The sequence below is a fragment of the Lactuca serriola genome, chromosome 1 (assembly GCF_051521515.1).
Source record: "Lactuca serriola cultivar US96UC23 chromosome 1, Lser_US96UC23_V15, whole genome shotgun sequence".
NCBI classification, from domain to species: Eukaryota; Viridiplantae; Streptophyta; class Magnoliopsida; order Asterales; family Asteraceae; genus Lactuca; species Lactuca serriola.
In genome coordinates this window covers 146,560,742-146,632,830 of record NC_136408.1, presented here as the reverse complement: position 1 = coordinate 146,632,830, position 72,089 = coordinate 146,560,742, and the positions used below count along the sequence as shown (strand labels likewise).

The 72,089-nt window shown below is 38.7% G+C and overlaps 1 protein-coding gene and 1 pseudogene across 2 annotated transcripts; both read right to left on the bottom strand.

Moving 5' to 3' along the window:
* Positions 1 to 33,990: 33,990 nt before the first annotated feature.
* Positions 33,991 to 41,700, bottom strand: LOC145062574 (putative disease resistance RPP13-like protein 1; annotated as a pseudogene). The gene is made up of 6 exons (XR_013687617.1): positions 41,616 to 41,700; positions 41,057 to 41,166; positions 40,508 to 40,589; positions 35,856 to 39,281; positions 35,545 to 35,683; positions 33,991 to 34,238 (listed from the first exon to the last, which is right to left on the bottom strand). The product of XR_013687617.1 is annotated as a putative disease resistance RPP13-like protein 1 (transcript).
* A 6,398-nt stretch (positions 41,701 to 48,098) lies between these two features.
* On the bottom strand, positions 48,099 to 48,866 carry LOC145062563 (uncharacterized). Its single transcript, XM_079010152.1, has one exon. It carries the CDS (start codon positions 48,864 to 48,866, stop codon positions 48,099 to 48,101), a length of 768 nt encoding a protein of 255 aa, XP_078866278.1.
* Between the last annotated feature and the right edge of the window lie 23,223 nt (positions 48,867 to 72,089).

The following is a 72,089-nucleotide window of genomic DNA, read 5'->3' as shown; positions in this document are numbered from 1 at the left end:
TTACTTGGTCAATCATATGAATTATGACAGATTTAGTTTATGATATTCATTACTACATTCAGATAACAAGAGTAACATACTGAATAATTATTTTATGTATAATTATTTATACTCTACCAAGTATACAAACGATTTCAATTACGAGAACACTATACAAAACAGCATGTAAACTAGTTAATACAGGATTGTGAGACATCTCTTCATTTGTACCCTTCGGGGGTACTGGTTAAATCCTCAAAACTTAGTATAGCCAGAGTCTCCTAGAGGGAGAGCGTGAGATTTGTGAATAGATTTATCCAGGACTGACAATGCCACACCTAAACTGCTAGCTACTGTTAGGCAGGCATGCCTGGGGTGACAAATATCATACTGTACGATGCCTGAAGAAACGTTGCTGAGGTCACTAGTCATATCAAGCATGGTTATATGAACTGACAATAGTATAAACTAACCTTTGTTTATGGGATTTCATTCTTCGTTAGTTTTAACATGTTAGAAAATAGTGAATTTTCTCGGGAAGCATGCATACACTTTTCAGAACTTGATAACAATGGTTTTCACTACATAACAATCTTATGAACTAGCCAGCTTTATGCTGATACTTTTTCAAAACTGCTTGTATTCTCAATACATCAGTATACAGGTACCTCCTAGAGTTTTGAGAAGACGAAGCGTATAGAGTCACATATTTTTCTTTTGATTGTACTTTTGATGTAAAAAGATAAGAATCAAACAGATGTAAATACCTTTTGATATATGTATTCACGTAATGTTTTTGTTTACTATGATTACTATGATGGAATTGTTATGATAATACACATGACTTCCTCCGCCCCTGAACGTTTACGTTGTTCCGGTTTGGGGGTGTGATAATAAACCTTCAAGACCCACCCCCCCCCCCCTCAAGAGTACACAATGGATTGATGAGCTGGCCTGAGCGCCATGTCATCAAGTCCAGAAATCATCTTGCAAATCGAAATCCTAATCAAATGGATGAAGAATATCAACAACATAGGAACAACAACTTTTCTGCTAGAGCAATGCAATTATGCATGTATGGAAGCATAGTATGTTTCATGTTGTAAGGAAATTATTTGAGATTTTTTCAATTTCTGATTCAATGTGTATATGTGTAATAAGATATGTAATGAAAGACACGGTAGTTATCTTGTGTGGCCAAACGGAGTAGCAAAACCAGTAAACACAAAGGTGGCACATAGTAGGTCGTATCAGAGGGTCCTACTCCCACCAACAGAAAACCAAAGACGGTTGATTTCAGTGAAATCCGAAGGGTCTGCAATAGTGAGAGAAAAAAGTGTTGGAGAATAAGGGGCCCATGTCAGAATCTATTAGAAACAAATACGGATGCAAATCGGGAAATGGAAATGGATTACTCGAGTGATGACAATGATGATGAGTCTGGTGGCGAAGATGAACATATTTTCAGAATCGATTCACCTAGTACACTTTCTTTCCCTTGACCTATGTAACCACTTTTTTCTGTTATCTTTTTTGAACTTGTTAGAAAAAATATATATTGAAGTATGGTAAGATACTTGGTAGGGTGTTGTAATTTGTAAAATTAACAAATCAATTTCTTATACTTTCTAGTTTATATTCAATAGATAGCGACTAGTGCCTAGTGAGTAAACTTTCTGTCTCTCTTAAGGACCATTTTGTCTTCTCAAATTACTGTTGGATTAGGTGTCTAAGTTCATAACTATTTCTGGAATGTACTTGACCCGATTAGCATAGTCGATTTGGGTTGCATGGCATCATGCATTTGTATAGACTAAAATGAGAGAAATAACACTTAAGGTTATTAATATATTATATGTTCTAATATATTAATAATATTATTTAAATAGTATTGATCAAGAATTAATTTGGAATTAATTAAGTGATCAAAAGAAGACTAATTAAATATATGGGTTGATTGTGTAAATCACCCATACTAGTATAGTGGGCTAATGCTCCTGTTGGGTTTTGAGCATTCTAACACTCCTAAGTGTACATGCAACCCTAAATACCTTGGATCAATGTTTTCACTAATTATACATGCAAATGGTTTCCAAGGCATTAAACCTATAAGTAGCATGCATTTGACATAAACCATATAATATACTAGTTAGGGAAACATACCTTTTATGTGGCTTGAAGTCTTTATGTATTTGCCCTTAAGAGCTTAGAACCAATAGTATGAAATGCCTCAAATGGAATCACAACACACCTAGGACAAAGGTGGCTCTTGAGAGAGAATTCCATGCACCAAAACACCTCCATATTTCTCTAAGAAAAGAAGTGGTGATTTTGGCTATTGAGTAACCTATTTATACGTAGGATTCCAAGGGTCATGGGTATAACCCATAATCCATACCCATGGGTTTTATGATCCATGGTTCATGTGGCCCAACTCTTTATGTATCCATACATAAACTTGGTCCAACATGGATCATAAGCCCAACACATATAAATATAACTAACTATCATAATTAGTCTTCATAGATTTAATTAGTCTCTTTTGATCACTAAATTAATTCCAAATTAATTATTGATCGATACTAATTAAAACATATGATTTCATATTAATATATTATAACTTATAATATATTAATAAACCATAAATAACCTTCTCTCAAAAGCTCATCTTAACAAATTGTCCTGATGATATGCAACCCAAATGGACCATGCTACTCTCGGTTCAAGTACATACCAATAATAGTTATAGGCTTAGACATCTAATCCAACAGTCTGCCACTTGGATAAGTCTAAAGCTATTATTGCAAGTACGACTTCATAACCCGACTAGCAATCGTAGCTCTTAAAGCCGCTGTCAAACTATGAACAAATTAATGACGCGTCCATTAGATAAGGGATCATATATTCCTCCATTCTAGATATCATATGGACTGAGACATGGATTATAATCATTCTCTCCATCCATTTGTTGTTTCCCGATTTCCGATTTTTGACGACTGACTAATTGAGCAAATCAAATCAGTCCTGGCCCGGCCGAGCACTTCCATTTGTCATCATCAAATCATCGATGGGCCCACCGATATCGCTTTTATCCCGAAGGTAAAAGGAATGGATAAAATTCGACTCATATGGCTTGTTCTACTACTTATTGAATCATACACAAAGGCACGTTTTATAACATCGAGTTACCAATGCGTTTTTGTGCAATCAATGTATAACCAACTCATAGTAACAACTCATATCTCTATGTTTGAAGAATATAAGATATTATCGTCTCATGATCACTCGTGATAAAATCCATGAAGTGATTCCAATGAGCGCGGGTTGAATCCAATACTCAGAACTTATGAGCACTCATGAGTGTTGTAGCACCAACTTGTCCAACATCTTAGACCTCTACAAACCCAACCCATGACAGTCTTGATTCATATCTACTTCCAACATATGACCGACTGTGGATGGTTTAAATAACTTAGTCAATCAGAACAATGCCCTAGTTATTCTGGAAGGCAAAACATGCAAAGTGAAACACAATAATAATTGAATCCAATATGGTCTCAGAACTTATGAATATAAATAAAACACCTTTTATTTATCACCATGTGATTACACATTATTCATTGTATACTGTTTCACCTATCAACTTTATTCTTGAATTAAAACAATAGTTGTCCAATGATTCTCATTTCACAGTCCCAAATCTTACTGCGAATGCAAGAATTCAAAATTCATGCTATTTACTGAAATCTGTTAGATTCTAAACTTATATGCATTGATCCTCTTGCAATGATTATGCACAAATTCACAATGACTTGGCAACAATCATTACAGAGTATTCCAAAGGAGATCAACTCCTTGGAAACATCCTTCTTGCATTAAGTTTCCTAATCATACAGATTGAATACTTCCTAACTTTGAAGCATTTCCATATTCCATTTTGACTATCACTTCTGAACAAGAGTTGCCTCCTTACAGATTATGTCAATATTGTCCTTCCAGAATTAATACTATACTTCCAACTGTCCTTGAGCAACCAATCTTTGCTAAACCTTAGATTGTCCTCAACAATTGCTTAATCATTTTAGTCATATCAACTTCTAGACCTTTTTCCCTTCTTCATGCCCCAGGCATTTGGAAAAACTTAGAAAGAGTGAATATATCTCATGTAATCGATCCTATATCCAAAGCATATGGGACACGATTCATGATGTCTCACATAAAGACTAAACCAGTCTTTTGCTATAATATTTCCATTTCTATTTGCCAAGTTATAATTCAGATTATGAAAAGGGATGTCGTAATCATAATCGAATTTTAGAACGCAAATAATGAACCCATATATAGAATTTCCTTATGTTGAGCCATCCCAACATGAAATTCATATATATTCTTGACTAAATACGATTAAGACCTCAATCTAAGCTTTTAGATTTGAGATGAAGTATAATTTCCTCTCCCTTAATTATAGAAAAACAACTTTTTCAAACCCTGCAACCTCACGAATTGAAACTTTTTTTTTCTATAATTAACATTGCTAACATGCAATACTTATCATAATTATCATGCTCCCACTAACATGATGATTATTAGCATAACACTTATGCTCCCACTAGCTTTGACATGTACCCATAAATCAACTGAACTTCTAGAAATCAATACTTTATTGACTTTCTTACCAAAGTTCAGATTTCTGATACTTGATTGCCTTGATAAGACTTTATCAATATCATACACCTCTCTTAGATAGCTCACATGTGTGTCTAAACAATTATGAAGAGGGATGACGTTATCATAATGTTTAGACCTTTTGTCATTCCCACAATTGCTATCTACTCAAAATCTACTTAGTGAAAGAGTTTCCTTACTATCATTTTCATGAATCGAAGAGAAACCTTATGACACTTAGATTTAATGGTGTATGTGTTCTTATCCATGTGAATTGTCAAAACCATAGTCACAAGACAAGGATAATGACAAATCCAAACTCATATGGATTGAACTTTTGCAATCTTAACTTCTTGCCACCTGGCAGCTCAAGGGCCTGCCATTGCTTCCAAGTAGTTATGCAAACAATTGAGAACATGTAGAACTCAAATGTATAGCCAACTTAACTAGAATGGGCACATAAATGTCAGCACGATAGGTTATAAACCTCTACTTGTGTGCTAGCAATGAAATGCAGGTTTTATTTTTGATTACTTCTTGAAACCTTTTTCAGGATCTTTTAGACTCCCACTGTCTCCTTGACCTATACGACTTTCTTGCCAAATATTCAAGAGATATTATGGATTCTAACCAAGACAGACACTTAACACAATTAGCCTTAGTTGGTCATTGATTTATCCAAAACATCACAACTTACCAATTTCAAATGTACAAGAGTAGAATACTTTTACTCTTATATTTGACAAGTGTTTTAAACCTTCTTTAAGACATTTCACTCAAGTTACAATCTTAGAGTATAACTCTATGAACTGTTTTGGAATGAAGTATGAATCATCTTCTTGATTTAACCACTTCAACAATTCATAACTCCTCTTCTTAAATATCAGAATGTACTTAGAGGATGAATTGTGATCAGGTCTCAAAATCATTAAGATGACCTTAAAACATTATACTAAAGTACTCTCCCATCTTTTCATATTTGAGAAACTTTTATCCTTCTGCCTAATTTTATTCTTCTTATTCGTTCTGTCATACATTGAAAATTTTCCAATGTTTTAGAATTATACTTATGCTTGTAAGTATAATCATATTTACTAAACCTTAGTAAATCATGACGAATAGTCTTATCCATCTTTTATTGTGGACTTTGACAAGTGCACAAGAAAGTGTACTTGATCCCTTAGTCCTTCTCTTGACTCATCACACATCCATGTGAACAAGTAGTTAGTCTTAATTTTTCCAATGCTCAAAAGTTCTCATTCATCATACTATACAACTTGCATGATTCCAAGTTTCGGTCCAATTGAAACTTGGGTGGTGAGAATCTTTCCTTATTTTGTAAATTTAGACACTACCACAAATGAACGAATCAAATTCATATTTCCAATATTGCTATAAACATACAAACATCAAGTTTTCATGAATGCCATTGTAAGGAGATAAAAATAAAGTAAAACAAACTTTTATTTATTTTAAAATGCGGAAAAAACTTTTTCCTTACAATGTAACTTGAAATGAAAACTATGTTATTACTTGTTTCCTAGCAATCGATCATAACTCCTAAGAATAGATCAAGAATCCAATCTTCAATCAAGCGATAGAAATCCATCTTCGCGATCAGATTCAACATACTCTTTCTTTAAGTTTCCTTCACTTTTCCTTTGATTCTTAAACATCAACATGTGACCCAGTCACATCTTGTAATAAGAATCTCAGAATAGGAACTTAACCGAGTTAGATAGTGGACCTTACTTGAAATAGAGTCAAACTTATTGACTTTACTAGCCTTATGATCTTTCAGGTAAAATTGACAGCTTCGCTGTCACACCCCCGAACCAGACGGCGGAAACGTCTGAGGCTGTTGTGACTCAATTGAATACCATCACAGTGAATATACATGAAACATAACATCATTCATCACCATGCATTGAAATAGTACAACTGGTAGTGTTTACATTTAGTACATTATTTCAAAACATTACATTCCCAAAAGTAGATTGTTCGATATTAATTAAGCAAACAACAAGACATCACTGAGTACATTTTTCCCTTCGATTTACCGGTTACCTGAGAATACAAGCATTTTGAAAAACGTCAACATATGAAATGTTGGTGAGTTCATAAGTAATGTTTGAAATATAATGTTTTGTATTGATTTGAAAACCACCAGAAAATCCGATATTTTCTGAAAAGAGTATCGTATAAAAAGTGTGAAGATCCGTAAGTATGCTTGTTTGTTTCTATAAATGTAACAAAAAATTGTTAAACTTGGTGTGCATCTCGTAGGTGTATGAATTGAAAACCCTAGGAAAACCTGATGTTTTCCTAATACTTTGAATTACGCATTTTATATTTTGCTATATCGTTGCGACGTGTGTATTCGATAATTCCAGGTGACATTGGATTAATTATGGATTGTGAATTGTTATAAACACACATTAATGAAAACGGCTAGTTTACAACTATACAAACGATCCCTTAGGCGTCGTCCGTACTATTCACTTAATCCAACCACCCTATCTTCTCATAGCCCCACAACCGAGGAGAAAAGAGGGTGTGAAGCCCCCAATATTTCCATAGGTTGTTCAAGGCTATCGTCAATGCGAAGGGCCCTTGGCCCGACTCGCATTTGTGAATTCTTGACTTTGCTAGCAGTACCAAAGGACCCTTGGGGCCCAACAGCACAAAAGCCATTGAAAGTCCTTTTACACGGAATTAGGTCATATAAGTCCCAACGACATGTAAGCGAGTTTCCTCCGGGCCTAAAGATCATGTCATTGGGCTAGCTAGGCCCAACAAGCACGATTTGAAACTTTTGGGCCCAAAGATGGTGTATCGACGTCTAGTGAATTCCCCATGTGGGTATTGACTTCCTGAAATTTCTGCTTGTGTACTGAAGTATCGTTGTGTATTAATTTTTGATTCATTATTGATTCGAGACCGAATCAATTCGTTTGATAACGATTTTGGTGTTGAAGGTGTATTATATTTCACCGGTAGTCGTGGTACTAGTATTTCATCATAATGGATTTATTATTTAAAACATTAGAATTTTTCTTTATGCAGCCCCTTTCTTTAGGATAAATTTACAATTTTGACCCTTTGTATAAAAGAATTTCCATTTTAGTCCTTAAACCATTTTTCTTGACACTTTAGTATCAAAACTTGTTGAAAAGTATTTTTCAGCTCAAATTTATTTGAAAAACAGTTTTAGTCCCTCAAAATGAAGTTTCCTCAGCTGAAACCTCTATTTTCGCAATTTTTACACTTTTGGCCCAAAATAGAAAATTTTTGCATCTTTGGTCCCTCTTAAATATGAAAAGTATTTTTAACCCTTGAAATCGACTTGGAGCACTAGTAGTCTCCTGTTTTACAGAAAAGTACAGTTTCAGCCCCTCTAATTTGAAAATCTCGCAATTTGGGCTTTATTGGGCCGAAAAGTTCATTTTTGGCCCATTATGCTTAAAATTTCACATTTTAATCATTCAAAAGAGTAAATTTCCAGAAAATACATTGTTGAAACTGTTTTGAGTCATCTCAACCATCAGAATTTGTATTTTGTCATTTTGGGCCCTTTAATTTTATATTTTTAACATTTTGAGTCCAAAAATGGGTTTTTAGCCCAAAGATGTTCATAGTAACCAACTTGGTTATTTTTCTAGAAATGATTTGTATGTAATAATATAATTTATACTTGTTTCATACAATCTAATGTAAATCTCGGTGTTAAGGACTTTTTGACTAGATCCAACACCACAATCACATATGAACATATACATAAACATAGAAATCACACAAAGCATACATATACTTATAGATCTACACATTTGCTTGTATTCCCCCCCCCCCCCCCCACAAAACTTATAAAACCGAAAAATAGGGGGTATGAAGCTCACCTTGAGTTGTGGGTTTGACTTGAAGAAGAAAAAGAGAGAAAGTGAGGTGATTTTCGGCCCTAGCAACACCTTGATGAAGATCTCGAATTTGAGGTGATTCTAAGATGCAAGAACATGATTTCTTATGAGTTAAGAGGAGATTTGTGATAAATCAAGGAACCTAAATCATAGATTTAAGTATAAACTTACCTTAGATGATGTGTTTGTGGGAAAAACCTCCTTGAAAAGCTCTTGATTCTCGAAATTTTGATGAAGAAAGGTGAGGGTGTTCCTTGAGAGAATTTGCTAAATAAAAAATGGATGAAGTGTGTGTGTTTAGGAGCTCTCGGCCGAGAATCAAGAAGAAGAAGAGAGAGAGAGTTGAGATCACTAACTTAGATGCATGTTGGTCCATGCATGGAGGTATGTGATGTATAAATGAGGTGGCAATCTCACAAGTCAGTTCTTCACTCCTTGGGTTTGGGCTTGGGCCGAGATTTGGAGAGAAAAAGGAGATTTTTGGGCTTTATTGCCCCTAAGCCCATATTAGAGTTAGGTTGAATGATTGTTGGCCCAAAAAAAAATATAAATGTGATTTTATGCTTTATTAAGCTAGATTAGGTTAATCATGGTCCAAAATGGTTCTTAGTATTTAATTTATTTCATTCTAGGCCCAATATGGCCCAAAATGTTGAAATAAATGGAAATGGGTCCAATTAGAGCCCATTTAAGGGTTCTAAGCCCAAGATAGTCAAATTGGAAGCTTATTGGTCTATTGGGCCCAATAAGGAAGTCCTAGTCCAAAATGGACCTAAACAAGAACTTCTAGGGTTTCCAATTACTTGTTGACTATTTGTGATGCTTGTATGGTGTATTTGATTGAAATTTTGCTGTCATAAAGTAAGCATCATACATGCTCTTAAGTTTTTGATTCAAAATTTTTTACTTAAGTGTTGTAGTTACAAGGCACAAAATTTCTAGTTGTGACATCATCCCCCCGTTAGAGGGAATTTCGTCCCGAAATTCTGTTTGAAAGCTAGATTTGAGAATGCTAGAATAGGTAAGGGTACTTTTGCTTCATTTGATCTTCGCATTCCCATGTGAATTCTGGCCCACGCTTCGCGTTCCACCGTACTTTCACGATCGGGATGCGACTTTGCTTAGTACGCTTCACCTCCCTGTCCATGATTTCAACCGGTTCTTCAACGAACAGGAGATTCTCGTTGATTTCAATCTTATCAAGGGGAATGATGAGTGGTTCATCCAATAGACACTTCTTTAGATTAGAGACATGGAACACGGGGTGTACACTATTTAGCTCTGCGGGTAGTTGCAGTTTATACGCCACTGGACCTATTCGGGCGACGATTTCGAAAGGTCCAATGTATCGTGGGTTCAGTTTTCCCCGTTTCCCGAAACGAATGACTCCTTTCCAAGGTGATACTTTTAAGAGTACTCGATCCCCGACCTGAAATTGTAAGGGCTTTCGCCGTTTATCGGCGTAGCTCTTTTGTCGGTCGCGCGATGCTTGTAATCGAGCTCTGATTTGAACGATATTTTCCGTGGTTTCACGAATGATCTCTGGTCCCATTAGCGCCTTGTCCGATGCGAGTGTTTTTGCTAGCTGGGTGTCGCCCACCTCAGCCCAACATAACGATGATCTACACTTACGACCGTATAGTGCTTCGAAGGGAGCGACCTTGATGCTCGAATGGTAACTGTTGTTATACGAGAATTCGACTAAAGGTAAGTGGGTATCCCAAGACTTCCCAAAGTCTATCACACATGCGCGAAACATGTCTTCGAGCGTCTGGATGGTTCTCTCACTTTGACCGTCCGTTTGTGGATGATAGGCGGTGCTCATGTCGAGATGAGTTCCAAGTGCTTTCTGGAGTGATTGCCAAAAACGTGAAGTGAACCTACTGTCTCTATCTGAGATAACAGACACTGGTCCTCCGTGGAGTCTCACGATTTCTCGAATGTATAAACGTGTCAATCTCTCCATCTTGTAGGATTCTTTTATTGGCAGGAAATGGGCAGATTTCGTCAGTCAGTCGACTATTACCCATATGGTGTCTAGTCCATCCGGCGTCTTGGGTAGCTTGGTTACGAAATTCATAGATATCCCTTCCTATTTCCACTCAGGGATTACCGGTTGCTGTAATAATCCTGAGGGCTTCTGGTACTCCACCTTTACCTTGGCACAAGTAAGGCACTTACCAACATAGGTGGCAATTTCCGCCTTCATGTTAGGCCACCAATAGTGTTGTTTAATATCCAAATACATCTTGTCTGAGCCGGGATGGATGGAGTATCGCGTCTTGTGGGCTTCCTTCATGACTACCTCCCTAAATCCTCCGAGTTTAGGGACCCAAATATGGTTCATGAAATAGTATACTCCGTCCTCTTTTGCCTCTAGATTCTTTTCCATTCCGCGTAACGCTTCGCTTGCTCTGTTTTCCGTCTTCATGGCCTCTGACTGGGCTACCCCAATCTGAGTGGTTAGGTGGGATTGGATGGTTATTGAGAGGGTTTTTGCACGACGATTAGAGTACTCCTTTCGACTCAATCCATCAGCTACCACGTTGGCCTTGCCTGGGTGGTACTTGATTTCACACTCGTAATCGTTTAATAATTCAACCCATCTTCGTTGCCTCATATTCAGCTCTTTTTGATTCAAGATATGCTGGAGACTTTTGTGGTCCGTGAAGATGGTGCACTTTGTACCATAAAAGTAATGCCTCCAAATCTTCAGAGCAAAGACCACGGCTCCCAATTCCAGATCATGGGTTGTATAATTTGCTTCGTGTGTCTTTAGTTGACGGGATGCGTAAGCTATCACTCTTCCACGCTGCATGAGAACGCAACCTAATCCCTGATTTGACGCGTCACAGTAGACCACGAAATCTTCCGTTCCCTCTGGTAGAGATAGTACCGGGGCGCTACAGAGGGCTTGCTTTAGGGTTCGGAACGCAATCTCTTGTTTGTCCGTCCATTTGAATGGTACTCCCTTTTGTGTAAGCGAGGTAAGTGGCTTGGCGATTCTAGAGAAGTTTTGAATGAACCTCCTGTAGTAGCCTGCTAGACCTAAGAATTGACGGATTTCCGTGGGTGTTGTCGGGATTGCCCCATCCTTCAACGGCTTTGACCTTGGAAGGATCCACATGAATTCCTTCCTGACTAACAACATGACCAAAGAAGTTCACGCTACGGAGCCAAAACTCACACTTAGAGAGTTTTGCGTATAGCTTTTCCGTTCGCAGGGTTTCTAGGATTTGTCGGAGATGTTGGCCATGCTCTTCTTTGCTTCGGGAATAGACTAGGATGTCGTCAATGAAGACGATAACAAAGTTGTCATGGAATGGTCGACAGATTCGGTTCATCAGATCCATAAATGCGGTAGAGGCATTTGTTAGACCAAAGGGCATTACGACGAATTCATAATGTCCATAACGAGTTCGGAAAGCGGTTTTAGGAATATCCTCTTCCCGGACTTTGAGTTGATGGTATCCAGACCGTAGATCTATCTTGGAAAAGTAACTAGCTCCTTGGAGCTGGTCAAATAGATCGTCGATTCATGGGAGTTGATAGCGATTTTTGACAGTGAGTTTATTTAACTCTCTGTAATCGATGCACATCCTAAAAGATCCGTCCTTCTTTTTGACAAATAGGACCGGAGCTCCCCACGGCGAGTAACTAGGTCGGATGAATCCCTTGTCCAGGAGTTCGCTGAGTTGACTGGACAATTCTTGCATTTCGGCAGGAGCTAGCCGGTAGGGCGATTTGGTGAGAGGGGTTGCTCCTGGAACAAGGTCGATTTGGAACTCAACTTGTCTCTCTGGGGGTACTCCAGGAAGATCTTCAGGAAATACGTCTGGAAATTCACGTGCTACTGGAATATCTTGAATGTTAGTCTCTTCCTTAGTTTTATCCACTATGTGAGCCAGAAATGTCAAATCTTTCTTTCATAGATGCTTTTGTGCCTGGATGCACGAGATGAGACGAAGGTTCGTGCCAGGTTTGTCTCCGTAAATAACTAGGGTTTCATGATGGGGAAGGCGAAGACGAACGGCCTTCTCGTGACACATAATTTCAGCATGCTAGAGGCTTAACCAGTCCATGCCAATAATCACATCGAAACTCCTAATGGATACAGGCATTAAGTTTATTCAAAAGACGTGTTGGTTCAGGGTTAGGGTACATCCGATGTAGATTTCCCCCGTGGATTCGGTTTTCCCATTGGCTATTTCCACCGTAAAGGCTTCATTGAGCTTCTCGGGTCGTTGTTCTAAATAGTGTTTAAACTTATTGCTTAAAAACCTTCGCTCAGCTCCGGTATCAAATAGGATGCATGCATAAGTGTGGTTTAGGGGAAACGTACCGGTAACCACAGCAGGATCCTGAATTGCCTCCCCTTGTCCCATGGCCAGCACTCTTCTCGTTCCTCCATTTCCGGGATTGTTGTTGTTAGGGCAATTGCGACGAAAATGTCCAGTCCTTCCACACCCATATCAGGTGTGGCTTGGTCCGGCGTTGTTGCCGCCAGCATTGATGTTGTTGTTGTTGTTGCTTCCCTGTTGGTGATTCTAAGGAGGGTAAGCCCTACAGTATCTTTCCGTGTGTCCCTTCTGATTGCAACTGCTGCACAGTATCTCCTTGCATTCTCCATTGTGATGGAAACCACATTTGTTACACTTGGGAAGATTACCGGAATAAGGTCTAGGAGCATTTGGAACAGCTGAGGTTGGAGGATGTGGTGTAGCTGTAACTTGCGCGGTGGTAGCATTAACCACCACTGTCTGCTGCTTCTTGGAAGCCTCGGAGCCTTGATGCCCCTTTCTTTTGTTGTTCTTCCCCTTCTTGTTATCACCTTCCTTCCTGGTCTCAGTCTCCGCTGGCTTTTCACCCTTCTTGTTGTTGTGGTTATACAGCTTCTTCGCCAATCTCTTAGCACTGTCAAAAGTTTCGGGATTTGTAGCTATCATGTTTCCTTGGATCGGATAGGTTAGTCCCCAAATGAATCGCTGGATCTTCTTTCCTTCCGAGGTGATCATTCCCGGACATAACAGAGATAGTTCACTAAATCTTGATATGTAGGCATCGATATCTGCGTTTCGCACAGTGAGGTTCCACAACTCTTGCTCCATTTTCTGAATCTCACCTCGTGGGCAGTATTCAGCCATCAACATTTCTTTCATTTCTGCCCACGGCATGGATTTGGCTATAGGGAGTGTCATGGCTTCCATGTGTCCGTTCCACCAGGTGATTGCTTGATCAACAAAAGTGCATGCTGGAAACTTCACCTTCATCTCCTCAGGACAATCGCATATCTCGAATACCGATTCCATCTTTTCGATCCATCGTTTCAGAGCGATCACTCCTCCTATGCCATTAAAAGTTAGTGGTTTGGCGTTTGTGAAGTCCTTGTAGGTACATGTTCTGGTGGGTCCTTGAGTCATTCCGTTGTTTGAACTCCCGGCCCCTTGCCGTTGACTCCTCCATTGTTCCCTTGATGAATTTGCACCATTGCTGCAGTGACCGCAGTAGATACAGTTGCCTGGAATGCGGCGGTGTCAACTTCGGGTGGGGTTGGTCCAGGGTTTCCGCGAGTAGGTTGGAGAGGCATCTTTCTGTCATGAAACAGAAAGATGTTGAGTGTATGTGGTATCTGTGAGGTTGTGATCCTACTGACTAGGTGCATGGTACGAACTTAAACACTTCTATCATTTAGCATACAATCATAGATTCTTAACACATAGCAACTTGTAATGTCATAATAAAACACGCAAAAGTTCACTAATATTATCCGCATTTGATACATGAAAATTTTTGCTCGTGAGAGCATACATGAGTGACACTAGTTCGACAGCATAACGGCTCTATGAGTAGTGTAGTCACTTACACATATAGTCGAGGTACATAGCATAGTTCCTAATGACCTAGTAAGATAAGTCTATCCCTAACCGCGATGAGCTGTGTTCGGGGGTGGTGCTGAGGATGTGGATGCTCCCTGAAGACGAGCCACCTGTCGTTCCGCATCCTGGAGTCGAGACTCCCACCTCACCTGCCTCATGTGGAACTCTCGAAGGACGTCACGTGTCTCCTGTTTTGCACGCTCGACCCTAGTCCACAACTGGCGTACCTGATCAGCAGTGCCCTGAGCAAGGTTACCAGTGTTCCGTAACTGTCTCACCATGACTGGAAGGGCTCGGTCAGCCGGTCCACCGTCCCTCAGGTCAAAGAACTCGAGTGACATGCCGTACGGGGGTCGATGTCCCTGCTGTCTGCTCCATCTCCAAAGATCAATACCCCAGGGAGGTGTAGGACCAGTGGGGCCCACCCGGTAAGCAGGCACCCTGATCGGGTAAGGGGGTTGATGACTTTGGACTCCGCATCCGAATCACCCCTTTCACTGTCATCGGGTTCCTCCTCGAAGCTTCCTTCATCTTCTTCCTCTTCTTGTTCCTCTTCTAGTTCGGCAGGCTCGCCCTCGACTCCTGCCTCTGGTTCCCCGTCAGATTCCTCTTCGGGGTCTTCCTCAGGCTCTTCCTCAGGTTCTTCCTCAGGCTCCTCGTCTAACCATCCGTTGTTTCCCTGTTTAGGGAAGTAAGGATCTCCGGGGTGATGAAAACCAGCCATGCGGTCTGCGAGAGTGTGTAAATATGCTAACATTATTCCTAGGATGCTACAACTATTGTACAGACTAAGCAGGCGTTCTCTTTTTGATGCTAAAGGGGTATAGTTTTAGGTTCCCTAGCTATCGCGATCTCATCAGAACATGTGTTAGTTATACCTTGGAGAGAATGTAGTTGATCAGGCTACGTCCACTCCTTGATACCACTAAGAACAGTCCTGAATTAACCGGGATACTAGCATTATCTTGTTTGGTTCGGCATTATGTTCTTATTCCTAATGCAAGCAAGGGTGTTTTATTGTTGTGTTTTACTTGTTTTGTTCAGAGTTGTGTTAGTCCATCTTTTGGTTTATAGTTGCATATCAATGTGTGGCTATATATGCTAGTTCACTATAAACAAAGCTCTAATACCAACCTGTCACACCCCCGAACCAGACGGCGGAAGCGTCCGAGGGCTGTTGTGACTCAATTGAATACCATCACAGTGAATATACATGAAACATAACATCATTCATCACCATGCATTGAAATAGTACAACTGGTAGTGTTTACATTTAGTACATTGTTTCAAAACATTACATTCCCAAAAGTAGATTGTTCGATACGAATTAAGCAAACAACAAGACATCACTGAGTACATTTTTTCCTTCGATTTACCTGTTACCTGAGAATACAAGTATTTTGAAAAACGTCAACAAATGAAATGTTGGTGAGTTCATAAGTAATGTTTGAAATATAATGTTTTGTATTGATTTGAAAACCACCAGAAAATCCGATATTTTCTGAAAAGAGTATCGTATAAAAAGTGTGAAGATCCGTAAGTATGCTTGTTTGTTTCTATAAATGTAACAAAAAATTGTTAAACTTGGTGTGCATCTCGTAGGTGTATGAATTGAAAACCCTAGGAAAACCCGATGTTTTCCTAATACTTTGAATTACGCGTTTTATATTTTGTTATACCGTTGCGACGTGTGTATTCGATAATTCCAGGTGACATTGGATTAATTATGGATTGTGAATTGTTATAAACACGCATTAATGAAAATGGCTAGTTTACAACTATACAAACGATCCCTTAGGCGTCGTCTGTACTATTCACTTAATCCAACCACCCTGACTTCTCATAGCCCCACAACCGAGGAGAAAAGAGGGTGCGAAGCCCCCAATATTTCCATAGGTTGTTCAAGGCTATCGTGAATGCGAAGGGCCCTTGGCCCGACTCGCATTTGTGAATTCTTGACTTTGCTAGCAGTACCAAAGGACCCTTGGGGCCCAACAGCACAAAAGCCATTGAAAGTCCTTTTACACAGAATTAGGTCATATAAGACCCAACGACATGTAAGCGAGTTTCCTTCGGGACTAAAGATCATGTCATTGGGCTAGCTAGGCCCAACAAGCACGATTTGAAACTTTCGGGCCCAAAGATGGTGTATCGACGTCTGGTGAATTCCCCACGTGGGTATTGACTTCACGAAATTTCCGCGTGTGTATTTAAGTATCGTCGTGTATTAATTTTTGATTCGTTATTGATTCGAGACCGAATCAATTCGTTTGATAACGATTTTGGTGTTGAAGGTGTATTATATTTTGCCGGTAGTCGTGGTACTAGTAGTTCATCATAATGGATTTATTGTTTAAAACATTAGAATTTTTCTTTTTGCAGCCCCTTTGTTTTGGATAAATTTACAATTTTGACCCTTTGTATAAAAGAATTTCCATTTTAGTCCTTAAATCATTTTTCTTGACACTTTAATATCAAAACTTGTTGAAAAGGTATTTTTCAGCTCAAATTTATTTGAAAAACAGTTTTAGTCCCTCAAAATGATGTTTTCTCGACTGAAACCTCTATTTTCGCAATTTTTACACTTTTGGCCCAAAATAGAATTTTTTTGCATCTTTGGTCCCTCTTAAATATGACAAGTATTTTTAACCCTTGAAATGGACTTGGAGCACTAGTAGTCCCCTGTTTTATAGAAAAGTACAGTTTCAGCCCCTCTAATTTGAAAATCTCGCAATTTGGGCTTTATTGGGCCGAAAAGTTCATTTTTGGCCCATTATGCTTAAAATTTCACATTTTAATCCTTCAAAAGAGTAAATTTCCAGAAAATACATTGTTGAAACTGTTTTGACACATCTCAACCATCAGAATTTGTATTTTGTCATTTTGGGCCCTTTAATTTTATATTTTTAACATTTTGAGTCCAAAAATGGGCTTTTAGCCCAAAGATGTTCATATTAACCAACATGGTTATTTTTCTAGAAATGATTTGTATGTAATAATATAATTTATACTTGTTTGATACAACCTAATGTAAATCTCGGTTTTAAGGACTTTTTGACTAGATCCAACACCACAATCACATAAGAACATATACATAAACATAGAGATCACATAAAGCATACATATACTCATAGATCTACACCTTTGCTTGTATCCCCCCCCCCCCACAAAACTTATAAAATCAAAAAATAAGGGGTATGAAGCTCACCTTGAGTTGTGGTTTAGACTTGAAGAAGAAAAAGAGAGAAAGTGAGGTGATTTTCGGCCCTAGCCACACCTTGATGAAGATCTCGAATTTGAGGTGATTCTAAGATGCAAGATCATGATTTCTTATGAGTTTAGAGGAGATGTGTGATAAATCAAGGAACCTAGATCATAGATTTAAGTATAAACTTACCTTAGATGATGTGTTTGTGGGAAAAACCTCCTTGAAAAGCTCTTGATTCTCGAAAATTTGATAAAGAAAGGTGAGGGTGTTCCTTGAGAGAGTTTGCTTAATAAAAATTGGATGAAGTGTGTGTGTTTGGGAGCTCTCGGCTGAGAATCAAGAAGAAGAAGAGAGAGAGAGTTGAGATGACTAACTTAGATGCATGTTGGTCCATGCATGGAGGTATGTGATGTATAAATGAGGTGGCAATCTCATAAGTCAACTCTTCACTCCTTGGGTTTGGGCTTGGGCCGAGATTTGGAGAGAAAAAGGAGATTTTTGGGCTTTATTGCCCCTAAGCCCATATTAGAGTTAGGTTGAATGATTGTTGGCCCAAAAAAAATATAAATGTGATTTTATGCTTTATTAAGCTAGATTAGGTTAATCATGGTCCAAAATGGTTCTTAGTATTTAATTTATTTCATTCTAGGCCCAATATGGCCCAAAATGTTGAAATAAATGGAAGTGGGTCCAATTAGAGCCCATTTAAGGGTTCTAATCCCAAGATAGTCAAATTGGAAGCTTATTGGTCCATTGGGCCCAATAAGGAAGTCCTAGTCCAAAATGGACCTAAACAAGAACTTCTAGGGTTTCCAATTACTTGTTGACTATTTGTGATGCTTGTATGGTGTATTTGATTGAAATTTTTCTGTCATAAAGTAAGCATCATACATGCTCTTAATTTTTTGATTCAAAATTTTTTACTTAAGTGTTGTAGTTACAAGGCACAAAATTTCTAGTTGTGACATTCGCAACCAATGCCCTTTCCTTTTGGCAATAGGACCATATGGACCCTTAGGTAATAGTACATGGGACTATCTCATACTTAGCCTTTCTCTTTACCATTTGGTCAATCGAGTTGACTATGGCCGATCCCTTTCCATTGGGAAGAGAATGCTTTTCTGGATTTCCTGTGTCACTATTGTCCGTATCCATAAAGTTTTGGGAAGTTGATCTCCTAATCAAATTTTCTTTACTAGTACACTAAATCATTTTTGATTTAGCATCACAAAGCAAATAGATAAGATCATTAAGGGTCTTGTCATAGTCTGTTTCATAGGAGTCCCAAGGAACTCACTATGTGACTTAGAAAGTGATTGAACCACTAACTTTCTTAAGACTTTGACACCCAACTCTCCCGGCTTGTCAGTATGTGACTTCATCTCCAAGATGTGATCACACCTAGACCTTGCCTTGCCAATAGGGCTTGAGTGACCTTGAACTTGTGGGTTAGGGAGAATAATTGTAGGAGGTGGAGGAAGTGAAGTTCCAAGATATTTGGGAAGATCATAGATGTCTGAACTAGATATCTTTTGGGAGATATTCAAGATAGTTGATTTAAAGTCCTTAATATAACACCCAATATTAAATATTAAGGTTAGGACCCAACAAACTATTTTATAACTTGGAAAAGGGATGCCGTAATCCAAGCTATAGAATATTTGAAGGTAGTGAATGACGATTCATCAATTTCCACCATGAAAAATGAAATAATTTATTAGGTTAATTGAATTTGAAACTCCTAGATATTTTGATATTCATTGAACTTTTCAATGTCATGTTTCAATCTCTAGTGTGCCCTTCAGGTTTTGTGACTGGGATGCCGAGGATCACAAAACAAGGTGTGAAGTAATCATGCAAATTACTTGGTACCCTTAAGTGTTTACCCCTCAATCGATGTGTCGGTTAACCACACACGCTCCATCGATACTATGATAAACATTAAGTTACCCTTTGCCTACCTTGTTAAATACGAGTTAGTGTGCCGGTTAACCACACACGCTCCACTAACCGACTTAAACAAAGTGCAAAGTGTAATTTCATGGATTAGCACCTTATTCACATTTTCCTAAGTAACTAAGATTGGATATTTATAAAAGGTTTAGTTACTTAGTATTTATCATTAATACTTTTAATGAAGGGAGAATTATAGTCCTTGTCGTACCCGTTCGGCTAACGACCCTCCACCGGTCAATGAAGCGGTGGGTGAGAGTGGACACCTATTAAACTGCCATTTTATAGGCAGTAACCTTATACCCCCCCCCCCCTTATAGACCGGCTTCGTGAATGAGGCCTACTAACGGTAAGACTGACTTTACTCTTATACATATATATATATATATATATATATATATATATATATATATATATATATATATATATATATATATATATATATATATATATATTATTAACTTATAATATTATAAAGTATAAGGGTTGAATTTTAACTTTTAAAATTCTAACGTCTAGTTTGGAATTAAAGTATACATGGGGGGTAACTTTACAAATTCCAAAACTTGAGGACAAGTTTTGAAACCTTTCAAAATGTAACATCTGGAAAATTCAGGTATTATATTTATTGTTTTTATTTTGAGTTTTGAGGAAGAACTCGGCGAGTTGGTGCGTAGACTCGCCAAGTAGAGACGCGATTTCTCATCCGGATTAATGACCGGACTCGATGAATCGCAATGGTGGACTCGGCGAGTCATCGCTGTTTAAGGAAACCCTAATTTCTCGGGTTTGGGTCCTATTTAAAGGGCCTTGTGGCCGTCATTTGTGCTCACCAGCCCCCAGAGCGAAACCCTAGTGCATTTGAGCGTGTGGAGTGAGAGAAGGAGCCATTATCAACCATTGGAGGTGTTATTTAGCAAGGGAAAGGAAGTTTTAGCCAAGAGGAAGCAAGAGGAACAACTTACTGAAGATTTGAGGTCCAGAAAATCACATTTGAGGTACCATTTTCGAACCCTTTTCTGTTGAGGTGATGTTCATGTTGATTTAGGGCTTGTTGAGCCCTTTTGTGGCTAGATCTAGTGCCCATTTGGTCCCATAAACGAGTTAGGTTCTGGATCTGGACACTTGGAGGTCCAGAGTGTCCCTTTGTCCAAGCTTTTTACGAATCCATGGAGGTTTTGGTTTGGGGATCTTTGTGTTTAAGGTCAAAACACCATTTATGAGTCATTAGGTCTGTTATGAGAGCTAAGACATGAACTTCACGTGGTAAATAAGCTTGGAAGGACTGGATCTATGAATTAGTGGAACAGATCTGACCTCAGAAGGTCGTTTGGGGTTATGCATGGAATGCACTCGTCGAGTCCATTGGCAGACTTGACGAGTTGGTGCGGGTTGTTCATAGATTTCAAACCAGGGGTTGAGTAACCGAGTTGGGTGAGTGACTCGGTGAGTCGGAAGGGACTTAGAGGAAATGGGGTCCTCGTAGAGACTCGGCGAGTTGAGTTGACCGTTGACCATTAACTAGAGTTGACCGGTGTTGACTTGTTAGGGTTAGTCAACCCTAGTTGGGAAAGTGTTAATTAGAGATGTATTTGTGTTATAGGAGGATTATAGCTCGGGAGATCGAGCACTAGTGATTTCATGGATTTACGAGTTACCGAGATACGCGAGGTGAGTCTTCTCACTATACTTTACCTTGAGTAGGTAACCAAAGTTATGTGACAGAGTATTTGTATGCTATGTATGTTATGTGTTGTACTGCATTATTTCTATGTGATTTATGTTGTGCATGTTTACAGAGTTAGAACGGGAAGGTTCACAGAGTTAGAACCAGAGGGTTCACAAAGTAGGGTCCACGGACCCATAAAGTTATAGCCTCAAGTCGCTAATATGTGTTATGTGTGGTATTTTAGGTAACTCACTAAGCTTCGTGCTTACAGTGTTTGTGTTATGTGTTTCAGGTTTCTCTCAGGATCACGGGATGGCACCGGCTCGATTGTACACACCAAAGAAATAGTCAGGTTTTAAGGATCCTGGTTTATTATACAAGTGAAAATGGAGTTATGTTTTGTAATCCGGTTACAAATGAGATTTTAAGAAAGGTGGTTTTAAGAATTAAACGATTATTTTTAAATGAAAAATTGTTTTGAAATTTACGGTGTTACAGGTTGGTATCAGAGCCTTGGTTTGAGAGATTCGAATGCACCTTCGGGTAAATCTGGACTCAAACTGAGGATTTAAGAAAATTTTTCAAAAAGAAATGTGTTTTTATAAAGAGAATATGAGTTTCAAAGAGAAAGCAAAAAGAGTAGTGTGTACAATCAGCCAGAGCCCGAACGGTGATTTCCCAAAACACCCTTATTTTGTGTTATGAGATATTTGTGATATATTTTATGAGATAGTGTGCATGGTAGAGGCAGGCTAGGCAATTCATATTTTAGGACTAGAGTGTCCTGATTTGTGATGCCTTAGCCTAGGGTTGCTGATATATGTGATGTGCTTTTGAGTATGTGCTGAGCGAGAGTGTCCAGCAGGAAATTTTTAGGGGATTCTGCAGGGAAGTAATATGGCAGAGGTATCTATATGAGCATATGAGGAGCTTGCCAAGAGAGTAGCTAGATGCCCACATGGGGCGGAGTTGTTAGAGTTCAGTGATATCCATCACGAATGAGGAAGGTGAGTGGATAATAACCTAAGGAGGTTTTTCATGCTGAAAGGGACGCTTCAATGCCCGAATGTTGCTTGCTTTGTGCTTTGTGGAACTCTCGATGATGGGAGTCAGCTACTAAGTGAATATGACGGTATTCAGGAGGTAGACAGCTGGCATCATTAGGAGCTCTTCAGCAGCTGATGGCAGAGAAGTGTGGGAATCTAGGAAGAGCCTAGGGAGTAACCTTAGCCAGATGAGTGCGCTGGAAGGGTAGAGAATTTCGCTAGGGAACGAGCACGCGCGATGGGATTAGTGAAAGAGCAGGTCGAGCAGCTACTTAGGAGCTCTGGGATAGTCTGTGTGGAAAGTATGGGTAGATGTGGCAGGTTGTATGGGCCCGTACTACTGAAAGCAGAGGACCCATACTTGATACAGGGAGTATTCTGGAGGTTCTAAGGAGCGGGTTGAGGAGTGATGTTATGGTTCGGGTACCATACATCGGAGCGGATTGAGGAGTGATGTTATGATTCGGGTACCATACATCGGAGCGGATTGAGGAGTGATGTTATGGTTCGGGTACCATACATCGGAGCGGATTGAGGAGTGATGCTATGGTTCGGGTACCATACATCGGAGTGGATTGATGAGTGATGTTATGGTTCGCGTACCATACATCGGAGCGGATTGAAGAGTGATGTTATGGTTCGGGTACCATACATCGGGGCAGATTGAGGAGTGATGTTATGGTTTGAGTACCATACATCGGAGCGGATTAAGGAGTGATGTTATGGTTCGGGTACCATACATCGGAGAATATTTAGAAGAGATGTCATGGAATGAGTACCATGGTTCGTAGTGAATGATGATTGTGGTTCTCTGGTTATCCAGTCATGATTGAGTTCGAAGAGGTGTCCCTTGAGAGGGAGATCGAGAGCCTCTCAGAGTATTTTAGTAAGGAGTCAGAGAGAGGGAAAATTTCGGTCTGAGTTGAGCAATCAGTCGATAGAGGATATGTCACCTTCTATGATCTGGGTGGTACTAATTATGTTCATGTGCAAAACATGAGAAGCATGATGTTAAGTTTTGGGTTTGGGGGTAAACCCTGCAGGTTGTCATTGATGATGATTTTCCACCAGAGTATCAGATAGCATGTGTGCCGCAAGGCAGTGATTTATCATGAACAGATAGTCAGTTAGGACCGAGATAGTCGAGGACCACATTACACCTATTTGAGTATAGTAGGGTGTATTCTAGTGGTATCAGTGGGGGGGTTCAGTCGAGTTTAGCAGTGCAGTGGGTTTTCTATCTATGTGGGTATTGAGTATGGGAGTGGGTCCCTGTTCTTGGGATGATCCATGTGTTGGAACGTTGGTTGATGAGTTGAGGTAGGGGGTACAATGATTTTGTGGTTCAGTCTATGAGCCAGTGATGTTATTGGGCAGTTGAGTTGTTTGGTATTGGATTGGTATGAGACTTGGAGCGACTAGTGGCAGTCGTGACGAGAAGTTCTTGAGGATTTCATCTGAGGTTCAGAGTATATGAGGTCGATTGATTTCCTTAAAGGGGATTATCGGGCGTTGTGTAGCACTTTCCAGGGGCAGGTGCGATTTTGCTAGTGAAAATAGTTTGTGGGATGGCTATGTGCCAATTGGTGTTGGTTCGAACCCTTAGTGGGGGAGAACCGGGTACCGTATGGAAGAAAGCAGAGATTTGTCAAGAGCGGTTATAAGTGGAGTATAGAGATTTGCAGTAAGAATTCATGAGACCAGAGATGCTGGTGATCGAGGAAAGGGGTCAGAGTGAGTTAATACAGGAAGTACTTGTTTGAGAAGGATGAATGCCTCCACGGCAGGTGGTTAATGGTCAGGAACCTGGTAGTAGTCAGTGTTGTTGCAAGTAGGTAGAGAATGATTGGGCAGCCAACTCCCGGGTCGATATGCGTATTCTTGCTTGGATTTTTTTAAGTGGTAGGAAAAAGGGTTTCAGAGAGTTATCAGCGTATTCTGTAGCGTTAGCGTTTTCTCGTATTCCAATTGAGTAATCGGATACACTGAAGTTTCAATTTGAAAAAAAATGAAGATCTAATTATGGGGTTCAGAGGAAATGTATTATTGTATCTATATGATGCTTGGGGGAGGTGATCAGTGGTTGTGGCAGGATCTTGTGATGTTATGTTAGGGTGTTTTGAGGTATCCGGGTATGATATCTTGATTTCGGAGTTATTCGTGAATCTTGAGTTGAGACGACTTGTGGTATATCAAGTATCTATGGATCTAGTGGGAGCCCTTCGAGTATTGGCATCCAGAGGGATTATTTAAGAGAGTGGATCTCCGCCGGGGTAGGCATTTTGTTATGTCGAGTGCCTCCAGAGTCTGCGATGCATATTCGGGTCGAGTATGGGTAGCTACCTATGATAGTCTGCAGAGCATGAGTTAGTGGAAGTAGAGAGTGTTGTGATACTGCGGGGAGCCATAGTACTCACTAGTCAGAGGGTGTTGTGATACTACGGGGAGTCGTAGTACTCACTATTCAGAGGGTGTTGTGATACTGCGGGGAGCCGTAGTACTCACTAGTCAAAGAGTGTTGTGATACTGCGGGGAGTCGTAGTACTCGCTAGTCATTGAGAGGTCATCATGATGTTGCGGGGAGCCATAGTACTCACTAGATGGCAAGAGAATGTGATGATGGAGTGTTCACCGATCAATGTATGATGTGGAAGAGATTTGGGCTTGATTAGCCCTAGTATTGAGTTTTTGGAGCCTGGGTGTCAAACCGGGGGCGAGACTGGGGTCTCCGTCTCTGTCGGAAGATGCGGCGAGATGCGCAAGGGATATGCGCAGCAGACACCAGAAATCAGAGTTGAGACGATCCTCGGTTGGATTGTATTTTCTCGCATAAGGAAAAGAGAATTTCGTGACTTGGGTGTCACTGGGCCGGGATAGTGGTCACGGGGAGGAAGTTAGTGGGATATTTGGATCATGATATGGGTGACCTTTGGAGGCTCAGCAGCTCTGGAGTCAAGAGCTGACCTGGTGCTCAGTCTCGAGGAGGGATATGAGAAATGAGCTAGAGCTTATCATGGTGATGTCTGAGGACACTTCAGAGCGAGCGAACAATTCAGACGCTCGAAGAAATGCTTCGGGCATGTGTATTAGATTTTGGAGGGAGTTGTGGCACGTATTTACCCTTGGTTGAGTTTTCGCTTATCGACACCCATCATTTGAGCATTGGTATGCCACCCTTTAAGCTGTTGTATGGGAGGAGGTGTTAGACCCCCCCACTTGCTGGGGAGAGGTCGGGCAGAGTGTTATGGGTAGTACGGAGATTTGGGCTGCAGACGACTGCGCAGATTCAGCAGGTTAGGCGGAGGTTATTGACCGCTCAGAGTCATCAGAAGAATTATGCGAACAGGTTCCGGTCCGAGCTCGAGTTCCAGATCGGCGACCTTGTTCTCCTGAAGGTCTCTCCTTGGAAAGGAGTGATCCGATTCAGGAAGAGGGGCAAGCTAGGGCCCCGGTATATCGGGCCGTTCAGAGTAATTGCGAGGGTGGGCAAGGTAGTGTAGCGCTTGGAGCTACCTGTGGAATTAGAGCGGATTCATAATACCTTCCATGTGTCTCAGTTGAGGAAGTGTATAGCCGACGAGTCGGCAGTAATGCCGTTAGAGGACATTCAGGTGGATGCGAGCCTGAACTACGCGGAGAGACCAGTTGCGATTGTGGATTGGAAGATCAAGGTTCTGAGGAACAAGGAGGTGCCTCTGGTTCAGGTCCAGTGGCAGCATCGGAAAGGGTCGGAGCTTCTTGGGAACTGGAGCGTGCAATGCGGTTTCAGCATCCGGAGCTATTTCAGGGATGAGACTTCGAGGGCGCAGTCAGATTCAAGTGGGGGAGAATTGTAACATCCGGAAAATTCAGGTATTATATTTATTGTTTTTATTTTGAGTTTTGAGGAAGAACTCAGCGAGTTGGTGCGTAGACTCGCCGAGTAGAGTCGCGATTTTTCATCCGGATTAATGACCGGACTCAACGAGTCGCAATGGTGGACTCGGCGAGCCAGCGCTGTTTAATGAAACCCTAATTTCTCGGATTTGGGGCCTATTTAAAGGGCCTTATGGCTGTCATTTGTGCTCACCAGCCCCCAGAGCGAAACCCTAGTGCATTTGAGCGTGTGGAGTGAGAGAAGGATCCATTATCAACCATTGGAGGTGTTATTTAGCAAGGGAAAGGAAGTTTTAGCCAAGAGGAAGCAAGAGGAACAACTTCCTGAAGATTTGAGGTCCAGAACATCACATTTGAGGTACCATTTTCGAACCCTTTTCTGTTGAGGTGATGTTCATGTTGATTTAGGGCTTGTTGAGCCCTTTTGTGGCTAGATCTAGTGCCCATTTGATCCCATAAATGAGTTAGGTTCTGGATCTGGACCCTTGCAAGTCCAGAGTGTCCCTTTGTCCAAGCTTTTTATGAATCCATGGAGGTTTTGGTTTGGGGATCTTTGTGTTTAAGGTCAAAACACCATTTATGAGTCATTAGGTGTGTTATGAGAGCTAAGACATGAACTTTATATGGTAAATAAGCTTGGAAGGACTCGATCTATGAATTAGTGGAACAGATTTGACCTCAGAAGGTCGTTTGGGGTTGTGCATGGCATGCACTCGTCGAGTCCATTGGCAGACTCGACGAATTGGTGCAGGTTGTTCATAGATTTCAAACAAGGGGTTGAGTAACCGAGTTGGGTGAGTGACTCGGTGAGTTGGAAGGGACTCAGAGGAAATGGGGTCCCCATAGAGACTCGGCGAGTCCATGCCAGACTCGGCGAGTTGAGTTGACCGTTGACCATTAACCAGAGTTGACTTGTGTTGACTTGTTAGGGTTAGTCAACCCTAGTTGGGAAAGTGTTAATTAGAGATGTATTTGTGTTATAGGAGGATTATAGCTCGGGAGATCGAGCACTAGTGATTTTAGGGATTTACGCGAGGTGAGTCTTCTCACTATACTTTACCTTGAGTAGGTAACCAGAGTTATGTGACAGAGTATTTGTATGCTATGTATGTTATGTGTTGTACTGCATTATTTCTATGTGATTTATGTTGTGCATGTTTACAGAGTTAGAACTGGAAGGTTCACAGAGATAGAACCAGAGGGTTCACAGAGTAGGGTCCACGGACCCATAGAGTTATAGCCTCGAGTGGCTAATATGTGTTATGTGTGGTATTTTGGGGAACTCACTAAGCTTCGTGCTTACAGTGTTTGTGTTATATGTTTCAGGTTTCTCTCAGGATCACGGGACGGCACCGGCTCGATTGTACACACCAAAGAAATAGTCATGTTTTGAGGATCCTGGTTTATTATACAAGTGAAAATGGAGTTATGTTTTGTAATCCGGTTACAAATGAGATTTTAAGAAAGGTGTTTTTAAGAATTAAACGATTATTTTTAAATGAAAAATTGTTTTGAAATTTACGGTGTTACACAAAACTCTTGGATTTTTCATAACTTATGAGTTTAATTAAGGTTTAATGAAAAAAAATTCAAGTTCCATAACTTGAGGACAAGTTATGGAACACATTAAATCATTTAATGATGACATTAAAAATAGAGACTCTTCTATTTTCATAACCTATGAGACTTAATGACACTTTAAGAAGAAAACTCTTCACTTTCCATAACTTGAGGACAAGTTATGGAGTTCATAAAAGCCATTAAGATCAAATATTCCAATTAACACGATAATCAATTAATTTTTCTATGATCTAGATTAAACTCATAAGTAAAGATAATTCACATCAACAATTTTAAAGAAATTAGATAATCATATAAACTAATACAAATCTTGAAACTTTGACAATTATCCTTTGAAGACTCTTTGACTTCATAACTTATGGAAATTTCAAAACTCTTAAGATCATAACTTTAAAAAAAACTTTTGAGTTCCAAAATTTTATGACAAAATTTGTACTTGACCCGATTAGCATGGTCGATTTGGGTTGCATGGCATCATGCATTTGGATAGACTAAAATGAGAGAAATAACACTTAAGATTATTAATATATTATAAGTTCTAATATATTAATAATATTATTTAAATAGGATTGATCAAGAATTAATTTGGAATTAATTAAGTGATCAAAAGAAGACTAATTAAATATATGGGTTGATTGTGTAAATCACCCATACTTGTATAGTGGGCTAATGCTCCATGGATTATCAAGTTGGGCTAAAACCCATAGGATGCTCCATGGAGGCTCCATGGTGTTTTTGTACCCATGGATCTGAGAAATGAAGAGTCATGTCAATTAGGGTTTACATGGTGTAACCCTAATTATGACACACTATATAAGCAACATGTTGTAGACCAAAATCGGCACTAGTGAAAACAAGAGGGCATATACGATTTTAGAAGTGTTATATTTCTCTCAAGGTTCCAAATGTATTTGGTGTTGTGTGAGACATTTGAGGCGTCACACTTGAGGTGCTAGGCTCACAAGGTTCTCAAGGAATTCAAGCAACTAAAGGTATGTATTTCTTACTATCTTTTATGTTTAAAAGTTCCCCATGTATCCTAGATAGGTTATGAACCTTGGAAAAAAAATTTACATGTATCATAGATAAAACATAGATCAAAGGTTTCTAGGGTTGCATGTACACCATAGGAGTGTTAGACTGCTAAAAACCTTTGAGTGATATCAGAGCCTAGGCTTGTTTGTTTGATACTTGATGCAAAGTTGTGAAAAAACTCAATTTTTCTGCACTCTCCAGCATGAACTCGCCGAGTCCATGGGGGGAATGAACGAGTCCATGAGTAAACTCATCCTACTCGTCAAGTAGCTTCGTGCACTCGATGAGTAGGAACCCCAAAATGTAGATTTTAGAGTTTTGCTGCTGGAAATGGACTAGAAACATTACCCTAAACTGTTTTGGTGTTTTAAAACTTGTTTTAGATGGTGTAATGGTTATGCTAAGCCATTTACAATGGCTAATATCAAAATTCCATGTTTTATATGTGTTCATATGATTCTTGAGATTTTGATATGATATTCTTGTTCTTATGAGTTATTGTTAGATCATAGGAATTACTTGCTAAATTGTTAATGATTAATTCTTGATCAATTATGTGTTTTAATGGAATCCATAATTTGTCCTCAAGTTATGGATTACCAAAAGTCACACTTTTAAAGACCATTAAAGGAACACATAGGTTACATAAAATGAAAAGTCACTCATTTTATTAAACCATTAACTCATAAGTTATAAAATGAAAAGTTTTGTAAAGTTACAAAACTTGCCTTGAAGTTTCGGAACATGTAAAGTCACTCTAAAAACTTTAGTTCCAACCCCTAGAATTTTAAAAGTTAAAATTCAACCCTTATACTTTATAATATTATAAGTTTAATAATAATTATACATGTATAAGAAAAAATCATTTTACCGTTAGTCGGCCTCATTCACGAAGACGGTCTATAAGGGGGGTATAAGGTTGCTTCCTATAAAATGACGGCTTAATGGGTGTCCACTCCCACCCACCACTTCCTTGACCGGTGGAGGGTCGTTAGCCGAACGGGTAAGACAAGGACTTTAAATCTTCATTAAAAGTATGATGAATATAAAGTAAATAAATGTTTTTTTTATAAATTCCCAATCTTAGTTACTTTAGGAAAATGTGAATAAGGTGCTAATTCATGAAATCACATTTGTTCTTACATGCTTTGGAGGCCTTTTCTTCTAATGTTGATGTTTCCTAACAAGATTTATGTATTCTCTATATAATAAAATAATAAGTTGTTATACATAAGTTTTGTAATTATTAAACAATTTATATGGTCTTTGAGAGAAATAGGACCTGGTTACTTGCAAGGGAAATGGGCTTTATAAACCTTTACATGACCCGCTTTTAACCAGCATTTGCTAATACTATCAGTTTCACATATGATCTGTCTGCATCATTCTTGAGGTGTATTCTGTTTCTTAATATATTTATTTTAATATTACTTGACATGTTCCTTTTATAATTATTGTATGGTAAAAAGTCATTAACAACAATATAGGAGAATCTAGTAATCAGGGAGATTTTAGTTAATTTAACAAATATATTTTTAGTATTTTGTATGTCGCTAGACCTCTGTTACTGTCAGCAAATTTCCAATTTCCTCCCCCATGACGTGACACCAAAGTTTTTCTTAGGTATAATGCAAGAAATACAAATCTACTTTCTTGTTTTTGTATCTCATACCATCCTACTTGAATATCTTTTTATTACAACATTGTAGTTTCATTTTTTCCTTATTAGGACACTATACTTTGTGAGAGACGATATTGCTAAGATTTGGTTGTGAAAGTTGATAAAATCTTCCGTGTCTTATTCCCCAATCTTAATGGTATTTATAATACAAGAATAGTTGACCTAATCTAAGTGAGGAAAATATTTACAAAATAATTTCAGCATTAAACAAAATATACGGCTAATATAAAATATATGGCTAATACACCCCCACAATCGAAACGGTAGGTGGCCGGATGTTGAGACTAGATTTAAAGTCATCGAACAGAACACGTGGGAGTCCCTTTGTGAAGATGTCGGAAATTTGAAACCATGATGGCACATGAAAGACTCGAACTTCACCCCTAGCTACTTTTTCCCGAACGAAATGGATGTCGATTTCTATGTGTTTAGTGCGTTGATGTTGAACCGGATTGGTTGACAAATAAACAGCACTCACGTTATCACAGTAGACAATGGTTGCTTTGCGAGAGGGATGATGTAACACACATAAAAGATCTCGTAGCCAACAAGATTCTGAGACAACGTTTGAAACCCCTCGGTATTCGGCTTTGGCGCTCGATCTAGAAATCGTGGTCTGTCGTTTGGAGGACCAAGAAAGGAGATTGTTTCCCATAAAGATGCAGTATCCAGATGTCGAACGCCGGGTGTCGGGACAGCCCGCCCAATCAGCATCGGTGTAGGATAGAAGCGATGTAGTGTTGGAGCCGATAAGAGTTACGCCATGATCTATTGTGCCACAAATGTATCGAAGTATTCTTTTTAGAGCTGTGAAATAGGGAACTCGAGGGGCATGCATGTGCATGCAAATTTGTTGAACTGCATAGCTAATGTTCGGGCGTGTAAAAGTGAGATATTGAAGGGCCGTTGCAAGCTGCCGAAATTCTATCGGGTTCTCCAAAAGTTCGCCGGTTTTGGCGCTAATTTTTCCTGATGAGTTGACCATTGTTGGAAGTGGTTTGCAATTTTCGAAGCCTGCTCTTTTTAGAATTTCCGCAGCATATTTTTGCTGTGCAAGGAACATCGAACCTGCAGATTGGCGTGTGACTGCAATACCCAGAAAAAAACTTAAGGGCCCAAGGTCTTTCATTGCAAACTCCTTGGCAAGGAGACCCATTAATTTATTTCGTAGAGAATCAGAGGATGTCACACGAAGAATATCATCCACGTACAACAATAGATAGGCGGTATCTCCTCCATGTCGGTAGATGAATAGTGAATGATCGGAGCGACTATGTTGGAACCCAATTTGGAAGGCGTATTCAACGAACCTTTGATACCACGCTCTCGGGGCTTGTTTTAGGCCATATAGGGACTTCTTTAAGAGACATACATGGTTGGGAAATTGTGTGTCGCGAAATCCCATTGGTTGATGCATATAAACTGTTTCATCCAAATGCCCGTGAAGAAATGCGTTTTTGACATCTAATTGGTTAATTGGCTAAGATTGAGAGAGAGCAATGGTAAGCACGGTTCTGATGGTTGCTAGCTTGACCACCAAACTAAATGTTTCTCCACAATCCACGCCTACATGTTGAGACCTCCCGTCACAAACTAACCGTACCTTATATCTTTCCAATGTACCATCAGATTTCATTTTGTGGCGAAAAATCCACATACTTCGGACACTGTTAATGTGAGGATGTCTTGGTACAAGTTCCCATGTCTTATTGTCGATAAGTGCCCGGAATTCATCAAGCATGGCGTTTTTCCAATCCAAATTGTTCAAGGCTTCGGTTGGGTTTTTGGGGATGGGAGAGATAAGAGTGGAGGCATGGAGGTTATGGGTACATTTAGGTTTAGAGATGCCGGACATGCTACGGGTTTTTATAGTACAGGTAGGAATATTGGAGGTGATGATGGATTTGGTGGTGTTGGTGGTTTCTATGGTGTTGGTGGTTTTTGGGATGGGTTCGGTGGTGTTGGTGGTTTATGTGGTGTCTGAATGTCCAGGTTGTTTGGGGCGCCGGCTATAGGTGAATTGTATGGGAGGTTTGAGAAGTCTTGAAGGGGCTGGTGGTGTTGTTGGGTGGGTGGGCGATGTTGGAATAGTACCGGTGGGAGAACTAAGCCACGTTAGAGGGTGATGTGATTCATCGGTGAATATAGAGTGGCTAGGATGTAAAAGAGAGGAACGCTGAAAGGGAAAAGAATGTTCGTCAAAAATGACAGGGCGAGATGTAATGATTTTCTGTTCAGATTCATCGGTGAATATAAGCATATAGTACCATAGTTTGTACAGTTTGCGGATAAATCATAGAATTTCTTTTGAATAAAACAATCCAAGTTTCAACTATATTTCCAAATCAACAACTTCGACGTGTCCACCATCTGTATACTAATTCAATCAATTTTAATCAACGAAAGAACTAAAGCAGGTAAAAAATATCGGACTTTAAGTTATTCACTTCTTTAGCTTGTTATGCCATGGTAATGAGCTTGGATTTACCACGGTCTTTGAGTTCTTTAAACATAGATGAAGCTGATTGAAAACACATTTTGATCACAAAAGCATATGACATCAAAATTTGAATCCCCAATTCCCTTCTGTTCACATGAAAAAGCATAATGCAATTGGAAGTTCATCATCCGGGTTGATTTTGGGATTCAATGTTTTTCAAAATTGGGGATTAGAAGTTTATTATCTGGATCTGGGTTCAAAGGTCTTCATCTTCTTCAACGATTCGGATCGGATCTCTTGTAATGTTTGTCTTTTTCATGGATTTTTGTTAAGCCCCAAACTAATCCTAAAGTGCTTTTAGTTGATTTGATTTATTAGAGTTTTTGTCATCTTTTAGGATTTAGCGGTAGTTTGGCCTTTTTTGGAGTTATGGTTGTTATTGGTTGGTTTGTTTGTGGGAGCACTGATTGTCCCAGGTCTGTTTTGGGACCACTCCCCTGAGTCTTGTTTTCTATTTATTTGCTTCCTGAGGTTTTTGTTCAGCAGCGAAGAATTAATTTGTAAAGAACTTTGTTCTCTTTAGGAGAGTCCATTCCTATCCTAATTTTCTAGTATTGTTGAGTGTTTTGTTGCCTTGAATCTGTTAGAATGCCTGAGGTATATGATAGATTCAACAAGGATCTATCAATTTTCCTTCTCTTCACAAACACCAAAAGCCTTGAAATCTTAACCCCACAATCCCAAAACATCTTGATCATGAAAAGCATATAGCATCAGAATTTGAACCCCCAATATCTTGATGTTTAACAGTTTAAGTGGTGAGATTAAAGAAATCAAACTTTTCCTCAACAACCAGATGGAACACCCCTCAAATTAATACTTGGAAATAGAAACATCTTTCCAAAGCAAATACCCAACTCACAAGTATAAATGTGGAAACTCCTCACTCTTAAATGCTCAAAAGTGAAATACTACATTTAGCAACGGTTTATTCCACCCGCTGGTGATGACAAATCATTGCAAAATTATTTATATATAAAGTGTAAAATGCATTTCAAAATAAGCCATTTACAAATGAAATCTCAATAAAAAATACCAAACGAAATTGTATGTTGATATTTAGTGCTTCCAAGTACAATCAATTAACCAATAGATGCTCACATCCATCATATATCCCAGATTTTGAAAATGTATTTGGTATTTACTTGTATCCTTGGTAGTCTCTACAATCAAATGACCTTCAACAGCCTCCATCACGTGGACTATGATATTGAATGCTGCAAGTAATCACCTGATGCATATCTCCATGTTTTGCCTATAGAAATTGAGTGACAGAATAAAACTCATTTACAGGAATATGTCAACATGCCATAAAACTGGATTTGTTAAACATGATTTCATAAACAACCTCCTCCATTAATCACTAATGAGAATAAAGAAGTTGGAAAAATATTTGAAGTCCAGAATATGTGGACTTACATCATCCTTATGATATTGATCACCGATTATATATTCTTGAAATATGATCTCAAGACAATAAGAAAAGGACCACATAAAGACACATAATCATGCTATATAAAGTTTGACCATGTTAATTTTTACCTAAACAGAATAAAGTTTTAATGTCAAATGGACTAATTTTTGTAAGGTATACACCTTGTAATAATATATTGATGCCCACCGAAAAGTAACGAGCAACAAGAAAAAAGAACAAAGGAATAACAGGGGAGTAATAAAAAAGAAAACAACTTTGATATTACTTGCTAAACAATATTTTTACTGCTTGAAAAACTTCACTTTATATGTTCCTATATATACTAGACAAAAAAAGTACCCTACGTAAGTTCTAAAACTATGTAGGAGATAAAAACTTAAATACGGTAAATTTCCTAAAATGCCCCTTGTTTAAACTAAACAAAACCAACTCCTAGAATAAAGAAACCGATTAATCGAACAATTTTAACCTCGAAATCGATACAAATTTGTAAAAAAACTCTGAAGTTATATAACAGATACTAAAAAGGGATTAAGATGATGCCAAACTTGTACAAAATGTATCAAATCAATATTTTAAGGACAATGGGTTTGACCTGGAAGGTCAAAGTTTCTGGATTGAAGCCAAAATTCCATTAATTTTTTTAGTAATTATTTCAACAATGGACAAGGTTATTGGAACCAAAAATCAATGAAAACAAACAAAATGACAACAAAAAAGAAAACACAGACACAAAGATGTTGCAACAAACTGAAGATAAAAGCATAATGCAATTGGAAGTTCTTCATCCGGGTTGACATTTATAGCTTTTCTTCTGTCAATACCAGTTTGATTATTAGTTATAAAAATTAAAATAATCTTATCAACAAACAAGTCTCAAAATTAATGTTCCTAATACTTTGGGATAAATAATGAAAAAAAGAATGCAGAGATTTGACTGTCACTTTAAATGGAATATTGGATTGATCCAAAAAAAACGAAAATAATTGGTGATGTGTATGTTAGGAGAAACACAATACCTTTAAAATTCAAAGAGAGATACAAGACGTAGAACCCTCTTTCACATTTTCAAACAAATACTAATTATAATAGGAGAAGGATATTGAACAGCAAGGAGATGACATACCTTTTATACTACCACACTTCTATTGCCAAATTTGATGGATCGGAAGTTGTTTTAAGATCTGTAATCTTCGGGCATGATATGATATGAAGTCTTTTAAGGCAGGGGAGGTGTGGTAAGACTTCTGAAAATGATTCCACGTCTGTAAAACCAAAGAGCCTTAGAGAAACAAGAGATGGTGGAAGAAGAAAAGATGATGATGATGATGATGGAGTAGTAGTAGTATTCCTTCCATCCTCTGCCACTGCAAAGGAAACCACTCCTGAACCATTACCATATAACTTTAGTTCAACAAGGAAAGGAGTAGTCCATACTTGAACATTTATATATCCGCATTTCTTCCAAAGATGTGAGACTTTGAAAATGCTCATAAGGAAATGACTTTAGATTCTTGCAGTCATTAATTTCAAGAGATCTTAGGCAAGACACAGGGAGAAACCCGAAATCACTGACTATCAATTCAGTGAGAGTGGATGGGTGCTCCTGCACTGTTAAGAAGGTCAAGGATGTCATTAAATCACAATGTCTTATCTCCAAACTCTTAACACTATTTGGACAATTGTAACTCTCCAGTGTCTCACAATAACAAAGCTCCACACGTTTAAGAGAGTCCATGCTCATCCCAAAATTATCCTCTTTCTCAGCTGATAAAACCAAGTTTTTACAAGCCCATACTTCCAACATCTGTAAACTCACAAGACTCTTGCATGCCTCTGATTCTTGTTCCCACAAGTATCTCAGTTCATCACAGATGTTGATATATAGATGTTCAAGTGCCCCAAGATGCATTAAATCTTCTCCATATAGTTGAGTAAGTCCTTCGACTTTTAACATATTTAATGCAACAAGTGATGAGGACAAACCAACCATGCTTCTTAACACTGCTTCGGAACATTCTTCTATATATAAAACCCGAAGTGAAGGTATCAATCCAATGGACACTTCAGCTAGTTCTGGACAATTTTTTATAGAGATCTCATGGAGACGAGGAAATAATCTAGGAGTTCCATGTCTGTCGCCACTATTAATCGACCATCTCTGCCAAACTTGCATATCTTTAAATTTCAGAACTTCAAGCGATGGAAATGCAATGCCAAGAAAAGAAGCAGCGGGTGCAAGAAACTCAAAACCCACAGTCTTCACCTCATTCATACTTTCAACAGCCAATTCCTTAAGAGACCATAGAATTCCAAGTGTTGGTAGATGTGTACTTCTACAACCATATAACGTAATCTCTGTTAACTGATCAAACGAGGGATCCCCGACCCAAGTAGGAAATCTCGTTCCTTTGTTATTCAGAATGTTAAGTTTTTTTAAATTACGATGAGGCCTTAGTTCTTTGAATACTTCATATTCAATCAAATCGTTACCTGAACTATCAAACTCATTCCCCCGGCCCATCTCCAAAACATCAAGACCCTTCTTTTGATGTAAGTTGGCATCTTTTGCTTGCATTGGGTTTATCACTTTTTCCAGCCCCATTATGGAAAGTTGACCTTGAAGATCCGATAGATCCTTAAGGTTGGATATTTTGAACCCGTTACCTTCTTCAATAAAGACCATGGGTAGAGTTTGTAGGCTCATCAACCCACCGATCCCCAAGGGCATCTTGTTCAATTTTGGAGTATTACTTATATCAAGATGTCGTAGGTTTATTAACCTCACAAAACTTTTTGGTAAGCTAGATAACTCATAACAATCATGAACCAACAAGCTCTGTAGATTATAAAGGTCACTCACTTCTTCCGGTAAACATGTGATTTCAGTAAAAGAAAAATTAAGTTACCGTAGATGCTTGAGACTACCAATGGATTCTGGTACCTTCATGACTAACCCGTAAGCTCCGTATGTATAATTGCCTAGGTGCAAACCCTCGACACTTAGCACTCTCAGGAACTGTAGTTCAGGAAGTAATTCAAGAACCTTTTCCAAAAACCCATTGTTTTCGAAACCAACCCGCATGATTAAGAAAGTTCGCAAGCATTTAGCTCTTTGTAATTTATTAAGCTTCCTATATGATCCAGATCCTTGAACCACAAATGAAAAATGACGAACCTTCTCAAAAGTTTCATTCGTGTCCGATACATCCACGTCACCGTCCATCCTAAAGGAAAACTCTTCTGCAACATTTGTGGCCAAGTCATTTATTAGGTCGTGCATTGTGTATCCTAATTCGTCGTCCGTTGAATGTTGAAAAAAGGACCTTGACTTTAGCTCTTCAAAATACTCATGACCTAAAAGCTCCATTGACCTGTTTCCTTTTGACTGGGACAAAAATCCTTCTGCCATCCACAATAGGAGCAACTTATTCTTGTCAAACACATAGTCTTTGGGAATTAAAGAGCAGTATGCAAACAACTGCTTCAGATGTGGAGGGAGGTGATAGTAGCTTAATCTTAGAGCCGGAAGAATATCACTTCCATCCTCTATATCCCATATCTCACTCTTCAACAACTCTTCCCATTCATTAACATTCCTATTTCCCTTCAAAATCCTCCCAAGTGCTTTCAAAGCCAAAGGCAATCTACCACATTTCTGAACCATACCTTCACCAAGCAACTTAAATGTTGGATGTTTATCAAAGCTTTTTTCACCTAACGCGTGTTGAGCAAATAATGATAAAGCATCTTCATTTGACAAAACGTCCAGAGGGTAAGTTTCTTGTGAGTCCATCACCGATGCAACGCTGGTACTCCTGGTTGTGACAATAATTCTACTTCCAGGTGCCCCTACAAGAAGAGGGTTTTGGAGGAGTTCCCACTTTTTGTGGTCTTCGTTCCAGACATCGTCCAGAACAAGTAGGAACCTCTTCTTTGAAAGTTCTTCTTTGAGGGCCACATGAAGCAGATCTAGATTAGCAAAATCTTTGTTTTTCCCAGTTACTGCTTGAAAAATAGCCTTGCTAATGTTAAATACATCCAACTCTTCAGAAACACAAACCCAAGCTCTAAGCTCAAAGTGATCCTTCACTTTCTCCTCGTTGTACAAAACTTTGGCAAGAGTGGTTTTTCCTATCCCACCCATTCCAACTATCGACACTACGCTCACATTTTCATCACAACCTAACAACTTACCCAGTAATGTCACTTTATCCCCTTCCCGACCCATGATTTTGGACTCATCAACCAGTGAATTTTCCTCAAGCCTTCTCTCTAGAGTTGACCTTTCATCAGTCACATTCAAACCCAGGTCATTTTTCTGGTCAACAAGATCATGCAATTTGATGGTGATCTCTTCTAGCTTAGAACTCATCTGCTGACCATACATAATGTTGCGAGGAGTGAAATTAGTACAGCAATTTGGGACGAGCTTCAATACCTTACTACTACTGGAGCTGGCTTGAGCTTCTTGATTCAACTTGCGTCGCAGAGCTTCGGTGGCCAAATCATCGAGTACATCATCTATGTCGTAAGCCAATTCCTGGAGATCGTTCACCCACAGTTGAACATCTGTTTCTTTTATTTGCTTCTGGGTTGCATCAGCAAGCACGGCTTGGATCAGGGGCAGGTTTTTCTTCCATTTCTTCAGCTGAGAATCAATCCCTTCCGTTCGAGCCAGCTTCATCAAGTCACCGGAGATCAGCTTCTCACACAGCACTGTGATGACGGCGCTAACAACTATTTCAGCCATTGGAATTTGGAGAAAGGAAAGATTCGGTTCTTCTGTTTGAGGGCTTTGATTTGAAGCGATCACAATTTTGCAGATAAGAAGAAAAAGGTACGTAGACCGAGTAGCTGGAACTCACTTAGAAAGCATACACTATAGTTATAGTAGGGTCCATAGACATACTTTATTATCTAGTTATCCCGTCCGTCCTTTTTGCCATGCCAATTACTTTTTCTTTTTCAAAAAACTGGAATCGGATTGACCAATTTACATAAATATCATCTATAGTTTCATATTAGTCCCTTTTTAATTTCATTAAACAACAATAACACTTAACCTTTTTGTAATTTACTATAATTACACTAGGTGTGAGACCCGTATATTATACGGGTTAATTAAAACAAAATGTTAATATAAATGATTAAATGGAAAATTTATTTGAATTTGAATTTTGAGATAACTGAAAATTATGAGAAAAAAACATGCAAAAAATAAATAAATTAAAATTATGTGTTTAGTTATCAAATTTGTGTACTAAACAGGTAAATTATAACAAAATGCTAAACATAAAGGTTTAAATTATAAATTTATTTGAAATTGAAATTAATAATCATTATGATAGGTTTAATTTATGGAAGTTATTTTAATGATATATTGGAAATAAAAAATGAAGTAAATGACAAGTGGAAAATAAATATATCTCAAAATTATGACAAAATGACATATGACCAATTGAATGAGAGAATGACATGTGGCAAAATCATTCTTATTTATTAGGATAGATTAAGTACATGATAAAAAAAATTGAATATTTTAAGTAAATTATATTGTTAGAAAGAGCCACTTCATGCCAGTAATAAATATAGACCAACGGTTAAATATATTTGAAAACTTTTTCATTTTTAATATTATAAAAAAATATTGAATATGAATTATATAAGAAGACAATATATGAAATTTATATTTTTAAGTAATTATATAATTATGTAAGACTGATTATCTTTAAAATATTTGTTGATGCTAGGGAGTGGTTTATAAAAGATAGACTACTAGGCAAATGTGATGGTCCCATTGTCCTTATGAATATGAATTATATAAGAAGACAATATAAGATGAACTTGTTAGATTAATGGTGTGTTACAAACTCCTTGAGTAAGTTATCCAGTTCTCCAATTAATTTAACCAGGACTTAAGTACAAAAATGATAAGTTAGATGAATAATAAAATGGAACTTGCAACTACAGTCAAATGAAAAGATAGATTTCATATCTCCCCTATTGCGTTTAAAGTTCACTTTTTTATCACATGGAAACTGTGTAACAATGGCTGCAGTTTCAAGAAAAAAACGATTTGGTTCCACTCAAATCAGTTGGAAGCTGATTAAGCTTATCTTTACAAACGGGTTCAAAAATGGAAGTCTTCTGTTGCTTTCCCTTCAGTTTCTGCAAAACATGGGCAATCCATATTGATAAATAAAAAGTTTTATATCTCAGATGCAAATAATTAAATTTACACATCTCAAATCTAAATGAGCCAAGTTAACAAAGTCTAAATTCTTATTCTTCTATTTGGATAAGCCTCCATGACTAAAATAAGAATCACAATGCTTTCAACTGTTGTAGAAAAAAATTAACCAAAGTTTTCACAGATAAAATACCTTTCGCTTAAGAAATTAACATCCAATTTTTGTTCTCTTTTGCCTGAAAAGAAAAATGGACAGCTGTCAAAAATATACACCATCAGAATCATCTCCGTAGAAATATTAAAGAACACACGTAATTGGAGAAAGAGGAAGAGAGAAGTATGAGATAAAAACTCTGTTTGATTTTAATCCTTCCAACATCCAAAAGAACGTCATCATAACCACACCAAGACAGAGGATATTGACAATCGAAGAAAAGAATATTACCTTTTCTCGTTTTCCATTGACATAATCTTGAACATTAAAATACAAACTAATGACATTGAGGGTGAACGAGGGGAGGAAAGCAAAGTGCAGAATTGTAGAGAAATCAGTGACTTTAAATTAAGTTATGACTTCAAATTCAAAAAAAGGAAATAACCGGAAAAACCCAGAAATCAATTTTACCTTGTAATAGCACAATATTGAACTCATGTACAACTGAAATATAAGAGTTAGGAGTAATTTACTCTCTTTCAGTTTCATCTTCCTGTATATATATACACTTGTACTCTCTTGTTCATGATATATACGAAAATACACTTCCCATTATGGCATCACAACTCTGAAATCTCTCACAATATTTTCTCTGCTCTCGTGATTTCCTCCAAGGCAGCAGGTTCTCAGTTTACTCAATCTTGCTGCCAAAAGCACCTCTAACCTAATTTTCCAAATCCCATCTATCACAATCAAACTTGATAGAGACAACTACGTTCTCTGGCGCACAACAATTGTTCAGCTCTTGAAACTTTTGACCTGGAATAGTTTATTCTTCATCCTAATCCACCGCCTACAACCATTAATGTTCCAGTTGTTTCTGCTTCTCCGGCCACTGCTGATGCTCCTGCTGTGACCCCTACTCCGGCCACCATAGCTCCCAATCCTGACTATGTTACCTGGAAGAAGAATGATAGAGCCCTAGCTCTCGGTACTCTGTCGACTTCGTCTCAAATGGCTTGGCAAGCCATCGAACGGAACTTTCAAGCCCAATCTAGGGCTTCTCGACTACAATTTCGAGCCCAACTTCAAACCCTTTCCAAAGGGTCCATGTGAATGATCGACTACATTGAGAAAAAGCGATCTATTGCAGATTTCTAGCTACTACCAATCTTACTCCAATCTCTGATGAGGAACTTATTGGTCATATATTGACTGGTCTTGATTCGTCATATGGCGCTTTCACTACTGCTTTTATGATGAAAACTGAAGCCGTGACTTTTGATGATCTCGTAGGTTTTTTGTTACAGGAAGAGGCACGCCTAGAACAAGAACATGCTAGATTAGCATCTATTCAATGACCACCTGCTGCTCTTACAGTAAATTGATCCAACAACCGTTCATCCAACTCCTACCACAGTCAAAATTCTAATTCAGGCTCCCGCAATTCTGACTCCAGAAAACGTCGACCACTTTGTCAACTGTGCAACAAACAAGGACATGAAGCTATCGATTGCCGGCAAAGAGAAAATCAGACTTTTCATCTAGACGACCCAATCCCAGACAACAAACTCGACAAGCCCATATGGCACACAATAACAACAACCCTTCTACTGTCATTGACCCTGCCTGGTATTTTGATACCGGGGCCACTGATCACGTCTCTCCTAACCAGAACAAGCTCAATATTGCAGAAGAATGCAAAGGGGATGATAAGCTGCAAGTGGGAAAGGTAAAAACATGTGTATTTCTCATGGTGGATCCTCTTCTATGCCGAATTTAAAATTACCAATTGTGCTTATTGTTCCTGAACTCACTAAAAATCTTCTAAGTGTGTACAAGTTAACAACAGATAATAATGTTTATATAGAGTTCTGGCCTAATCATTGTAATGTTAAGACCTTGCAGGGACAAACCATACTCTGAGGGGATGTTAAACATTGTCTCTATCAGGTGCCACATACCACATCAAAACCTCGTTCAATGGCATTCACCGGTATTCGTACATCTTTACATGGATGCCATAAACGTTTGGCACACCCTCATTAGCCTGTTCTACGTAAACTTGTGGCTTCATTTAATCTTCCAGTTTCATCGAATAAATTTACAAGTGTTTGTGACTCATGTCAACTTGGAAAAAGTCATCATTTTCAACTTGCTTCTTCGCATGCTATACCTTCTACATCTTTTGAACTTTTTTATTGTGATGTATGGGGTCCATCCGTAGAATTTTATTTAAATCGAAACCGGTATTTTATTTTGTTTGTTGATGATTGCACAAAGTTCATATGGATGTATTTCTTGTCCCATAAATCACAAGCTTTTTTTACTTTCTTACAATTTCGAACCATGATAAAAACTCAATTCAACTATGATATAAAAAGCTTACAAAGAGATTGGGGTGAGGAATTTCGAAATATCTCTTATTTTCTTCAAGGAAATGGCATCAGTCCTCGAATTTCTTGTCCATATATACAAGCCCAAAATGGAGTTGTTGAACATATAAATAGAATCATAGTTGAAAAAGAGGTTAACTCTTCTAGCTCAAGCTTCACTACCTCAAATTTTCTGGGAACATGCTTTTAAAATAGCAACCTACTTAAATAATCGTACCATCTCACCACTATTACATTACAAATAACCCTATCAAAAACTTTACCACAAAGCTCCTGATTATGGTTTTCTAAAAACTTTTGGATACCTTTGTTATCCTTTTCTCCGACCATATAATGCTCACAAAATTGATTTTCGCTCCAAACCTTGCATTTTTCATGGATACAGTGCTTCGCACAAAGGTTATCTTTATTTTCATCAACCAACCTCTCGCATCTACATCTCTTGATATGTTGTTTTCAATGAGGAAGTTTTTCCATACATCCCTCAATCTACTCCGTCACATCCAACCACACCAAATATCGACAACACTCCTACCATTATAACTCAAATAGATTAACCATCCTCAATCTAATCCTCTCCAAAAAAACTCATCCCGTTCATCAACACTCTATGATCACTCGTGCTCGTACCAACTCACTAAACCCAAAACTCTCCCGTATTTCCACATCCTCTCACATTGAACCACAAACTTTCTCCCAAGCTAATAAGCACACATGTTGGAAAATTACAATGAAGGCAGAGTATGATGCTCTCATGAAAAATAACACATGGTCTCTAGTTTCATGTCCCATTAATACTAATGTTATTGGTTGTAAGTGGATTTACAGGATTAAAAGAAAATCGGATGGTATTATTGAACGACATAAAGCCAGATTAGTAGCACATGGCTTTAGTCAAGAGGCTGAGATTGATGTTTTTGAGACGTTTAGTCCGGTTATTAAGCCTACAACTATACGCCTCGTGCTCTCCATTGCTATTTCCTAAGGATGGCACATTCGACAACTAGACATCAACAAGGCTTTTCCTAATGGCGACCTAACAGAGGAGGTATACATGAAAAACCAAAAGATTTTAAAGAACCAAATAAACCCACACATGTATGTCGATTACACAAAGCTCTTTACGGACTTAAACAAGCACCTAGAGCTTGGTTTACAAAACTAAAGCAATACTTGGTTACAAATAGCTTTCGAGCGTGTAAATCGGATACATCCCTGTTTGTGAATATTTCACCTACCTCAACTGTTTATGTTCTTGTATATGTGGATGAGTTGATTTTAACATGCACAAATGCATCTCACCTTCAGATGTTTATTAATGCCCTAAATCAATATTTTTAATTAAAGATCTTCGTGTTTTGCATTATTTTATTGGTCTTCAAATACATAGACATGCAGATGGTCTTCAAATTTCTCAATAGGCCTATATACAAGATGTCATAAACAAAAGCAACATGGTGATGGCTGCCCCAATGTTGACTCTAGTAGATCCTTATCATCATCTTCAATTAGAAGGTGACCCATTTGAAGATAAAAACTGTATAGATAGATCGTTGGTTCTCTTCGGTACGCAGCAATTACACGTCCCAATATTGCTTACACGGTTAACAGTGTTTGTCAGTTTATGCATGCTCCGACAACTCGACATTGGAAAACATGAAACATATACTTCGATACTTAAAACGGACTATTGATCAATGTATTCACTTCAAACCCACTATAATTCGAGCTTTTCATGCTTATTCTGATGCAGGTTGGAATTCAGATCGTGATGATAGTCGTTCTTAATATGGCTTTGCCATCTTTCATGGATCAAATCTAATTAGTTGGACGTCCAGAAAGCAAAAGTAGTGGCTAGATCAAGCAAGGAAGCTGAGTATAGGTCTTTGGCTTATATTACTGTTGAATTATTATGAATCAAACAGCTAATAGCGGATCTTCAAGCACCAATCACTCACTCACCACTTCTATTATGTGACATTGTTAGGGCTATTTTCATGAGTAAAAATCCGGTTATCAACACTCGTTTAAAACATATTGCATTGGATTATCATTTCATCTGTGAGCAAGTAGAAGAAGGCATATTGAAGATAGTTTATGTTTCATCAGTTGATCAAGTTGCGGATATTTTCACAAAGCCTCTGGCAAGGATAGAGTAGTTTTTCTTCGTTCCAAGCTTCAAGTTCGTCCCTCTGTTTAGCTTGCCGGAGGAAAATAGCATAATATTTAACACATGTACAAATGAAATAGTCTGTTACTAGTTCCTAAGAGTTAGGAGTCATTTACTCTCTTTTAGTTTCATCTTCCTGAATATATATACACTTGTTGAAACATCCCAAAATACGACCCAATAATTTTTGTTTAATAATTACTAAAAACATCATGCCAATATCATAAAATAAACCCATACGTCAATATCTCAAAATCATAGCAAAGTATCACTAGAAAACTGTATCAAGACTGTGTCAAATCACATCTATGAAAAGCTAAAACAACTCCCAGGACAAACTGAAACTGTGGTGTGTGCGATACCATCAACCCGAGCTCTTCCCTTGACTTACGGAAGTACCTGAAACCAAAACTGAAACTCTAAGCACAAAGCTTAGTGAGCTCCCCCAAACTACCTCATACCATAAAATAACATATAACACATACTGGGCCTTGTCCACTGCATCGGACCGAAGTCCGGAAACTGCATCAGACCGAAGTCCGGAACTAACCTGGGCCTTGCCCTCTGCATCGGACCGAAGTCCGGAACTAACTGCATCGGACCTTGTCCGGGACTGACTGGGACCTTGTCCCCTGCATCGGACCGGAGTCCGGAATTAACTGCATCGGACCGAAGTCCGGAAACTAACTGAGCATATCATAGCATAGCATGAAAATATCAACAAGCATGAACACATAAACTGCATACTGCATCGGGTCATAGCCCGGAACACATAACACACAAACACTGTCTGAGTCACGAAGGCATCAAACATTCTAACTACTGCATCGGACCGAGGTCCGGAAACTACTACCAATTAAACGGGCCGACATTGTGGCCTTAGACCCGTTCCTATTAGAGGGAAACTCACCTCGTGATGCTGACTGCTGAACTCCTGAATGAGAAATCCCTGACTGCTGCTCCGGCTGCTTCCCAGCTATCATGGGAAATAAAATACTAAATTAGAAAAGGGATCCCTCTATGGGTAAAATGACCATTTTACCCCTACTATGTTGTGGGACACCACATGGCCCAAATCCTTAATTCCTTCTAAGTCCATCTATGGCCCACTAATGGCCCAATTTGCTATATTGGGCCTAGAACCCTTTTATTGGGCCTTACTCAAGCCCAATACAAAATCCTTGGTCCTTAACAACTGAATTCTGATGGCCATAAAGGCCCAATGACCCTAAGCCTGAAACCCAGCCAACACCGAGGCCCAACACTCGAAGCCCAAACTGGCAGCGTACGCGGGGCGTACACCAAGGTACGCTATAAGAGGAAAAAGGTACGTAGACCAAGTATGGTGTTAAATTAGTGCAGCTGGAACTCACTTAGAAATACACTATAGTAGGGTCCATAGACATAGTTTATTATCTAGTTATCCCGTCCGTCCTTTTTTCCATGATGCCAATTACTTTTTCTTTCTCAAAAAAATGGAGTCGGATTGACCAATTTACATAAATATCATTTATAGTTTCATATTAGTCCCTTTTTAATTTCATTATACAACAATAACACTTAACCTTTTTGTAATTTACTAAAACTACATTAAGTACATGATAAAAAAAATTGAATATTTTAAGTAAATTATATTGTTAGAAAGAGCCACTTCATGCCAGTAATAAATATAGACCAACGGTTAAATATATTTGAAAACTTTTTCATTTTTAATATTATAAAAAAATATTGAATATGAATTATATAAGAAGACAATATATGAAATTTATATTTTTAAGTAATTATATAATTATGTAAGACTGATTATCTTTAAAATATTTGTTGATGCTAGGGAGTGGTTTATAAAAGATAGACTACTAGGCAAATGTGATGGTCCCATTGTCCTTATGAATATGAATTATATAAGAAGACAATATAAGATGAACTTGTTAGATTAATGGTGTGTTACAAACTCCTTGAGTAAGTTATCCAGTTCTCCAATTAATTTAACCAGGACTTAAGTACAAAAATGATAAGTTAGATGAATAATAAAATGGAACTTGCAACTACAGTCAAATGAAAAGATAGATTTCATATCTCCCCTATTGCGTTTAAAGTTCACTTTTTTATCACATGGAAACTGTGTAACAATGGCTGCAGTTTCAAGAAAAAAACGATTTGGTTCCACTCAAATCAGTTGGAAGCTGATTAAGCTTATCTTTACAAACGGGTTCAAAAATGGAAGTCTTCTGTTGCTTTCCCTTCAGTTTCTGCAAAACATGGGCAATCCATATTGATAAATAAAAAGTTTTATATCTCAGATGCAAATAATTAAATTTACAATTCTCAAATCTAAATGAGCCACGTTAGCCAAGTCTAAATGCTTATACTTCTATTCGGATAAGCCTCCATGACAAAATGAGAATCACAATGCTTTCTGTTAAATAAACTTCTTCACACTAGGTACCTTATGCACTAAGGTAACAACAAGTAAATAACAAAAATAAGAAAGAAGCGAGAATAGAGAATTAACAACGAGATATGAAAACAAGGGAATTAAAGGATTGGTTGGAGTCTAAATATTATTGGCTTAATAAACTTAATCTGGAATAATAATAAACAAAGGAACGTACTTATACTAATTCTAAAAGAGACCTACTCAAATACAAAAACTAGGAAAAACTTAATAAAATAAACTTTCCTATTTGAACTAAAAATCCCTATTTGATTCAAACCGATTATCCCAACAATCACCCCCTTAATCGGTTTGGTCATACGAGCCACTTGTTCAAAACAACACCGATTCCTCTTCGATTAGGCCTGCCTCTTCTTTTTCCCATTTAGGACACTCGTTGCTATAGTGACCAAGCTCACCACATTTGTAACATTTAATGTGACTTTTATTCCGTTGGAAACGTTCACCATCTCGACTTTTCTCGGACCCCCGACCTCTTCCCCGGCCACGTCCAAAGCCTTCCCGATTTGAACTTCCATTGCCACAATGCTTACAAACATGTGATTTTTCCTCACTAGCCAACAACAACCAACCTTGAGTGTCATCCACTTTCTCGGTTCCTCTTATACGCTCCTCGTACACCTTCAATCTACCAACCGCTTCATCGAATAACATTGAATCCAACTCGAAACATTGCTCTATTGAAGCCACGATTTGAAGAAACGACTTAGGCATCAAATCTAGTAACCTTTTTACCAAATCACCTTCTTCAAGCTCATATTCAAGACTCCTTGCTTTTGAAGCTAAACCGGAGAATTTTGTCACAAAATCATCAACCGTTTCATCCTCCTTCATGCGTAAACTTTCAAGCTCCCTTTTTAAGGTTGCAAGCCGAGTCGTTTTCACCCAATCCACTCCCAAATACCGTGCTTTTAGCCCATCCCACACTTTCTTTGGTTCGGTGTAACTCGTCATTTGCATCATGATATCTTTGGGTATCGCTTGAAACAAAAAGGCAAGAGCTTGTTTTGACTTCTTTTGATCCGATGCTTCACCTAACGCCTTTGGTTCGATCGTCTCCCATATGCCATGTGCATCCATAATCAACTTGACTTTGACCGCCCACACTGGATAATTCGTTTGAGTCAAACCGGAACTTGATATGTCATCGAACCTTCTTTCATCGCCATTCTTCCTTTTTATAGCTTCAACCCTATTCCGATCAAACTTGTTCAAAGAGATCTATTCCTCCGATCAAGAAAACAAGCAACCCGCTCTACCGTATTCTTGCACCTGCAAAACGAACCAAATCCAAAGCCACCTGCTTTGACGGATCTCTTCCGTTCGTTTATTCCGCACCTCCCCGGTTAGTCTCTTTCACCCGAACAAGCCTCCGATCAAAGGATGAACCCTATACCCCCTTACTCGAACCAACCCTCTTTAACCTTCGCTCTGATACCAAGTGTTAAATAAACTTCTTCACACTAGGTACCTTATGCACTAAGGTAACAACAAGTAGATAACAAAAATAAGAAAGAAGCGAGAATAGAGAATTAAAACAAGGGAATTAAAGGATTGGTTGGCGTCTAAATATTATTGGCTTAATAAACTTAATCTGGAATAATAATAAACAAAGGCACGTACTTATACTAATTCTAAAAGAGACCTACTCAAATACAAAAACTAGGAAAAACTTAATAAAATAAACTTTCCAATTTGAACTAAAAATCCCTATTTGATTCAAACCGATTATCCCAACACTTTCAACTATTGTAGAAAAAAATTAACCAAAGTTTTCACCATCATAATCATCTCCGTAGAAAAATTAATGAACAAGTAATTGGAGAAAGAGGAAGAGAGAAGTATGAGATAAAAGTTCTGTTTGATTTTAATCCTTCCAACATCCAAAAGAACGTCATCATAACCACACGAAGACTTCTCTTTTTTCCATTGACATAATCTTCAACATTCAAATAAAAATTGAATATCAATGAATGACGTTGAGGGTGAACGAGGGGAGGAAAGCAGAGTGCAGAATGATAGAGAAATCAGTGATTTTAATTAAATTCAAGTTACGAATTTAAATTCGAAAAAAGATAAAACTGGAAAAACCCACAAATCAATTTTACTTTGGATGTAACCCTAGATTGGAATAAATGAAAATAGATCGAATTTATTCCTTCAGCATTGCTTACGGTCATAATCATGAGGCTTCAGTAGAAAATTTGGTAGGAGAAGTTCACGTTATGCAGAAGCGGAGCTGTGGAGAAAAAAAAATTTAATGGCGGTGACGCAAAACGTAAAAGTCCATCGCATCGTAACTCAAAGCAGGAGGAAAAGTAATCGTTTTCCCCATCATCTCTCTCGCTTGACTGTGGTGTCATTGGAACAAATGGAGAGAAATATTGTATGAAAGAGAGAATAAAGAAACGGTACAAGTATACAAGACGTTCACATTGTATGTGGGAACTGTGAAGGTGGTAAATTGTCTCTTGCTAATATCTATGACGGTGGAAGCAACTAAACATGCACAAAAAGGCGGGCTTTGGTCCAAGACCAAACCGATCTAATTAGAAACCGGACCAAAAATCGGTCCTAAAAAAACCGTATTGAAAAAAAATTGGTCTGAAAAAAAAATTGGATCGTTTCGAGACAAAACCGCTCCGAGACCGACTTGAGACCAATTTCAAAAAGGACCCATAACCAAAGTTTATAAACATATTATTTTTGAGATAATTACAAAATAAATCACACATTATCCAATTATCTATGTGTGTGTCACACCCCCAAACCCAGGATGACGGAAACGTCCGGGGGTGGAGGCCTTCATGTATAGTATCATAACCACAATTACAATAGTAATTTAAGCAAACACAACCAACATATATATATAATTGAAAGAGTAACGTCATTGTATGAATTACATGTTTCCTAATCAATTACAATATGTTGACAAAACATGAAATGCTGACGCCTTAATGTCCCATCCTCAAAATGCACTTTGATACCTGTTTAGTGATTTCCTGAGAATACAAGTTGTTTTAAAAAGTGTCAACACAAAGGTTGGCGAGTCCATAAGCTTTTGTTTTGAAAACTTGATAAAAGTCTTTCGCTTGTAAATGTCATGTTTGTTTCAGAAAATCCAATATTTTCCTTAAAATGTGTAATGTAGTCTTATATCCGAAGACCAAAATGTATAAGTAACCTCTCTTACGGATAGAAAATGATATGTGTTTAAATCGACATAAACGCGTTTGAATTAAATGAAATTTCCGTAAATTCTTATGTTTGTTAATACTTTATGTGAGTTTATTATAACCATGCTATGACCTAGTTGGCCTGAAACGACGTTCTTCAGGCATCAGAAATGTTTATGACATTTGTCACCCCAAACCTGCCGGTCTAACTGTTGCATGCAGTTAAGGTGTGGGTTTGTCAAACCCAATATAGATCTATATACAACTATCGTGCTCTCCCTCCAGGAGACTCTGGTTACAATACAGGATTGAACGGTAAATGTGAAGCGAATGTCTCACAAAGTTATTAACAAATTTACGTGTAATGTAGTGAAAACCCCTTTTCGTATAAATGTACCCTTTTGAAATGTATGTATTATGTGGTGTGTCATAAACTATATCTATTATAGTTTATCAAAAACAAGGGTAGTAGTGGTAATATACGCAAACTATACTTAACATAGTTTATTCAAATGTTTGTATGAAATGGATGTACTTTGCTTATAACAATTTGCTATCCTTTGTATATGTATTAAATCCATTTATCAACTCATGCATGTCTATATATCAAGACCAAAATGTCATTTATTTGCAATAACATGCATTCACATAAAGATATACACCTTGCTCGACATGTTACAAGGTGAAATGAAATCATTAGTATTTCTCTTGTTATTAACAGATTTCATCACTGTTCTTAGAAAATTTATAAAAAATTCATAACAGATCCAAATGAGAATCCGTAAACTCTGGGAGTTTGGAAAATGATTCTAGTTTGTTTATAAATTTTCCCATGATTTTTAGTGACCTCCAACTTAAGTGAAAATGTCCATAAACACAGACTGGTCCAGGTTGGTTTTTGAAATGATAGACAGTTTTGTAAAAATCACCATACATTGTAGAAAAATCGTATGGAGATGTGCAAGTATCCATTTTAAAGCTAAGAACTTGAACTACTTGCACCTTGTACAGTTTTGAAAACAAAAATGTTTTAGTTGACTAAAACAGTCCGTGAATGGAGTCCAACCTTTCTGATGTAAACTGTTAGAAACATTTAGTTGTGTTCTTGATGATTTAACTTGTATTTCCCCCCCTTAAAACTTAGGAAAATATTAAAATATAGGGGTAAGAACTCACCTTGAGTGATTTCAGAAGATCGATGATGGAGATATGTAGTATTCCACTCAAGAACACTAAGGAGATGTCTTGAAGATTCAAGAATCTAACATAATAATGATGGAGTTTGTGTAAGAATTTAAGGATTTGAGTAAAATAAAATGTAATCATCACTAGGAGTATAAATTATGCTTACCAAGAGTAGAATAAAGCTTGATGATCAGCCTTGGAGTCTTGAAGTAGAGAGAAAAAGTTTGATAGAAAAGTTATGTTTGATTTTTGGTGAAATGAGAGCAAGTGAGTGAAAATGAGGAGAGTGGTTGATTTGTTCCAGCTTTTAGAATGTGAGATGGGCTGATGATTGATGGAAAAGTACAAGGAAGTGACTAGGGATGGTGGGGAGGAGTGTGGGTTAGTCATGGAGTGGGTATGGTGGTTGCTTGTGTCATAATACAAAGAAAAGTCAACACTCAACCTTTGTACTTCACCAACCACTAAATTTTATTCTTTAGATAAAGATTTCCATAAAAATATGATTAAATTATGAATATTTAGGGTCTTATATGTTAAAATATGATTTTTGGGGAAAATCCCGTGTTAAAATGATGAAAAACGGGCTTAAAATGCTAAAAATATTGAAAATGGGTGAAAAGTGTCACAATCCGAAGTTTAGGGCCGGAGGTTCGGTCCTAGCCATTGGAACCGAGAGGCGGGAAGAAGACCGGGAGGAGAGGATGAGGAACCGAGAGCGCGAGGAGAAGAACAGAAGCGAGGCTCGGTTGCTTGAGGACCGATAGTGCGACGGCGGAAGGGAGAGCAAGGTTCGGTCTCGGTCTTTGGCGGGTTCGGCTTCCGGTTTCCGGGGTCTCGATTTCGGTATCAGGCGGTTTCGGCTCTTCCCAATTCGGTCCGAGAGACTTTGCCTCTTCTTAGTTTCGGTCCGAGAGGCTTCGCCTCTTCCTAGTTTCGGTTGTTGGGTCTCGGTTTCGGTTCTAGGGTTTCGGTTGCTAAGAGGTTTCGGCCTCTAAGAGGAGTTTCGGCTCCTTGAGGCTGATTTTCGCGTTTTACCCCGTTCCAAGCCGTTTTTGACCCGGTTGAGGGTCGGAATGGCCCGGATGACTATAAAAAGTTACGGGAACTTTTGAGAGAGATTTTAAATAGAGAAAAATAGAGTGACTATGATTGAGGGAGGTTTCGTTTGTGACCTTTTTGAGTGTCCGACTTTGCAATGCGAGGTCCGTAAACCCCATTAAGCCTTGGTGTAGTGTCCTACACACTCCCGATGAGTGTGTAATGGTGTTTTATCGCTTTGGTTCAATGTTTAGCAATATTAAAGCTATGAAATTTCAAACGTACAAATTTTTCCAATGATGTTTTCTCATTAAAATAGTGGGTTGTTTAGTTTGACTTGTTGACTTTGACTTGACTTGAAATTGACTATTGTCACATCATCCCCCCGTTAGAGGGAATTTCGTCCCAAAATTTACGTTTTGGCTTGGACTTCAAGAGTTTGGGAAGAGATGTGGCTATTTTTGTTTCATTTAACTCAGGTCCTCATTTAGCATTCCAATGAACCTTCACAATGGGAATACGACTTTGTTTTGTTCTTTTGATCTCCCGATCCATGATCTCGACTGGTTCCTCCACAAAGTGGTGATTTTCGTTAACTTCGATTTCGTCGAGAGATATTACAAGTGTCTCGTCAGACAGACATTTCTTTAAGTTGGATACGTGAAATGTGGGGTGTACGTTACTAAGTTCTTGTGGTAATCGGAGTTTTTACGCCACAGGACCAATCCTGGCAAGGATTTCAAATAGTCCGATGTACCTCGGGTTTAGTTTCCCACACTTACTGAAACGTATCATTCCTTTCCAAGGGGAAACTTTCAGTAGTACCCGATCTCCGACTTGGAATTCCAAGGGTTTGCGTCTCTTGTCTGTGTAACTCTTTTGTCGATCACGAGACGCCTTCACTCTTTCCCGAATTTGAACAATCTTTTCTGTGGTCTCCCTTATGATTTCAGGACCAGTAAAGGTGCTATCAGGGACTTGCCCCTAGCTAGCTGAGTATCCCCCACTTCGGCCCAACACAGAGGTGATCTGCACTTGCAACCGTAGAGAGCTTCGAATGGAGCGACTCCAATGCTAGTGTGATAGTTGTTATTATAGGAAATTTCGATAAGCGGTAAATGAGTATCCCATGCCTTACCAAAGTCTATCACACAGGCTCTCAACATGTCTTCTAACGTCTGTATAGTGCGCTCGCTCTGCCCGTCGGTTTGTGGATGGTAGGCCGTACTCATATCTAGTCTAGTTCCTAGAGATTTCTGTAAGGGCTGCCAAAATCGCGAGGTGAATCTACTATCTCGGTCGGAGATGATGGATATTGGTACACCATACAGTCGCACAATCTCCTTGATGTATGTCCTGGTTAACTTCTCCATCTTGTCGGTTTCCTTTATTGGTAGGAAGTGGGCAGACTTGGTCAATCTGTCTATGATTACCCATATGGTGTCAAGCCCATCCGATGTCTTAGGCAGCTTGGTTATGAAGTCCATGGTTATCCGTTCCCACTTCCATTCAGGTATATCCGGTTGTTGTAGTAGTCCTGATGGCTTCTGGTATTTTACCTTGACTTTGGCGTATGTCTGGAACTTGCCCACGTAGGTAGCAATCTCGGCTTTCATGTTCGGCCACCAGTACCACTTCTTGAGGTCTAGATACATCTTATCCGAACCTGGATGGATGGAATATCGTATCTTGTGTGCTTCGTTCATGACAACGTCTCGGAACCCACCGAACTTCGGTGTCCAGATCCGGTTCATGAGGTAGTGAGCTCCGTCCTCCTTGACTTCTAGGTTTTTATCCATCCTTCTCAATGCCTCACCCATCATGTTTTCTGGTTTCAAGGCTTCAAGTTGAGCTTCCTTGATTTGTGTGAAGAGGTGCGAATGGATCATCATTGTCAATGACTTCACCCGGCGACCCGAATATTCTTTTCTGCTTAGGGCATCGGCTACAACATTAGCCTTTCCCGGATGATAGCGGATTTCGCACTCATAATCGTTCAGTAGCTCTACCCATCTTCTTTGTCGCATGTTGAGCTCTTTTTGATTGAGGATATGCTGAAGACTTTTGTGATCGGTGAAAATGGTGCACTTTGTGCCGTAGAGGTAGTGTCTCCAGATCTTCAAGGCGAACACTACTGCTCCCAATTCAAGGTCATGGGTAGTATAGTTAACTTCGTGAGTCTTAAGTTGCCTTGACGCGTAAGCGATAACCTTCCCCCTTTGCATGAGCACGCAACCGAGACCTTGTTTTGAAGCATCGCAATACACTACGAAGTCATCAGTTCCTTCTAGAAGAGACAAGACCGGTGCGCTGCATAGGGCTTGTTTTAGTGTCTGGAAAGCGGCTTCTTGTTTATCTTCCCATTTGAACACCACACCTTTCTGAGTCAGAGTGGTAAGGGGTTTAGCAATCTTGGAGAAGTTCTGTATGAACCTTCGGTAGTAGCCTGCGAGTCCCAAAAATTGTCAGATTTCTGTTGGCGTTGTAGGTGCTGACCAATTTTCAATCGCCTTGATTTTTTAGGGATCCATGTGTATTCCTTTCTTGCTTACCATGTGGCCAAGGAATCCCACTTCTCGGAGCCAAAATTCGCACTTTGAAAACTAAGCATAAAGTTTCTCGGCCCTTAGAGTCTCCAGAACTAGTCGTAGGTGTTGCCTGTGCTCTTTTTCGCTCCTCTAATAGACCAAGATATCATTGATGAACACGATCACAAATTTATCTAGGAAGGGTCGGCACACTCGGTTCATCAGATCCATGAACACCACAGGCGCATTTGTTAATCCGAATGGCATCACTACGAACTCGTAGTGCCCATAGCGAGTTCTGAATGCCGTCTTGGGGATATCTTCTTCTTGAACTCACGACTGATGATAACTCGACCTCAAGTCGATTTTTGAAAAATAACTTGCTCCTTGGAGTTGGTCAAAGTGATCATCGATTCGGGGTAGGGGATATCGGTTCTTGATGGTAAGTTTGTTTAATTCTTGATAGTCGATGCACATGCAAAATGATTCGTCCTTCTTCTTTACAAAAAGGACTGGTGTGCCCTAGGGTGAGAAGCTCGGTCTAATGAACCCTTTGATCAATAGTTCATTCATCTGGCTGGACAGTTCTTGCATCTCTTTGGGTGCTAGGCGGTATGGAGCTTTGGCAACGGGGGTAGCTCCGGGAATTAAGTTGATTCGGAATTCGACTTGTCGTGCGAGTGGTACACCTGGTAGGTCTTCCGGGAATACGCCAGGGAAGTTGCATACTTCTGGAATGTCTTTGATGTCCTTCACCTCTTGTTTCTTATCTACGACGTGGGCTAAGAATGCATGGTATTCCTTTCAGAGGTACTTTTGGGCTTTAACACAAGAGATGATTTGCAAATTTGCATTGGGTTTATTGCCATAGATGAGAAGGGTTTCGCCGTTTGGCAAATTAAGGCAAACGGCCCTTTCGTAGCATAGAATGTCGGCACGATGAGAGCATAACCAATCCATACCAATGATGATGTCGAAACTTTTTATGGTGACTGGCATTAGATCGATTTCGAACGAATGGTTATCTAGAGTGAGGGTACACCCTATGTATATATCATTAGTGCGCTCAACCTTTCCGTTTGCCATTTCTACGACGTATGAATCTTTTAATGACTGGGGGTTTTATTTTAGTAATTGTGTGAATTGGTGGCTCACGAAACTCCTCTCCGCTCCACTATCAAATAGTACGCATGCATAAGAGTTATTGAGGAGAAACGTACCGGTAACCACTGTAGGATCCTCGACTGCTTCCCCATGTCCTATCGCCAGGACTCTCCCTACACCTCCAGCATTAGGGGCTTGTGCCTTGGGGAAGTTCCTCCTGAAGTTCCCCGCTTCACCACATCCATAGTAGGTTTGGCTTGCCCCTGTATTGGCAACTTGGTTGATCGGTCGCGCTGGCGCTTTACAGAAACGAGCGGTGTGCCCCTTCCTGTCGCAGTTTTTGCAGTGCATTTCCTAACAAGCACCATTGTGGTGGAAGTTGCACTTGTTGCAATTAGCGAGATTTCCTGCATATTGCTTTGGTGGTGACGAAGTGGTAGCAGTGTTGGCAGCACGGATACCAACAGTCTGTTGCTTCTTGGCAGGGTCCTATCTCGGTTGCTTCTTTTAATTGCTCCAGAACTTTCTCTTGCTGTTTCCTCCCTTTGCTTGATCGGAGGTGGTTGACACCGTGACATGGCTGGCCCGATGATCAATGAGTTGCTGTTCCAGATCCTTGGCACTGTCAAAAGTGGTTGGCTTTGAGGCCAACATGCTATCTTGAATCTAGGGTGATAGGCCCCTGAGATATCCTTCCACCTTCTTGTTTTCCGGGGTAACCATCACAGGACAGAGGAGTGCTAGATCATTGAATTGGGCGGTGTAAGTTGCAAGGTCAGAGCCCGTCATCTTGAGGTTCCACAATTCCTGTTCTAACTTTTGCACCTCACCCCTTGGGCATCATCATAGTTTTCAAGTCTTCCCAACTTAACGAGTTAGAAACGGAGAGTGTCAGCAATTTTATGTGGCCGTTCCACCAAGTGAGGGCCCTGCCGGAGAATGTACAAGCTGCGAATTTGACTTTGTCTAATTCGGGGCATGCACAGATCTCGAAGACGGATTCAGTCTTATTGAACCACTGTATCAAAGCGATGACGCCCCTGCTTCCATTGAAAGAATCAGGTTTGCCATTTGTGAAGTATTTATAGGAACATTCTTTCAAACGCCCTTGGCTATCCCCTTTAGTAGAGATGTTAATACCGCTCCCTGTCCTCCTGGCACCGTCAGTGCTAATTTGAGACATAGCAGCTGCAACTGCGGCTGTAACCACAGCCTAAAACATAACGGGATTAAACTGGGGAGGCGGCGGGGGTGAATTTGTTTGCGTTCTCTCAGTGCGTCTAGTAGATCTACGAGGTGGCCTTTTTCTATCATAGAATTTTCAAAGATAAAAAGGACATCAGTCCTTTAGTAATTTGATGCAAGTCGACTGTCGTGAAATTAGTTCATTGGTTTTCAAGTATAGTATTTCCCAACTTCCATATGTTTGCATTAGCAAGTAATTCATAGAAAAAGTTTATGCAATTAAACTTATGAATTAAATAGTGATGACTCAAACGGAGTCATGTGTTTGCTTCCGTGTCTGACTCATTCCTAAGATTCGCTCGATGTGCCTCAGTTATGCGTAATTAAAATTTTAATAAACTGTTGATACTAATGAGTCTGCCCTAAGTCCACAACCAAACAAGGAACAGGTCCTAAGGCGGACTCATCATTTCTAGGTCGATTACTACTTTAATTACACATAACAACGAGGTACACTTAAAATCTTAGAATTATCAGTTGTAATTTGTTTGTAATACCACATAGTAAATCTCATGTCAACATTCAATGAAGTAAAATGCACGGCAAATTCATTGATAACTTTTTAGTACATATTGTTTTGAGAAAATTTGACCTCATAAAGGTCTACATTACATCAATGCAAAACATAGTTTTGACAGCACAAAAGCCCTTTGAATAGTGTAATCACTTTAGTTGCATGTTCAACCTACATACAAAAGAGTAGCACCAACGCATGCTCAGAAACCTATACTACAAAGATGTGTGAGTAGTATTGAGTCCTACTCACGACGATCCTTCCCTGGTGGAGCTTGGGATGATGTCGATGCACCTTGTAGTTCTGCCAGTCTCTGTTCGGTTGCAACCATTCTCTCCTCGAGCGCTTTGTATCTTTCCCGATACTCCCTTGTTTCTGCTCGAGCAGCGAGAAGGTCCTGGATAAGTTGGTCTCGGTGGTGGGAGTCTCATTCTAAGTCTCTGGTGCGAGCAGTGGTAGATTCTACGATGGCACTCAGCTCCCAGACCTGATCGGTCGTCGTCCTACCACGATCATCCATACTCACTATCCATTAAGTCATGACGGGGAGGGCTCTAGCAGCCGGTCCTCCGTGGATGAGGTTGTAATAACCTCGTTGGTCGCCATATGGTGACCGTTAGCGTTGTTGTCGGTCCACCTTTCGATCGTTGTTACCCAACGGGGCTCAGGCCCGTTGTATCCAAAAGCGATGTGCGGGCACCCTCGCGATGTAAGGAGGGTTGAAGACTTCCGGTTCTTCTTAAATTTCATTCTCAACCATGACTATCTCATCGTCTTCCTCTTCTTCTTCTTCATCTTCCTCCTCTTCTTCTTGTTCTTCCTCGGATTCCTCTTCGGGTTCCTCCTCGGGATACTATTTGGGATCCTCTTTGATTTGTTGCTCGGGCTCTTCCTCGATCCATCCAGCATTTCCCTGATTGGGAAAGTACAGGTCCCCTGGTAGGTGAAATCCTGCCATGTCTTCTGTATGAGAATAGGGGTGTAAGTAGCATGTAGTGGTTTATAATAATAATATTGTGCTATAGCAATCATACAAATATTCCTATAATATTTTGAATGTTTAGATTTGGTTCTTAATGCATTCCTTGTAGGGTGAAGTTAGGTTATTAGATTTGTTGCCCACCATGACTATCCCCTAGTATACGTAAATCACTCCTCGGACAGATATAGTTGATCAGGCTATATCCCTCCCAGACTTGATTCACATATACCAAGGTATACCCATGGTGCACAACTCCTCTTCTTTTAATTTATGTTCTTCTAGTTATGACACTACACGAGTATGTAATGCATGTAGGTATACTTTTAAACGAGAAAACTATTTATTTTTCTAAAAGTATCCCCCGTTAAAATGTTTTAAAATTAGAGACTTTAGTCCCAAATGTGTTTATAGTTTGTATATCTTATGTGGTTTGATATACTTAATTCACTATAAACCGTGCCCTGATACAAATCTGTCACACCCCCAAACCCAGGATGGCGGAAACGTCCGGGGGTGGAGGACTTCATGTATAGTATCATAACCACAATTACAATAGTAATTTAAGCAAACACAACCAACATATATATATATATATATATATATATATATATATATATATATATATATATAATTGAAAGAGTAACATCATTGTATGAATTACATGTTTCCTAATCAATTACAATATGTTGACAAAACATGAAATGTTGACGCCTTAACGTCCCATCCTCCAAATGCACTTTGACACCTGTTTAGTGATTTCCCGAGAATACAAGTTGTTTGAAAAAGTGTCAACACAAAGGTTGGTGAGTACATAAGCTTTTGTTTTAAAAAAATTGATAAAAGTCTTTCGCTTGTAAATGTCATGTTTGTTTCAGAAAATCCAATATTTTCCTTAAAATGTGTAATGTAGTCTTATATCCGAAGACCAAAATGTATAAGTAACCTCTCTTACTGATAGAAAATGATATGTGTTTAAATCGACATAAACGCGTTTGAATTAAATGAAATTTCCGTGAATACTTATGTTTGTTAATACTTTCTGTGAGTTTATTATAACTATGCTATGACCTAGTTGGCCTGAAACGACGTTCTTCAGGCGTCGGAAATGTTTATGACATTTGTCACCCCAAACCTGCCGGTCTAACTGTTGCATGCAGTTAAGGTGTGGGTTTGTCAAACCCAATATAGATCTATATACAACTATCACGCTCTCCCTCCAGGAGACTTTGGTTACAATACAGGACTTAATGGTAAATGTGAAGCGAATGTCTCACAAAGTTATTAACGAATTTACGTGTAATGTAGTGAAAACCCTTTTTCGTATAAATGTACCCTTTTGAAATGTATGTATTATGTGGTGTATCATAAACTATATCTATTATAGTTTATCAAAAACAAGGGTAGTAGTGGTAATATACGCAAACTATATTTAACTTAGTTTATTCAAATGTTTGTATGAAATTGGTGTACTTTGCTTATAACAATTTGTTATCCTTTGTATATGTATTAAATCCATTTATTAACTCATGCATGTCTATATATCAAGACCAAAATGTCATTTATTTGCAATAACATGCATTCACATAAAGATGTACACCTTGCTCGACATGTTACAAGGTGAAATGAAATCATTAGTATTTCTCTTGTTATTAACAGATTTCATTACCGTTCTTAGAAAATTTATAGAAAATTCATAACAGATCCAAGTGGGAATCCGTAAATTCTGGGAGTTTGGAAAATGAGTGTAGTTTGTTTATAAATTTTCCCATGATTTTTAGTGACCTCCAACTTAAGTGAAAATGTCCATAAACACAGACTGGTCCAGGTTGGTTTTTTAAATGATAGGCAGTTTTGTAAAAATCACCATAAATTATAGAAAAATCGTATGGAGATGTGGAAGTAGCCATTTTAAATTTAAGAACTTTAACTACTTGCACCTTGTACAATTTTGAAAACAAAAATGTTTTAGTTGACCAAAACAGTTCGTGAATGGAGTCCAACTTTTCAGATGTAAACTGTTAGAAACATTTAGTTGTGTTCTTGATGATTTTAACTTGTATTCCCCCCCCCCCCCCCCCCAAATCGTATGGAGATGTGCAAGTAGCCATTTTAAATTTAAGAACTTGAACTACTTGCACCTTGTACAGTTTTGAAAACAAAAATGTTTTAGTTGACCAAAACAGTTCGTGAATGGAGTCCAACTTTTCTGATGTAAACTGTTAGAAACATTTAGTTGTGTTCTTGATGATTTAACTTGTATTCCCCCCCCCCCCCCCCTAAAACTTAAGAAAATATTAAAATATACGGGTATGAACTCACCTTGAGTGATTTTAGAAGATGGATGATGGAGATATGTAGTATTCAACTCAAGAACAAAAAAGAAATGTCTTGAATATTCAAGAATCTAGCACAATAATGATGGAGTTTGTGTAAGCATTCAAGGATTTGAGTAAAATGAAGTGTAATCATCACTAGGAGGGTGAATTATACTTACCAAGAGCAGAATAAAGCTTGATGATCAGCCTTGGAGTCTTGAAGTAGAGAGAAAAAGTTTGAGAGAAAAGTTGTGTTTGATTTTTGGTGAAATGAGAGCAAGTGAGTGAAAATGAGGAGAAAGGTTGATTTGTTCCAGCTTTTAGAATGTGGGATTGGCTTATGATTGATGGAAAAGTACAAGGAAGTGACTAGGGATGGTGGGGAGGAGTGTGGGTTAGTCATGGAGTGGGTATGGTGGTTGTTTGTGTCATAATACAAAGAAAAGTCAACACTCAACCTTTGTACTTCACCAACCACTAAATTTTATTCTTTAAATAAAGATTTTCATAAAAATATGATTAAATTATGAATATTTAGGGTCTTATATGTTAAAATATGATTTTTGGGGAAAATCCCGTGTTAAAATGATGAAAAACGGGCTTAAAATGCTAAAAATATTGAAAATGGGTGAAAAGTGTCACAATCCGAAGTTTAGGGCCGGAGGTTCGGTCCTAGCCATTGGAACCGAGAGGCGGGAAGAAGACCGGGAGGAGAGGATGAGGAACCGAGAGCGCGAGGAGAAGAACAGAAGTGAGGCTCGGTTGCTTGAGGACCGAAAGTGCGACGGCGGAAGGGAGAGCGAGGTTCAGTCTCGGTCTTTGGTGGGTTTGGCTTCCGGCTTCCGGGGTCTTGGTTTCGGTATCAGGCGGTTTTGGCTCTTCCTAGTTCAGTCCGAGAGACTTCTCCTCTTCCTAGTTTCGGTTCGAGAGGCTTCGCCTCTTCCTAGTTTCGGTTGTTGGGTCTCGGTTTCGGTTGCTAAGAGGTTTCGGCCTCTAAGAGGAGTTTCGGCTCCTTGAGGCTGATTTTTGCGTTTTTACCCCGTTTCAAGCCATTTTTTACCCGGTTAAGGGTCGGGATGGCCCGAATGACTATAAAAAGTTATGGGAACTTTTGAGGGAGATTTGGGACAGATTTGGGAGAGATTTGAAATAGAGAGAGAGAGAGATAGAGTGACTATGATTGAGGGAGGTTTCGTTTGTGACCTTTTTGAGTGTCCGACTTTCCAATGCGAGGTCCGTAAACCCCATTAAGCCTTGGTGTAGTGTCCTACACACTCCTGATGAGTGTGTAATAGTGTTTTATCGCTTTGGTTCAATGTTTAGCATTATTAAAGCTATGAAATTTCAAACGTACATATTTTTCCAATGATGTTTTCTCATTAAAATAGTGGGTTGTTTAGTAAATACACAATGTAAACCCTAAAATACAAGGGCTAATTGGGTTGTCTGGTTTGACTTGTTTACTTTGACTTGAACCAAAATTGACTATTGTCACAGTGTGGATCATGAAAGCCCAAAAGGTGATGGATTAGTGATTACTAGTGGGCTAGAAGGTGGTTTGGGCTCAATGGTTGGGTTGTACATGGTAACCCACGAATTGAATTATTGTTGCATGAAGGCTAGGGAAATGTTTTTAAGGCTTCTTAAGTGCTTAAACTATAGAATTCTATGGTATTATCAGACAATCATTCATATATTCATTGATATGCCAAACCAACAATAAAAGGAATACGCATACAAAGGACAAAAATATGAGACTTATCTATGATATGAATAATCTGATACTAGATAAACATAGGCTAATAAAATAACAATATCCAATACTCCCCCTCAAGATGGATCATGTAAATTGACAATACTCATCTTACTAAGAAGAAATTGAAACTGAGCTGCACCAAGACCCTTAGTGAGTAAATCAGCAACTTGCACTTTGGTATTAATTTGCATGGGCAAAATCTCCTTTGAAATAACTCGTTCACGAACAAAAAAACAATCCATTTCAACATACTTCGTGCGTTCAAGGAAGACAGGATTGTTCACGATGTGTCCGGCGGCTTGGTTGTCACAAAAAAGAGTTGTAGGTCATGCACATTAACTTGTAAATCTCGAAGCAACTAACAAATCCAAATAATCTCGCTAACTGTAGAAGCCATTGCCCGGTATTCTGCCTCAGCTGAAGACCATGAGACCACCGATTGTTTCTTAGTTTTCCATGTAACCAGAGCACCACCAAACATAATCAAATAACAAGCCCGTGAGCAACGTGTGTATGGACACCCTAGCCAATCAGAATCAGAAAAAACTATCAACACGTAATCTTCAGTTTTTGGTAAAAGAATACCATGTCCAACTGTGCCTTTCAAGTATCTTAGCACACGGTGTAAAGCGTCCAAGTGACTACGTCGAGGATCGGTAACAAAATGGCTCAAAACATTAGTTGAATATGTAATATCGGGTCGCATGACTTGTAGATACAACAAGAGTCCAATGAGCCAACGATATTTGTTTACATCAACCTTATCTCCATTCTCTCAATGATCAAGTTTCAAGTTCTGTTCAATAGGAAACGGACTAGGTTTAGAACCTAGCATGCCACTATCTTTAAGAATATTCATGCAGTTGCACTTTAACTCATTAAATGCTATCCAGTTTGTTTCCAACAATTATCACATCATCAACATAAATGAGAACGGCCATGTAAACTCCTCCTTTATCCCATAAGAATAAAGAGTGATATGCTTTTGACTGACAAAACCCCATGATCAAAAGAAAAGTGGTGAATTTTTTTTGTACCAATTGCATGAAACTGGCTTTAACCCATAGATTGACTTCTTTAACCGACATACACATGTTTTGTTTTCCTTTGCAAACCCTTGAGTAATCTTCATGTAAATCTCTTCCTCAAGATCTTCATGCAAGAGGGCATTTTTCACATCAAGTTGGTGAATAAACCAATTCTTCTAAGCCGTTACCACCAATAAAATACAAACTGTTAGTAGTTTAGATACCGATGCAAACGTATCATGGTAATCGATGCCTTCCATTTATGTAAACCCTTTTGCCACTAGTCGTTCTTTGTATCTTTCTATTTCGCCATTTGGTTTGAACTTTATTTTATAAATCCACTTTCAATCAATGGCTCGTTTTCCTTCAGGAAAGTGTGTTAGAGTCCAAGTATCATTATCAACAAGTGCTTTAACATCCCATTCCATTGCACCACGCCAATGAGGACTTTGTGAGGCTTCTAAGAAGGTAGTAGGCTCGTTTCCCTTCAGGAAGGTGTGTTAGAGTCCAAGTATCATTACCAAAAAGTGCTTTAACCTCCCATTCCATTGCACCACGCCAATGAGGACTTTGTAAGGCTTCTAAGAAGGTAGTAGGCTCATTATTGGACGTGATGGACACAAGATAAGCAACATGTTTATTAGAAAAATTTTATAAGAAAAAAATGGGAAAGTAGATGTACCACTGAGGCCTCTTGATCACAATTTTTACTACCTTCACACAGTCCTTCATGAAACTTAATTGGTAAATCATCATCATGTTGTATGTTTCCTTATGTATCTTTGAAAGGATACACATTTTCATCAAAAACTACATCTCTACTCACAATATTTTTTCTAGACTCAATGTTGAAAATTTGTAACCCTTAGTACCTTGTGGGTAACCTAAAAATATACCAGGTTTTCCTTTTAATGAGAATTTATCTCCCTTCGTGTTGGTGTTTTTGTGATACACAAGGCACCCAAGTATTTTCATGTGTTCATACTATGGTTTATAATTCCAAACAAGTTCATAGGGAGTTTTATTTTTAATGACCTTTGAAGGAAGCCTATTGATTATATATGCAGCCGTAAGGATGCACTCCTCCAAGACCTCTTTGGAATATTTGCTTGAAACAAAATTGCATGTGCAGTTTCTAATAAATGTCGGTGTTTTCTTTCCACAACACCCCTTTGCTGTGGCGTGTGTGGGCAAGTGGTTTCAAGAAATATGCCCTCTTTTTTATAGAAATCATGCATGAAATTAAAGGTAAACTCACCTCCATTGTCACATCTAATTCTGTTAATGTGTTTGTGAAATTGAACACTTATCATCTTGTGAAATTTTATGAGACATTCACTAGCATCATTTTTGTGCCTGATGAGAAAAACCCAAACATCTCTACTATAGTCATCAACTATAACCCCCCCCCCCCCAGATGTCACAATGTATTAATTCAAATATATGGCTAGTTTTATTAATACTAACATGAAAAGGGTTTCTAACAATCTTAGCCTTAGAACGTGAGTCACAAACTTTATTACTAAAATCAACGAAATTCGTTTTAATTAAATCTACTTTTGATAGCTTTCCCTTTGAGGCATGACCTAACCTTCTGTGCCAAGTGTCTGGCATAGCAATCATGGCTCTTCTATCTTCAATCATCCCCATTCAATACAATCCCCCTTGGCGTCTACCCGATCCAATCAAGTTCCTCGTGTTAAGTTTTTGCATGACACAAAAGTCGGGAAAGAAAGGTACAACACATTGGAGATCTTTATTGATATAGCTAACTGAAAATAAATTGCATTTGAACTTTGGTACACATAAAACCCAATTAATTTTGACTCCCGCTAAAATGGTACAATCCCCTTTTCCCTCTAAGGAAATGGCATCACCATTAGGTATTACAACAGGAGGTTCAAAGTGTGTGGCTCTTTTATTAGTAAGTAAATTAAGAGTAGAGGTAATGTGTTCAGTACCACCTGAATTGAATATCCAATCATCCTTACCAACCATGTTGGGACATCGTGACGGTCCTTCATCGATAATCGAATTCTTGAAGTGATTTATGAACATTTGATACTGTTCTTTGGTAAGTTCGAGTATTGGGATCCCTTCTACTTCAACATGGGCTACAAGTATCTTGGGCTTCTCATTCTTCTTTCCGGGCCACCAGTCCGGATACCCAACTAGCTTGAAATAACCATCACGTTTATGTCCAATTTTATTGCAGTGAGTGCAATATTCATCTTTCTTGTCTTTGACTGTCTTGGAAACACTCTTTTCTTTAGCTAAATTAAAGTTTGTGTTTCGATTTTGGAAAGTTTTAAAAGCCGCCGGCTCAACAGGTGTTCTTCTGTTATTCAAAATTGTTGTTTGCCTTTCATCTACAGCTACTATACGGTACACGGTGCTAAGCGAGGGTGTCGATTTAGTGGCTAGGATTTGCGTTTTTATAACGGAGAATTCTCCGTCCATTCCCATAAGGAATTGGTATAGGCGTTCCTTTTCTTGATACTCGCTAAGTCTCTTTCCAACTTCACATGAGCAACTACTGCATGAACACTTTGGGAAGGGAAATATGGATGACCTTTCATACCAAAGTGTGCGTAAGTTTGTATAATAAGTAGAAACAGACAAACCATCTTATGTAGTTGCATCTATTTTTTTTAATTCAAAGGGTCTTGGAGAACTCTCCTTACCGAATCATTCATGTAAGTCCGTCCAGATCTAAGCCGCCGAAGTTGTGTATTTGACGTTGTCACAAATTCTATTTTCCATTGCGGTGGTGAGCCAGCCCTTCACCACCGCATCGCACCTCATTTAGAGCATGTAATCCGGCTTTCCTTTTCTGGTTTTTGAAGTGTTCCATCGACAAAATCAATTTTGTTTTTGGCGAATAGAAATTTTTCCATCTCTTGGCTCCAATCATTAAAGTTGCAATCTGAGATAACTTCATTGACATGAAGTTGTTTTTGGTACATCAGAATGATGAAGATAATATGGTGAGTTATGATCGATCCTGCCACCAGAACCTTCTCCGACATTCTTGTCTTTGTCTCCTCCCTTCATTCTTCTAGCGGAAGCAAGGTTTGTTTTAGGTTTCAGATTCTAGCTATGATACCATATAGAATTCTATGGTATTATCAGAGGATCATTCATTTATTCATTGATATGCCAAACCAGCAATAAAAGGAATACGAGTACAAGGAGAATAACAAACTCACAAAAATATGGGACATATTTATGATAAGAATAATCTGATACTAGATAAAGATAGGCTAATAAAATAAAAATATCCAATAAAAATTGTTGCTTTTTGCTTCATAAAGACTTTTAGTTGTATTTTATACTATTTGGTGGATTAAGGTTACACTTTAATGCGTCTTATGGCTCCTTAATGGAGCATGGACTTTTTTTTATTCTTAATTATGTTAGACGTTTTTGTGTTGTTTCATGAGTTTCCTTAATTTTCATTTACTAGTTTTGATGAGTAGGTGGTTGGTTGGCTTGTAACCACCAACTTAGTAATAAAGGCTTTACATACAACAAGTTTTTGCATGGAGAAAATTACTACACTAATTTTAATCAAAAAAACCTTTGTTCACTTTGAATTATTGTTATAATTCACTAGTTATCATTTTTGGGACGTGTTGTTGACTTGATACGAATTCAATCTAATAGGTCTTGGATTGTTTTCAATGGTATTCAACTGAATATGTCTTGAGTTGTTACTAATCTATCCATTTCTTTCCATACCCGTATCATTTATGGGTGTTATTCTCTCTCAATTTACCTAAACACTACCCTACTCACTAAATCCAGCCCATACACGTATCTTATGTGATATCAAAGACAAGAATGGATTTTGATGATCTAGAGTTCCTACAAAATCTTTGTGAAGCCTTAAGAAATGTCCAAGAAGGTGGAAATCAAAGGCAACCCCACCGTGGTGAACATAGGGTTGTGGAAGAATTCAAGGTGTCTGAATTAGTGGAACTGATCCTGAAGACTACCTGGAGTAGGAAAGGAAGATTGAAAGAAGATTCAAATTCAATGAAGTGGATGATGAAAAAAGCTGCAAGTATGCCATTCTCAAACTAAGTGATGGTTCTTCATTGTGGGTTGAAGGGCTTAAGGCCAAGAGAATCGATGAAGGCAAAGAAAAAAATTCCTTATTGGCTTTCTCTAAAACGAAAACTAAGAAAAAGATATGTTCTTTCTATTCATAGAATTGCCACTTACAAGACTAATGTTGATTTGAGGCAAGGAAAAATGAGTGTTAGAGAATAAATTAATGAATTTAAAAAGTTATCCTTGATGGGGGGATATTGAAGAAATTGAAGGACAGAAAATGAATCCTTTTCTCAAAGGGTTGAACTACAACATTGCCAATGTTGTGGAGTTGTATCCTTTTGCTGATTTTGAAACTCTATGTGGCTTATGTTTGAAGTTGGAAGGACAAGCCAAAGCACATTATGGTAGAAGCTCTAGTCTCGAACATTCTAAATCCAATTCATGGCCTAAACCTGAGTCTAGTAGTAGACGGAATTCCTTTTCTACTCCGTCTGGTTCTAGTAGTGTTCTGGTTGCTCCTAAACTTACTAGTGGTACAAAAGAAACTAGTTTGGCGAAAGTTAGATGTTTTAAATGTCAAGGTTTTCTTGTCCAAACAAAAGGGTTGTGAAGGAAGAACAGAGGTTGGTGCGTATTTTTCATGATACACAACTGGAAGAGGAAGAAGAGGAGGTAGAGTATGAAGCACCGATGTATGATACAGTTTTGGTACTTAGAACCCATAAAAATCAAGGGGTTCAACCCGTGGCTAATATGTCTAACACCCCGACTCCCAGGTATGAATTTTAAGAATTAATATTCATTTTTTTAACCTACTCGACGAGTTGGTTGCCCTCAACTCTTCGTGTAGAGACGAATATGGCCGCATAGTATATGGAAACAACTCAATGAGTTGGAGGACCCCAACACGACTAGTAGAGGCTATAAATGAAAACCCTAATTTTTTCGCGTTTGCACCCTATTTAAAGGACCTTAAGTCCTTCCTCCCAGGCTCCTTACAAAATTTTCACATCCAGAAGGAAACCCTAAGCAATCTAACCCCATTTTGAGTGTTTGTGCGGCTAAAAGTGTGTTGTTGGTGCATTTCTTGAAGAGATTTGAAGAACTAGCAGCTTGGAACGAGAAGGGAATTGTTGATCCAGTACCTACATCATTTTGTCATCCATTTGAAGGTAAAAAGTCATTACCTTGATGATTCTTTTAATATATCTCTTCATCCTTTAATTTTAGGCCATTTCTACCTTAATCTTGAGGCTTCTCCAGTAGTGAGCACATTTTGGAATGGGGAGTTCAGATCTGGACTCCTCTAAGCCCTCTTAGTCATAAATTCATCGAACTTGTCAATCTTTAGCCTTCTCCTTACCCTAAAACCTCTTCCTTAGCTTGGTTTTGGCATTTTGGGCTTTGCATGCACGTAAAGTTTGCAACTTTACGTGGAAACTATACCCTAGGAAGCTAGATCTACAGTTTGGAGCCTTGGTTTAGCTTACAAACGTCTGAATGAGAAAAGGGCTAAAGGAACTCGACAAGTTGCATAGTCAACTTGACTAGTCAGATGAGGGTTTCCCACTTTTTGGATTCTGCATGAACTCGACGAGTTAGCAAGGTGACTTGACGAGTTGGCTAGGGTTTCCCAACATATTGGACAATACATGGACTCTATGAGTTGTTTGGAAACTCGGCGAGTCAACTAGGATTTTCACGGTTCTTTGAGTTCTAAAGGAACTCGACGAGTCAGTAAGTTGCACTCGAAGAGTCGGGTCAACATGGACTGTTGGCATTGACTATTGACTTTGACTTTCACCAAGGGTTGACGAGTTTGACATCTGAGGTTATTTTGGTAAATTGGGTATATATGGAAGTGGATCATTGGTGGTTGTTGGTGTTGGTGGTTGTGTTTGGATCCGTATTTTGGGAGTTTGACATTTCAGTTTCGATCGACATTATGAGGTGAGTTGTCGTCACTATACTAACAAGGTCGAAGGCACTAATATCGGCCAATTTCGGATTTGTATTAAGGTTTATTGCATGTTATATGCTTAGTGACATGTTAGGTTCGTATCTTGGTATATAAGATGATGCTATGTTAGTGACATGTTAGGTCGGTATCCTGGTATATAGGATGATGCCTTGATTAGTGATATATTAGATCGGTCTAACTGTTTGTATATGCTAGTATTTGATATTTATGTGTCGATTGTGTGATTAGGGATGGGTTGAGGAGGACTTGCTTTGTGCTGAAGGCCAACAAAATCAGGGTGGACCGGATAGACTAGAGACCCGGTAAGGGCGTACTAGTCGGACCGGGGGCTCGGCAAGCGGTTCGGACAGGCTGAAGGCCCGCGAGGCGGTCCACACGTGCCGATGGCTCGGAGAGAGGTCCAGATAGGCTGATGGCCCTGCGAGGCAGTCTAGTCAGGCTGATGGCTCATTATGCATTTTGTTTGTTTACTTTCTATGATATGGCTATGAATGTATGGCGTTGGTATTTTGGGGAAACTCACTAAGCTTCGGGCTTACAATTTTGGATTTTGTTTCAAGTACTACGGATGATCGCGGGAAGGCGGGCGTGAACGTGCACCTCCTCGCATTTTTATGACTTTGTTTCTGGGATACTCTGATATGAAACTATTTTGAAAATATTTTGTAATAAATAATGGTTTTTGAATGCTTGAAAAAGTTGTGAATTGCCTTGAATTTTATGGATGTTATAAGTTTGTATTAGAGCCTTGGTTTGAGTGAATTGGAGGAACACTCGTGTGAATCCCGTCTCAAACCACGAAAAAGATTTTCAAAATGAATTTTGATGGTTTTCAAAATATTAAAGGAGGATGCATAGTATACGATCAACCGGAGCCAGTAAGTAGACCCTAAAATACCATACGGATATTTGATATTATGATATGTTAGAACAACATGCTAGTGATAGGTTAGGGATCTTCAGGAATTGTTTGGTAGAATTGTCTGATTATGTGATGCCTTAGTTCCTATAGAGTTCCCTTGTTTGGCTGTTGTATGACTCTTTCGCATGTGAACCGGCTATTAAGTGGATACACTAAGTCACATGCTACACGGTTTAAAGGATCTTAGGCTATTGGGTTTAGTCCTACTTCGCAGCACTTGTCTGATTCCAACCGTTATGGGATTGAATCTTGCAGTCTAAGGTTGTTTAAACTGTTGGGTATGTGATTGTATCCATGCAATAGTCATCTGGCACCAATGAAGAGTCGTGTAACAAGTGTGATATGGATGAGTTGTGTGGGGTCAGATAACCAGTTACGAGATATTTAGCCTTCCTCTAGGAGTGAGGATTGAGTGCTCACCATGCATATGTATATTCTTAGGGCATTGTGATGATACTTGAGACTAA

Bases quoted from the DNA above. Each gene is read 5' to 3' on its own strand.
- LOC145062563 (XM_079010152.1), bottom strand. From the start codon at position 48,866: ATGGATGCACATGGCATATGGGAGACGATCGAACCAAAGGCGTTAGGT.